At 42.7% G+C, this 72,089-nt stretch overlaps 2 protein-coding genes across 2 annotated transcripts in view; both read left to right on the forward strand.

Moving 5' to 3' along the window:
• sdk2b (sidekick cell adhesion molecule 2b) overlaps positions 1-3,425 on the forward strand; it is a 143,175-nt gene extending 139,750 nt beyond the window's left edge. The window contains exon 44 of the mRNA XM_038975331.1: positions 2,976-3,425. Within this exon, the coding sequence (XP_038831259.1) occupies positions 2,976-3,425 (450 nt within the window). The remainder of the gene's footprint in view (positions 1-2,975) is intronic.
• An 11,098-nt stretch (positions 3,426-14,523) lies between these two features.
• On the forward strand, positions 14,524-41,639 carry cdc42ep4b (CDC42 effector protein (Rho GTPase binding) 4b). Its single transcript, XM_038974997.1, has 2 exons — positions 14,524-14,615; positions 38,539-41,639. Exon 2 carries the CDS (start codon positions 38,769-38,771, stop codon positions 39,789-39,791), a length of 1,023 nt encoding a protein of 340 aa, XP_038830925.1. The 5' UTR covers positions 14,524-14,615; positions 38,539-38,768; the 3' UTR covers positions 39,792-41,639.
• Positions 41,640-72,089: the final 30,450 nt, after the last annotated feature.

Here is a 72,089-nt window from a genome sequence, read left to right on the forward strand (position 1 = left end):
TTGTTATGGCAAGCCTAAATAAGTCAGGAGTAACAATTTTCTGAACAAGTCAGATAATAAGTTGCATGGACTAACTCTGTGTGCAATAATGGTGTTTAACATGATTTTTTAATTACTACCCAATCTCTATATCCCACACATACACATACAGTGCATTCTGAAATTATTCAGACCTCTTCCCTTTTTGCACATTTGGTTACGTTACAGCGTTATTCTAAAATGTATTCAAGAAAAAAAATCATAATCAATCTACAAACAATACCCAATTATTACAAAGCAAAAAATAGTTTCTTTGCAAATGTATAAAAAAAATAAAAAACAGAAGTAGCTTATTCAGACCCTTTGATATTAGACTCGAAATTGAGCTTAGGTGCATCCTGTTTCCATGAGATGTTTTTACAACTTGATTGGAGACAATCTGTGGTAAATTCAATTGATTGGACATTATTTGGAAAAGCATACACCTGTCTATATAAGGTCCCACAGTTGTCAGTGCATGTCAGAGCAAAAACTAAGCCCTGAGGTCAAAGTAATTTTCCGTTGAGCTCCGAGACAAAATTGTGTCGAGGCCCAGATCTGTGAATGGGTACCAAAAATTGTCTGCAGCATTTAAGGTCCTCAAGAACATAGTGGCCTCCATCATTCTTAAATGGAAGAAGGCAGGGACTGCGAGATTAATTAGGATCGAAGGGAAAGATGAATGGAGGAAAGTATAGAGAGATCCTTCATGAAAACCTGCTCTAGAGCACTCAGGACCTCAGACTGGGGCGAAGGTTCACCTTCAAACAGGACAACGACCCTAAGCACACAGCCAAGACAACGCAAGAGTGCGCTGGGACAAGTCTCTGAATGTCCTTGAGTGGCCCAACCAGAGCCTGGACTTCAACCCGATCAAACATCTCTGGACCTGAAAATATCTGTGCAGCAACGTTACCCATCCAACCTGACAGAGCTTGAGAGGATCTGCAGAGAAGAATGGGAGAAACTCCCCAAATACGGTTGTGCCAAGCTTGTAGCGTCACACCCAAGAAGACTCAAGGCTGTAATCGCTACCAAAGGTGCTTCAACAAAGTACTGATTAAAGGATCTGAATACTTATGTAAATGTGATATTTCTGTTGTTTAAAAAAAAAATGCTAACATTTCTAAAAACCTGTTTTTGCTTTGTCATTATGGGGTATTGTGTGTAGATTGATGAGGGGGGAAAACTATTTAATACATTTTAGAACATGGCTGTAGCGTAACAAAATGTGGAATAAGTCAAGGGGTCTGAATATTTTCCAAATGCACTGTATCTGTAAGGTCCCTCAGTTGAGCTTGTCAATTTCAAGTACAGATTCAACGACAAAGACCAGGGAGGTTTTCCAGTGGCTCGCAAAGAAGGGAACCTATTGATAGATGGGTAGAAGGGGAAAAAAGCAGACATTGAATATCCTTTTGAGCATGGGGAAGTTATTAATTACACTTTGTATGGTGTATCGATACACCCAGTCACTCTAAAGATACAGGCGCCCTTCCTAACTCAGTTGATGGAGAGGAAGGAAACCGCTCAGATATTTCACCACAAGGCCAATGGTGATTATTATTATTATTATTTTTTTTTTTTTGTATTTTCTCCCCAATTTCGTTCTTGTCTCATCGCTACAACTCCCCAACGTGCTCGGGAGGTGAAGATTGAGTCATGCATCCTCTGAAACATGACCTGCTAAACACCCGCCCGCTTAACCCAGAAGCCAGCCGCACCAATGTGTCGTAGGAAACACTGTTCACCTAACAACCAAGTTCAGCCTGCAGGCGCCCGGCCTTCCACAAGGAGTCGCTAGAGCACGATGAGCCAAGTAAAGCCCCCGGCCAAACCCTCCCCTAACCTGGACGACGCTGGGCCAATTGTGCGCCGCCCTATGGGACTCCCGATCACAGCCGGTTGTGATACAGCCCAGGATCGAAAACTGGTCTGTAGTGATGCCTCTAGCACTGGGATGCAGTGCCTTAGACCGCTCGGGAGGCCCGCCAATGGTGATTTTAAACCAGTTACAGAGTTAAATGGCTGTGGTAGGAGAAAACTGAGGTCGGATGAACAACATTGTAGTTACTCCACAATACTAACCTAAATGACGGAGTGAAAAGAAGGAAGCCTATACAGAATAAAAATATTCCAAAACATGCATCCTGTTTGCAATAAGGCACTAAAGTAATACTGCAAAAAAATGTGGCAAAGGAATTTACTTTTAGTCCTGAATACAAAGCATTATGTTTGGTGCAAATCCAACACAACACATATTTTGAAGCCTGGTGGTGGTTGCATCATGTTATGGGTATGCTTGTCATCCACAAGGTCTAGGGAGTTTTTTAGGAAAAAAATAAATGGAATAGAGCTGAGCACAGGCAAAGTCCTAGAGCAAAACCTGCTTTCCAACAGACACTGGGAGACAAATCCACCTTTCCGCAGGACTATAACCTAAAACACAAGGCCAAAATGTAATATACACTGGATTTACATACCAAGACGACATTGAATGTTCCTGAGTGGCCTAGTTACAGTTTTGACTTAAATTGGCTTGAAAATCTATGACAATACTTGACAGAGCTTGAAGAATATATATTTTTTTATAATGGGCAAAGAAAGATGTTGCTGTAATCACTGCCAAAGGTGATTCTAACATGTATTGATTCAGGGGGTTGAATACTCATCTAATCAAAATATATTTGTGTTTTATTTTCCATTAAAAAATGATATTGTAATTTTAATTACACTTTGACATTACAGAGTATTTTGTGTAGATCGTTGACAAAAAAAAGACAAATCAATTTTAATTCCACTTTGTAACACAACAAAATGTGGAAAAAGTCAAGGGGTGTGAATTCTTTCTGAAGGCAGTGTATGTGCTAGTATTCTGATAATAACTCCTCTCTCCCTCCCCCTGTCCCATCACCCCCACTCCTCTCCCCCTTCCCTCTCCCCCTCTCCCCTCTCAGGGCAGTGACAGTGAGTACGAGGTGGACCAGAACAGACAGAAGACCCACTCTTTCGTGAGCCACTACATCAGTGACCCAACCTACTACAACTCCTGGCGCCGCCAACAGAAGGGCATTTCCCGGGCTCAAGCCTACAGCTACACTGAGTCAGAGTCAGGCGACCCAGAGCCCTGCGCCCCGCCACCACCCCTGCCCCCATTGCCACCCCAGCTCACCTCCACCACCCCTCCGCTTAAGCTCCAGACCCAGGGTCAACCTCAGGGCCTCCCACCCCAGGGCCAGGGTAGTCTCTTCAGGCCGAAAGGCAGTCGGACTCCGACCCCCTCTCAGCAGCTCTCCACCTCCACCCCTTCCAGCCACTCCAACACCCTGTCCTACTGGCCCCCCAGCAGCCCCAGCCCGGCCCCTGGATCTCGGGCCCCAATTGCCGGGTTCTCTTCCTTCGTTTGATGCAGAGAGAGGGATCCGTGCTCCCTTCTGAAAACAAAGCCCACCCCGCCACCCAATGTGTGTTTGTTTAGAGAGTAAACACCCAACACACAACAAACAAACCCTCGAAGTCTATCATTTTCATTTTGGTTTCTGTCATGGCTGGTGTTATTCAAAACAATTCTTGCTTGTATTTCTTTTTATTACTGAGTTATGTTTTAAGGATCATACTGTATACAGACAGGACAGAAGTTACATACTTTCTTTCAGTACTTTTTTCCTCTTGTGTGCGTGCGTGTGCTGGTATAGTTTTATTTTCATTTTTTAATGACGACAGCTACTGAGACAGCTCCTTAGAACATGATAGTATCTATTCGCTTTTCTGTTAGTGCTGCTGCTTGATCAAGTTGCATGAGGTTTCTTTTGGTATTATTTATTTTTATTTTTCATTGTTACACTTCTACACATATTCAACAAGAGAATAATCTAGTTAGGTTCTGTAAAAAGTCAAGATATTCTTGTAAAAAAATATCTAGAAGACGATAAAAGTGTCATGGCGTCGATCCCCACTCGGATAACAAGCACCAATGGAAGTGGGATCCCAAAATGGAGCCATACAAGCGAATTTGAATGATAGAGAGAGGCACAGGGTATAGAAAGGACAAAGTGATGAAAGTGAAAAACAAGGAGGAGGGGGGAAATTGAGGCCGAAATGAGCCCACCATTATTCTGGCGGTTTTGAGATGCCGGGGCCTGTCCAATTTGGCCAAAGGAAGTTTCTGTCTTCATGTGAGACATGTTAGTGACCTCTGCCCAAAGATCTATGGACCATGAACCTCCTTGGAATCAGCTCTCTGGCGTGGCATAGCCTATAGCACATGCACAATTGAGTCTGACAGCATTTCGATGTCACAGGCAAGTCACATCTCTGTGTCTCTGTGCTGTACGTACTATACAAGGGCCCGGTCGCCTCGCCAGGGAGGAGATGGGAAATGAAGGGAAATGTACTATATGTCTAAAGAGAACATTTTCAGGTTGGTCTTCAAGTTGTTTATTTCATTGTCCTTCAGTGTATCAGACATGCATTGGTTGATTATAAATAGGGATTAATATTGTCCGTAAAAATTACCACTTTTCCTTCCCGACAAACTTACAAGCCCTTCCCGGGAATAATGTTATTCCCGTTCAAACCGGAAATGCTATTTTAAAGCATATATTACCAGCAAAAAATATCTGACAGAGTTATACCACTGTAAATTGATAAATATACACAGGAATCTAACAGTTACTTGTTGTATTTGTTGCATTAGACAAGTTATCTCAGTCAACACACATAAGTATATGAACCCTTTGGAATTACCTGGATTTCTGCATAAATTGGTCATAACATTTGTTCTGATCTTCATCAAAATCACAACAATAGACAAACACAGCCTGCTTAAACTAATAACACACAAGCAATTATACGTTTTAATGTCTTTATTGAACACACCGTGTAAACATTCACAGTGCAGGGTGGGAAAGGTATGTGAACCCTTGGATTTAATAACTGGTTGACCCTCCTTTGGCAACAATAAACTCAACCAAACGTTTTCTGTAGTTGCGGATCAGACCTGCACAACGGTCAGGAGACATCTTGGACCATTCCTCTTTACAAAACTGTTTCAGTTCAGCAATATTCTTGGGATGTCTGATGTGAACCGCTCTCTTGAGGTCATGCCACAGCATCTCAATCGAGTTGAGGAAAGGACTCTGACTGGGCCACTCCAGAAGGCTTATTTTCTTCTGTTGAAGCCATTCTGTTGTTGATTTACTTCTGTGTTTTGGGTCGTTGTCCTGTTGCATCACCCAACTTGTGTTGAGCTTCCATTGGCGGACGAATAGCGTTACATTCTCCTGCAAAATGTCTTAATAAACTTGGGAATTCATTTTTCCGTCGATGATAGCAAGTTGTCCAGGCTCTGAGGCAGCAAAGCAGCCCCAAACCATGATGCTCCCTCCACCTTGCTTTACAGTTGGGATGAGGTTTTGATGTTGGTGTGCTGTGCCTTTTTTTCTCCACATATAGTGTTGTGTGTTCCTTCCAAACAACTCAAGTTTAGTTTCATATGTCCACAGAATATTTTGCCAGTAGCGGTGTGGAACATCTAGGTGCTCTTTTGCGAACTTCAGACGTTCAGCAATGTTTTTTTTAGACAGCAGTGGCTTCTTTCGTGGTGTCCTCCCATGAACGCCATTCTTGTTTGGTGTTATACGTATCGTAGACTCGTCAACAGAGATATTCGCATGTTCCATAGATTTTGGTAAGTCTTCAGCTAACACTAGAATTCTTCTTAACCCCGCATTCTGCGCTGTGCTCTTGCAGTCATATTTGCAGGACGGCTACTCATAGGGAGAGTAGCAACAATGTGGAACTTTCTCCATTTATAGACAATTTGTCTTACCGTGGACTGATGAACATCAAGGCTTTTAGAGATACTTTTGCAACCCTTTCCAGCTTTATGCAAGTCAACAATTCTTAATCTTATGTCTTCTGATATGTCTTTTGTTCAAGGCATGGTTCACATCAGGCAATGCTTCTTGTGAATAGCAAACTCACATTTTGAGAGTGTTTTTTATAGGGCAGGGCAGCTCTAACCAACATCTCCAATCTCGTCTCATTGATTGGACTCCAGGTTAGCTGACTCCTGAATCCAATTAGCTTTTGGCAAAGTCATTAGCCTGGGGGTTCACATACTTTTTTCCAAACTACACTGTGAAAGTTTAAATGATGTATTCAATATCGACAAGAAAAAAACAATAATTTGTATGCTATTAGATTAAGCACACCGTGTTTGTCTATTGCTGTGACTTAGATGAATGACCAATTTATCCAGATAATTCTAAAGGTTTCACATACTTTTTGACACTGTATTTTAGTTGTAATATAGGACAATGAAGCACTGTTGGCCTACTGATAAAATATTATGAGCTTATTACAGCCTAGTGAAAATTATATTCATTTTAGCCTACCATTTACTGAAATATTTCAGCCAGCTTGTTGTTACTTTCCCTCTCCCCTTGCACCTGGCTATCAGTGGATTGCAGGAAGGTTGTGGCTGTTTTTACTTCATGGTAATCTGCTTATTGTGGTGACTTGGTCTCAGGGAACATATCCGATGCTGCACTAAACAAACAGATAAGCAAACGGCCGCAATAGCGGCGGAGATTCAGCACCATGGATGGAGCCGCAGTTTATAAATTTCCCGCAAATCTGACTTTAAAGTCAAGCCCGTGACCTCGCTTCTGTTAGTGTAACATCATGGAACAACGTTGCAAATGTCTATTTCCTCTTGAGCGCTTTTGCAGGCACAATGTATCAGCCTTTTTGTTAACAGTGAGAAGCAGTTTATATTTTGGAGCTTCTGCCAGTGCCACACAGCTAAAGTTAGGAGATTTGTGAATGTGAGATGGAGACTGCGTTACTACGTTGAGAGGTCGCGTGTAGCCTGCTACAGTTTCATGATAGTCAACAATGGCAGTTAAACATTAAAAGACATTTATTGGGGACTTGTGTTGAGTAGACTGAATTGGTAGGCTGCTTGTGTTGTGATCCCTAGACTAATGTGTGAATGAAGTTGGATAGTTAAAATCCATTTCATGCAGATATTCGCACATGAGTATTTTGTATTTTTCCAAAGAAATTATATATTATTGTTCCAGAGATCGTCATTTTTTCTTCTCGAGAATCGGGAAGGAGCTTGGGATCCCTGATTCCTGTGTCAATCCCTAATTATAACATAGTTATTGTGAGATCTGACACCACTTAAGAATACAGACTGCTGAATGGGACCTTACCAGGGTCTGCGGCACAAATGGCACCCAATTACCTACATAAATAAATAGTGCATAAAATAGTGCACATCCCACATGTCATTACTACTACAGGGGCTCATCAGCCACTATGAGCCTTCCCTTGATCTGACAGGTGGTGGGTGGGAAGACATCTAAAAGCTCTACCTACCCTGCTGATCTAACCTACCCTGTGGAGTCACGACTCACTCACAACCCTCATCAACACACCGTCACCGCACTTGCCCAGTGGCCCACAACAACAACATCAGACAGTGACATTGTCCTGCTTCCACATCAAACTATAAAGAGTGGAAGTTATAAAAACACAGCCAGCATCTTAAGTGTTCTTTGAGTTCAATGGTTCCTACATGCGGGCACACAGAGAGGAGCAGGCTCAGACACTGGGGCCATTTTTAAAAACAGACAGAAAATAGACAGTTCCGCTGGTCTCCACAGAGTTTTCAAACCCAGAGTAGATTCAAGGCAAAGTCTTAACATGTCATTACTTCCACCCTGTGAAAGTGATACTGACACTTTTTATTTTAGTCAAAAAACAACTTTATATCGAAGGAGTGTTTTTGATTTGACGGCCCGCACGTGAGCTTAGCTAGCTAACGTCGCCATGACATCGCCTACAAACGTGATCGGGGATTTCTATTGGAGAAGCAGTTTCTGGAGGTCTTCATCTATAGGCCCTTTGGGATCTCTCTCATTTGGCTCAGATGCTGCTCTCTGTCAGTGACATTATCATGGGAAGTCTTTGAGCTCGCGCAAAGAGATGTCATGGAATGGATTCACCTCTCTCTCTCACGTTGTGTATCAATGATGATAATGAGGATGAAGATGATGACGAGCAAAAGGCACAATGCAGGTGTGACTGACTGTAAGTCCTATTTGAATATGAGACTATTGTCTGTGCTGATGTGTGATTATTGATGATAACACTTCTTCAACATTAGCATTATCCACTGTGTGTCTGGATACAAGAGACTGTACAGGATTCCCAGGAGAAGAAGAGGGAGGGCAGGTAGGCACTGCCCAACTGGCGCCTGCCCTCCATGGCCAGCTGAAAAGTCACATACATTTAAGTACAGACTCAGTGGTGGTGTAGTCACATTTGTATCATAATTCCAAAATTCTCATCTGCTTTTTTCTCTGTGGGGTGATTTCACTGTACGCAAAATAAGCCTATCATTATACTGAATCTGAATGGATATATGATCACGGTACATTTCCAAAATAAATTATTTTTCAATGGGTTTCCTGGTACTGTATGGATACTGTAAAGGAGGGGAAGTGATGGAAATAGTGGGGGAGGAGTAGGCAAATAGGGGAGGGGTTGATGTGAATGGAGAGTGGCCTTGAAATTGTATGAGTGTAACCCTGGTAAAATACACTGAGACAGCGTTAAGCGTTAACAGTGAATGTGTAATTATGTATAATATAATGTGTCATGATAAAAACACAGCCTAAAGTGTTCTTTGAGTTCAATGGTTCCTACATGCGGGGTCACACAGATAGGAGCAGGCTCAGACACGGGGGGCATTTTGAAAAACAGACAGAGAATAGGCACATCTGCAGGTCTCTCACTTGGATCAGGTGCTGCTCTCTATTAGTGACATCATAATCGTGGACAGGAAGCCTTTGAGCCGGCGCCAAGAGATGATGTCATGGAATGGATTCACCCCTTTCTCTCACGTTGTGGAACGACGATGATGGTGATGATGACGATGATGAAATGCACAATGCAGGTGTGACTGACTGTGAGTCCTATCTGAATAGGGGACTGTTGTCTGTGCTGACAAGTGATAATTGATGATAACACTTCTTCAACATAAGCTTTATACAAAGCATCCACTGTGTGTATGGATACAAGAGACTGTACAGGATGCCCAGGAGAAGAAGAGAGAGGGTAGGTAGGTACTGCCCGCGTGGCGCCTGCCCTCCATGCCCAGCTGAAAGGGCACTTCACATATAACTGCCACACTAAAGCAGCCAACAAGTGCTCAGCATATGTGGGAACTCCTACAATACTGTTGGAAAAGCATTCTTCAGGAAGCTGGTTGAGAGAATGCCAAGAGTGTGAAAAGCTGTCATCAAGGCAAAGGCTGGCTATTTGAAGAATCTCAAATATAAAGTATATTTGATTTGTTTAACACTTTTTGGTTAGTACATGATTCCATATGTGTTATTTCATAGTTTTGATGTCTTCACTATTATTCTACAATGTAGAAAATAGTACAAATAAATAAAAACCCTTGAATGAGTAGGTGTCCAAACTTTTGACCTGTACTGTATATACACTTACAAGCACAGACTCAGGGCACATAGACATACAAGTACAGACTCAGTGGTGGTATAGTCACAGTTTTATCATAATTCCAAAATTCTCATCTGCTTCTTTCTCTGTCGGGTGATTTCACTGTACGCATTATACAGAATCTGAATGGATATACACTATATATACAAAAGTATGTTGACCTCTTCAAATGAGTGGATTCAACTATATCAGCCACACCTGTTGCTGACAAGTTTATAAAATCGAGCACACGGCCATGCAATCTCCATAGACAAAGATTGGGAGTAGAATTGCCTTACTGAAGAGGCACCGTCATAGGATGCCACCTTTCCAACAAGTCAGTTCCTAAATTGTCTGCCCTGCTAGAGCTGCCCCGGTCAACTGTAAGTGCTGTTATTGTGAAATGGAAACATCTAGGAGCAACAACAGCTCAGCCGTGAAGTGGTAGGCAATACAAGCTCACAGAATGGGGCCACTGAGTGATGACGTGCGTAGCGCGTAAAAATCGTCTATTCTCGGTTGCAACACTCACATCCGAGTTCCAAACTTCCTCTGGAAGCAACGTCAGCACAATAACTGTTCGTCGGGAGCTTCATGAAATGGATTTCCATGGCTGAGCAGCCGCACACAAGCCTAGGATCACCATACGCAATGCCAAGCATTGACTTGAGTGGTGTAAAGCTTGCCGCCATTGGACTCTGGGGCAGTGAAAACGCGTTCTCTGGACGGATGAATCACGCTTCACCATCTGGCAGTCTGACGGACTAATCTGGGTTTGGTGCCTGCCAGGAGAACGCTACCTTCCCCAATGCATAGTGCCAACTGTAAAGTTTGGTGGAGGAGGATTAATGGTCTGGGGCTGTTTTTCATGGTTCGGGTTAGGCCCCCGTCCAGTGAAGGAAAATCTTAAAGCTACAGCATACAATGACATTCTAGACGATTCTGTGCTTCCAACTTTGTGACAACAGTTTGGGGAAGGCCCTTTCCTGTTTCAGCATGACAATGCGCCCGTGCACAAAGCGAGATCCATACAGAAATGGTTTGTTGAGATCGGTGTGGAAGAACTTGACTGGCCAGCACAGAGCCCTGACCTCAACCCCATCAAACACCTTTGGGATGAATTGGAATGCTGACTGCGAGCCAGACCTAATCGCCCAACATCAGTGTCCGACCTCATTAATGCTCTTGTGGCTGAATGGAAGCCCCCGCAGCAATGTTCCAAAATCTAATGGAAAGCCTTCCCAGAGGAGGGGAGGCTGTTATAGCAAGGGGGTGACCAACTCCATATTAATGCCCATGATTTTGGAATGAGATGTTCGATGAGGAGGTGTCCATATACTTTTGGTCATGTAGTGTATGATCACTGTTTTTTCTCAAAATAAATAATTGTTCAATAATGGTACGGATACTGTAAAGGGTGTGGAGGAATGGTGTTGATGTGAATGCCGAGTGAAATTAAATTGTATGACTGTAACCATGGTAACATACGCTGAGAAAATGTTTTTAGTAAACAGTGAATGTGTTGAGTAGGAACATCACATGAAATTATAACTAATAATAGCTCATATGCAACAATTATTATCTAAGATTGTTTCCCTATAAAGGCCCACAAGTCTTTCACATATGGATATCCAATACTTCAGAGGAACACTGAGGAGGATGAAGTCAATGTTTGTGTGACCCACTTGACTTTCATCAGTATGTAGGTGGTGTCTGTGTGTATGGTTAATGGGTAGTGATAAATCGTATCAATAGGCCTGTGAAATGATTTTACGTGGCTACAGCTGTCCCCTCCTGACCTTGCCCAGTCCACCCCAGTCCACTCTGCTCCACTCGGACCGCTTTATCAAGGTGAAGGAACACAGAGCCTCCCTGTACCTTATTTATGGCCTGCCTTGGTATGGTCTGTCAGCAAGCCTTAGTGCTCAAAGAAATACTTTCACTTTCTCTTGTTTTATCCTGCTCTCTCTCCCTCCCTCTTTTCTCACCCCTATCCCACTGTAACCAGCTAGCCAAGCCAAACAGAGTAACACAGAGGCTACAGTGAAACGAGAGAGAGAGAGAGAGCGCGAGAGAGTAATGAGGGGAAATGACATAACTCAATGATCTCAATGAGAGGAGGGAGTTGAAAAACATCAATGACAGTAAATCATTCATCAGCTCATCACTATTTTAAGCAGACTGTCCAAACCGCATCCCTGGTCCGAGTCATAGACACAGGCAGACTCAGACTGTGCCATAATGTTGTTTGTAGAGGATGTGTGTCAGATGGTGTTGAAGCTAATGTGATCCCAGTCAACCTGATCCAGCACTAACCTACTAAAATGTCCAAGCCAGGGATATGATTGGTTAGGACAGAGGATAGAGAAGATAGAGTACAGGGATTGGAATGGGCTGGCCTACACCCTTGGTTAATCCTTTTGTTGAAAACATATCTCTTGACGGGGGATAGAGGCAGGAGGCTATACCCATTAACTGGGGTTAGGGGACTCCTCAGAGGTACTGAAAAGCTTCACAGAACCTCTCTGAGCCTCAGAGACAGACATACAGCCTGGAAAGGACATTAAAATATACTGACAGAAGCAAAGTTCAAAGGCCTTTGAAAGATGAAAATCAGGGCCTGTTTAATCATTTTGGGACTACTCCACTCATTTCCATCTGTGGCTTGGTGACTTTTCATAAAGCGATCCTCCATGATTGAATAGGGCTCTCCTTCTCCTAATGCCTGGCTGGGGGAGTTGGGACACATGGACCAGGTTGTAGGCTGTGGCTTCTGACAGAACTACTGTGGGAACTAAGAGACTCCCCATAAAAGCAAAAAAGTTGCTTTTACAAATCACACAAATTGAAATATATTTACTATTTTGCTGCTTTTCTCTGAATTGTATGTATTTTTCACCACATGCTGTAGTTGCATGTGTCCTGTGAAACAGCTGCCCACAAGTGTTTCCTATTTTGGCTAAATCTGCCCATTATAAATGAATTAGCCAGGTTATTGCTTTTCCGGACCCTTTTGGGGTAATTTACCACATGTGGAACAATCTGGGTGAGATGTGTTCTACTTAAGAAATTAGAGGTCCCCTCCCTCTGGGTCATTAAAGTCCCTGTACCCCCTACGCACGCACGCACGCACACACACACACAGTCCGTGTTTGATTAGATAACACACAAGGGGGCACACAAGGAAGTAATCATAAATCCCTGGGCCCCCTGGGTAGAGGGATAGTGGTACCACTATCAAAGCATTGTATTTAGGCACCGTCCCATTGAAGTTCTGACGGACCCCGACTTCAAGAGCCAGCCATAAAATCCTGGACCCATAATTGGCCTATTATGATATCTAATGACCTCTGATGATGTTATCGGCTGGGCGAGGGACCAATCACATAGCGATGGGATATTTAATCAATAAGGCATGAGGGGGTGTGGTATATGGTCAATATACCACGGCTAAGGGCTGTTATTGTGCCTGGATACAGCACTTAGCCGTGATATATTGGCAATACACCACTAACCCCCGAGGTGCCTTATAGCTATTATAAACTGGTTACCAACATAATTAGAACAGTAAACAAGTAGATTTGCATCATGCCCATGTTATATTGTCTCATATACCACGGCTTTCAGCCAATCAGCATCCAGGGCTCGTACAATTTCTATTAAAAAAATTGATAGAGAACAGCTAAAACATTCCATCACTATGGGTGAGGCTTATTAAGATGATATATGTTTTGCTGTGTCCAACATGAAAGAGTAATTATTTCAATATAAAAATTAATTAAACCAATAGTGCCACATTTTGTTTTTGCTTTAGTGTTTTCCTCTTATGTCCACCAAATGTTTATTGTTTTTTTATCATTCACGTACGATTGATTTAAACAAATGATGCTGATTGATTTGACAGAAGGTTATGGAACAATACAACAGAAATAGCTTTGGTGATATCAAGCCTTCCAGAGATGATCAATATTCTCTCAGAATATCTTTATGTTATCATGATCTCATACCGTGACACTGGAAAAGCCATTTCAACCAGCTACTAGACACAGTGGTGGAGATGACTGTGGGACCTTCACAATGACAGTGTGCATTCCAAATGTGAAACCTATAGTATCTACCAGGATTTATTGTAATATACTGAGTATGTATTCTGTGTGATGAAATATATTCTTTATGATACTATGATGAGAAAAATAAAATAATTTGAAGGCACTCTAATGCTTTACTGGCTCTGGGCATGACATTGAGGTGACCTGATCTGAATCTGATGATGACAAAAATACATTATTGCCGAAATAAAAAAAATATTTAAAAAATTACAAACTGTTGTTGTCGCTTGCTTTCTCTAAGTTACTATTTTGTGCATGTGTTAAAGCTGCAATATGCACCTTTTTTAGGCAAACCGAGTTATATATCTGTCATTCTCATTGAAAGCAAGTCTAAGAAGTGGTAGATCTGTTCTATGTGCACTATTTCTATGCTTCCCGTACTTAAGTATAATTTTTGTATTTTGTACACCAGCTTCAAACAGCTGAAAAGACAATATTTTTAGTTATGGAAAATATATTTCACAGTGGTTAAGTGATACAATCTCTACACAATGACTTCTTGTTTTGTCACATAAACTGAAATTAGGTGAACTTTTAGAATTTTTGCAACCAGGAAATAGCAGATCGATTTCTGCATATTGCACTTTTCATATGATCATTATGATGGTGATGGTGATGATGATAATGATGATGATGATGATGATGATGATGGTGATTATGAAGATGATGACTTGTAGAAACTGAATGTGAAACTTTACAAAAGAAAAAGAAGCCAACTTGATTAATCAAGTAAGATGTAATTAGTCAAAATGTGTACACAGCTATATTCCTTTTTGACTCAGCCTATATATTGTTACTGGCCCTTTAATAAACCGCGGCAGGAGGTGGGAGAGGTGGTTCTCAGAGAAAGGAGTGGGAAGGACTGTTTTGTGCGCCACTGCACTACAAACTTGACGGACGTACATGAGGACAGCGCACCGATAACTTATCTTATTGCTGGGCTGGTGGAAAATTCATAACACTTTGGAGGTGAAGTACTCAGATTTAAAAACTATTTTAACGATATTTGATTCTGTGAAAGGATGAGATCCATTGTCCTTTAATAACAGCGGTTGTGTCCTCTTACTAACGTGACATGTAATCCTGCTCTGTTCAGAGTTCAATTGTGAAATTCAACTTTCTCTTATCTAATTGGAATTTTGTTAACCTCCCTGTCAGGAAATGAAAGTAACATTATAATTGTGGATCTATTTGTATGGTTTGAACTGCTGAACAGCGTGAAGACGTATTTTTCTGTTTCTTTATTACAGTTTTCATATTTTTTTGAGGATCATAACATCTTTCATTTTGCTTTCAAATAGCTTTACTGTTGAATCGGAGGACAAAGTTGGTAGATTATACTTTTTCCTTTTTCATTTCATTTGAATGTCAAATATGTTTGCGGGAAATCCCAGCGCCTTGCAGCTTGTTCGGTTTGACTGGCTGGTTCCTTATGGGAGATCGTAGTCCATTGTGCGTTAACTATGAACCAACCATACAGGCTAGGATTTCCCTTTTCTCTTTATCAATGTCTGTAACTCTACCCACCGCAGAGTATGTTCAAAATATCTTATCATCTCGGTTAGTTTTGATAAGACCCCCATCATTACAACAATTGAACCTCACCTTGGGTGAGCTGCTTGTCTGAAAGTTGTTGCCTGCCACTTTAAATCAATGACCTATGGGATTAATGTATGTATTGCGTAGGCCCTTTGTTACTGCTATAGTACAGTAGCGTGTGCTGGCTGCATTACTTGAAGCGGGAAATATGTGACTAGTAGGCCCAGGTGCAACATTACTCAGCTCTGCCATCCCGCGCCCGGCCGTTCACACACAGGCATGTTGTTTACAAGCTGTTTTGAAGTCTTGGGTGGACAGATCTGTGAGAAGATCAAAGTAATGTGAGCTACTTGATTCCTCCTTTTATTATATGAACTTTAATTGAGCATAAGAGGATATAAAGAGGCTTAAATGTTTATTTGAGATTATGAAGTAGTTTATTTTGAGAGAAAAACAACACATTGACGCTCCAAATCACTAGTTTGTTAATATTGTAGATAGAATGTTCTGTAGGACTTGGCTATATGCTTGGCTTAATCTGAAAATGAAAGATGTGGTAATAGTGCATCACTGATCCAATAGTATGACAGGTTACATAACAATTACTCTACATGGGGAAACAATGAGCATCATCATCTCATGCCATTTTAACATGATTAGAAATGTACAAAAAGCTAAACAAACTAGCCTGGAGTTGTTCTGAGTTGATGCTTTTGTTTATTATTAAATGTTTTCCCTGAGTGTGTCTCTTCTTCCACAGCCAAATTGTATGTTTTTCCAGTTCATTATATATGCCCTGAGGCAACTTGGCACCCCTCTTGTTCCTTGGTGGATGGGTATCACATCAGCTGAGTGATTTCGATTAGCCCTGATGGATAATTACAGGAACTGGTATTGTGTTGTATTTGAGTCATCATGTACTGTAAGTATTTAGGGCAATTATCAGCTATAAACAGTATCAGCCATAACATAGCCCCCAATTGACCACGTATTTTCTCAATACAAGTTCAGTAAGTATGCATGTATGCCTCCCTTCTAGTAGCAACTGCTATTCTAAACAAAAGTATTGAGACATGTTGACAAATGAGCTTGGTTTGGTGTTGGGTTGCACTGCTTTATTTGAAGCTGTGTGATTGATGGTGTCTGGGTCTCTTGGTAACCCCTCTCTACTCAGCTGTACTGGATTCTAAGGTCAGTGTTTGGCATTTAGCAGACAACCTCACCCCATGACACCTGGAGAGGAGATGCAGAAGAATGGGAAACTGAAAGTGGTGCAGTGTGGGTGTTCTAGCTCATGGACAGACAGACCAAAGCTGAACTAGAGGAGCTGTGTGCCTGTCCTCGCAGGCTTTCTAGCTGAGCTTTAGGGAGAGTGATACTGCATTGATGTTCACACTTCTCTCCCCCGTTCTCTTTATATCATTCTCTACTAACCAACCCTAACCTTCTATCGATCTCTTCCTTCCCTGCTCTCCTCTTACAATTTGGTGTGCTGTGTGGACAGTTGGCACACACTCCAGACCCCTCAACTCTGTCTCAAAAGCCTCTCTTGGTCTCCCGGTGATCGTTCCATCCCAATCTATTGTGTCTATTAGTGTGTGTCATCTCTCCCGGAGTCTAGCTGCTTTATAGCTGCATGGGACCTGCTGCCTGCTGGTCTGTGTTGTGAAGGCTGAGGCTCCTGCTGGCTGCTGCACAGTAAAGGGGCTCAGCTGGCTACCTGCCCAGTTCTGCTCTGCACTTCTCTGAGGTCATACTCTCCCTACAGTCTGCAGCACTGGAGAAGGAGGGAGGGAGGATTCAGACGCATTGACCACGGCTGCTTTTCATAAAACCGCTGACTTCAGGCGTCTTTCAGTCAAATTGTGTACATTTTCTTGAGTTGCCAAACAAATTCCCCAGTGATTTGACCGTGAGTCAACGAGTTCAGTGGAAGTTGCATTGTCCTCAAAGTGATTCTTAGGGCTGTAGACTGATACTCATGGCCTATAAGACCAATTTGAGTAATGGTTTTCTGTGTGCACTTGTTTGTGTATCCTACTTGTGTATTATTGATTTATGTTTTAGTCAAACATATCTGTTTGTGCTTCTTGTGGTCAATTTGCCATCTACAAATGATTTGTAATTATGTTCCTGCACGGGGCTGAATCTAGTTGCTGATCCCTGTCCTAGGGTAAGATGAGAATACCCCTGCTATAGGCCTTGCTAGTGTGTGCACAAGTTCTTGTGTTTGATAACAGGTTACTCGTCTTGGTTATATTCCCTCCTGTTGATCTTGGACAGTACTGGAGTCCCAGACAAGGGATATTGTGTCTTGCACAATTACAGGAACTACCTTTCTCCTGAAAGGGAAGCAGATGCCTTTGAACTTCGAGACGTCTTGTCGAGGCCATATAACCGTCGAACCCTTTTCAACATTGAAGTAAGAAACAGTTCAACTTGAACATTTTGTGTTTGAACTTTACCTGTTTGAACTTAAGTGTTGAACTTCATTTTTATGGGCCTTAGCTATCTTCACCTGCTGGAACTTGAATGAGTATGAAATGTTTCTGAAATTGCAAGTTGCCTAATTTATAAACCTTGCGCCAGTTTTTAACACAAGTTGGCATTTATAAAAATGTAACTCGACTTGAGAATGTGCTCACCTCCCTGCAAACTTTAGACCACGCGTACGCACATCTGCGAGTTGTTGCAATATTGCAAGCTGGCAAGTAAGTATCTTGTGCAAATGGGGGAAATTATGAAAAGCATCCATAAAAATAAACAGGGAAAGGTATTAACAAGAATGCAACAATTTGCCGTTTACTGAGAAGAGAACAAACAATTACACATAGGAATCTTATAATTAGACAAATAATTTTCCAGTGTAATTGCAAAAAAATGTATTTGCCTGCCCTACAATGTTTCACAATTCGCGTTCAGTCCATCATATTTCGGTTGGGGGGAAAAGTCCATGCCAAACATTGTTGAATTCAAACGTTCAGCTGACAAGTCCACAACAATTTGCCATTGTTTTCTCTTTCAGAAACTGACAATCCTTTTCCAGGTACAGCATAAATGACTGCTAAAGATTGAAACATTCTGACAATACAGTAAATAGACCAGTAGCTTATGTAAAATATTTAATAGTATGGGTAGGCCACTGTATTGCTGTGAGATAGGAGAGAGACATCGTTGCCTATTTAATCTTAGAGCCTAAACAGAAGCAGGACATATAAACACAATCTATTGATAAAGTTAAATATTGAACAACAATCCTTCTTTTGCATGCTGTGGCCTAATGCCAATAGTTCCAAATTATACAGCAAATAAAGGGCATTATTGTCACCATAAGGTGACTGAGTTTTCCAGGCAGAGTTTTAATGCTCGTTCACTCATGCAGGTTTACGACAGGTCTGTTGTATAACGGGAAACATACATATTTATGCCATGAATCTTTTATAAATGTATTTACGCAACTGTTATGGACGCTGTCAACTGAGATTGTAGTTAGCTAGCTAACCCTTGGAAAAAGGCAACCACATTCCAGCTCTTGTCGTCACTAGGCTGTAATCCTATGACCCTCCTCTGAGCTACCTGCAGGGTTCTCCTGTGGCTCTAACTCTAGTGCAGTGGCTTATTACACGTGGTAATTTCTCGTCAACAAAAGTAATGGCCATGTCCGAATACCCATACTTTCGTTCTAAATAGGCCATTTGATTATGCGGAAAAGAAAAGTGTAATACCGTGCGATATTTAGAAAGTCAACTATACTTTAAATGCCCGGATGTCATACTCTTTTCTAACTAGTTTTTGTTCTCCTTAATAAAATGACTGCGTATTGCATCGTAGGTTACATCTTTGAAAACAAGTATTTTTTGGGAGGGGGTGGGGATTTCTGTTTTCTTACTGAGAAGTATTTCTTGTTCTCTTGGCCTTCGTCAGCGCTTTTAAACTAAGTACTTAACCATTTCTTTTTATTTCTGAATGTGACGGCACCGGGGACTCGGGCTGTAGCTGCGTTATTGATGCCATGTTCATCTTTTTATTTGAACATGGATTGTTTTAGTTTGTAAACTAGGCTATCTCGGAGCTCCCAAGTGATGCAGCCGTCTAAGGCACTGCATCTCAGTGCTAGAGGCGTCACTACAGATACCCTGGTTCGAATCCAGGCTGTATCACAACCCGGCCGTGATTGGGAGTCCCATAGGGCGGTGCACAATTGGCCCAGAGTCGTCCGGGTTTGGCCGGTGTAGGCCTTCATGAATAAGAATTTGTTCTTAACTGACTTGCCTAGTTACATAAAAAAATATCTATTTCATTTATGGATCAAGCCTTAGAAATAGTCTGCCTATAACCAGCCTGAGTAGGCTTGTAACTCCATTCCTATTCTATTCATAGTTTAGAGAAATTAATGGAATTGGAAACTAGCTATTATCAGGCTGTTGAATTTGGAATAATCCACCTGCACTCAGCCCATCTACTCAGCAAGTCAAGAGCTGCTGCGTACTTTTTACTAAACAGTATGTGCTAAATAATATGCGACGAGGAGCACATAGTATGCTATTTAAGTATGTAGTACGTTAGTATGGGTATTCAGACAAGCCAGTGACAAAAATATTAGTCAAACATATATATATTTTTTTATTTGAAAGATTGTGAGCTTTTCAGTGATCAGCAGAATTTTAATATTAGCAGTACAGATGCGAAGTGCAGTTCTGTACAGCAGGGGGAAGGATGCGCTGAACCTGTTCAGTCTACATCAGCTGGTGCGCTGCGGGGGAGCAAGCGATAAGGCACATCGCGCAGGCAACTCTGGCTTTCCTGTAGCTAACCAGTCACCAGCCTTCTAGTTAAGGGGCCACGTTTAGTTGCAAAACGTTCTCTAGTTAACTACCCTTGCTTAAGAAACACAAGCTGCTTTACGAAATAAAAACAATAGCAGCATTGAGTTTGAAGGTAAAACCACAGTTTAGCTATTTATTTTTTATTTTTTTCCCCCTTGAGTATAGAAAAGTAGGCTGTCTTTGAATTTGTAGTCTTGCTCAACTCTCCCACTTTCTCCACTGCATTTTATAGCCAGGTTCTGCAGCCAATGTAGCCAAGTCTCTCCCTTTCCTCAGAGAAACAGCTTGACAGCTAGCCCTTACCGTTCCTCAGAGAAACAGCTTGACAGCTAGCCCTTACCGTTCCTCAGGGAAACAGCTTGACAGCTAGCCCTTACCGTTCCTCAGAGAAACAGCTTGACAGCTAGCCCTTACCGTTCCTCAGAGAAACAGCTTGACAGCTAGCCCTTACCGTTCCTCAGAGAAACAGCTTGACAGCTAGCCCTTACCGTTCCTCAGAGAAGCAGCTTGACAGCTAGCCCTTACCGTTCCTCAGAGAAACAGCTTGACAGCTAGCCCTTACCGTTCCTCAGAGAAACAGCTTGACAGCTAGCCCTTACCGTTCAACATTTTTATTCTTTCTATTGATCATTGGTTGGCTGGATTTTACATTGATAACTCATATCATGGGCCATTTTAAGGCTTGGCTACTTGCGGACCGGACCGTAAACCATTTGTTAAAAAATGGTAAAACAAGGCTATGTATGGAAGTCAGTGATTTTATGTTTACTATAGGTTCATGAGGCAAAACAAATGTGATGACTAAAATGGTCCACTGTTTTTGTCATTTTGACAACTACACTAAATCATTATTCAAATGTGACTTAATGATATTTTAGTCAAAATGACGTTGACTTAGGGCACCGTAACAGTCAAATTCCACGTGACCGTTTTAGTCACTGTAATTGGGCTCCTTCAAGCTCTGGTACTGCTGATGGTCATTACTAGCTTACCAAACTTGCTAACTGCCTGGTACTCCACACTATTGTCCCTCTAATCACTCTGACATCAATGCAAATGTTTTCAAAAATCTAATCAAACACTTCATGGAAGCCCATGAGGTCATGTTGCGCCACATTTCTGTCGACTATGAGAAGTGTTGATGGGGATCCTCCTCTTTCTAATAGATTCCATCTGCTTTCTAAAGGCTAGGCCTACTATAATTATTTCTCAACCTTGTTAATATTAAGCACATTGCTTATATTTACAACAGGAATATAGCCTACCTGGCTGGCATTAAAATGAACCATGGGAAAAGCGTCCTCCATTCGCTATTTAAATGCATAGATGACATGTCTTTTTTTCCCCCCTGCTTCTTTCTTGAGACCGGTGCATGATGTGGTCCATTCTAAATCAAAACAAATTTCACACGTGTATATGTAAAGACAAGATTAAATCAAGAATAGTCTGATGGGTGACAATATTAGCCTATCACTTGTGAATGATATATTATCACTTGTGAATGATTCCCAGCTTGTGTAGTAAGGCATGAAACAGCGCATGCCTGTTTTTGGTGACATTTTCTAATCATAGTCGCACACCTCACGTAACCTGGCCTATATGTTTTAATAAGGTTTGTATCACAACTAAAGTGGCCAAATAACTTCTTTTAAAAGTAAGCACAATCTGCTTTACAAGGGGTGTAGAGCCTAACTGGCATACATACGCAATGTGTGCGTTTCATGTTTGGGGAATATCATTTTCACCATAAAAATGCACCTTTATAATAAAAGCATTACATGCATAATTGCATTTGCGGTCACTTTTCGGAATGGTGTTTTCCTGCTAATTGATTGCATTTTGGAACATTCAAGCTGTCACGCCCTGACCTGAGATATCTCTGTTTTCTTTATATTTTGGTTAGGTCAGGGTGTGACTAGGGTGGGTACGCTAGTTTTGTATTGTCTAGGGTTTTTGTATTGTCTAGGGTTTTTGTAGGTCTAGGGGTTTTTGTAATTCTATGTAGGCCTGATATGGTTCCCAATCAGAGACAGCTGTTTATTGTTGTCTCTGATTGGGGATCATATTTAGTTAGCCATTTCCCTTTTGGTGTTTGTGGGATCTTGTCTACTTTGAGTTCCCTGAGTGCACACCTGTAGCTTCATGTTTCGTTTGGTTGTTTGTTGTTTTGTTTAGTGAGTTTCTCTTTATAAAAAATATGTGGAACTCTACTCACGCTGCACCTTGGTCTCATCTTTACGACGAACGTGACACAAGCTTATAGTCAGTCTACTGCCTTGCGCACATTGCTGCGCTTATAATGGGAAGAAATTGCCTAATAGTTTATCAATATTTTAAGCTAAACATTTTGATCTGTTGCATCAGCCTCATTGCTTTTAAAAAAATGTTTTGATGCAAAAGGTTGTATTTAATTTGGGATCTATCGCATCTCACAACTGTCCCAGACTTTGCTTGGAATATTTATTTCTCGCATAGAATAGTTCAACTTTTGTACTATGGGGGATAGTAGAATGACCTAGGTTTGTTAGGCCTATTCATCTTGTCTGACAAAGTAAATGTGGACTTTTTTTTTCTTTCTTTTTTCCCCCCCCAACATCTTCAATATTCAGGTGCGTCCCCGACGTGCCTGTCTACACTTGTAGCCTGTGAGAACGACCCGAGCACATGATGGGCATTAGCTCAATTCTTATTAGCTATCTAAGAGAGCCATGTGAGGGAGAGGTACTTTGGAGCACGCAGCCAGAAGATGGAAATTATAATTGTTATTTTCAGCCCAAGGGCACAATGGACACTGGCTGCAAAAGGCATGGAATTTTTTTTTAGGGGGCGTTAAGGCCGCACAAAGGGGATGCCACCGGGAAATTGGAGGCATGATCAAGTACTTGTCAAATTGTAAATGAGAGACTGATGAAGTGCGTGCAGCCTGCTCAAAAAAAACAAAGCATTGCTCATGTCTTTCATGCAACTTTTTTCAAATCATTAATCATATTATGCAGCCTTAGAATGTATTAAAAATCAGAACTAAAGTGTCATAACTCTAAATGAAGCATAATAGGAGGACCTTTTTCTTTTGGTAACCGCTCGACACACTCCCTCAAATCGACTGGAGAAAATATCCTTTCTATTTTATTCAGCCATCTTCTGTTGTATTCTTCGTACTATAAAATAATGACACATAATTCTAAGCAAATCTTGTCTGCTAAATAAACTAGTGTAGCCCACAGCTGTATGGCATTCTGTTTTTCTGAAATAAAACATTTCTTTATATCATGCTTCTATAGACCTGTCCTTAAACAAATCATGGATTTGTGATGGTGTAGCCTATATTAAACGAATTGATTTAAAAAAAAAAAATTATGTAGATGTTCCAAAGGTCTGCATCAGCGGCTTGTAGGCTGTGTGGAAGCCAGGAGATGCAAAATGTGTTTATTAATTAACGGTCAATTACCGTGAGATCAGCAGTTATTTGCTTGACAATCACCGACTGACAATTTTCATGGCTGCCACAGCCCTACTATGACTAAACAAAATGATCACTGGTTACAACCCCACCAAATGCCTTGGGCCATGCCGTAAAGGACAGAGTTTAGCCAGGGATAGGTAGGATGATACTCAGAAGCTAGCTGGCTCTTAGCGCTGTGTTGAGATGCACCTGATTCTATACGGTGCATTCCAAAAACCTACCTGCGTTGGTTACGGTCAATGTAATTTGACAAGCATTTAGATACATTTCCAGCCAAACCGGCTGTGTATGAATCTGTGGTTCAACACTACTCCGGGCTGTTGTATTCAGTTTCTGCTTGACAAGATTGATTGTGATCTAATGGTTGTAGGACTACTGGTTCTACTGTAGCACTTGACCATCAGCTATTTTACACAGCTTCTACAGTACAGTTTTTAGCCTGAAGTCTAGGTTTGAATGACTCATTATTATGACAAGTGTTTAGAGAATGGATGTGGAGAAGCTGTGAAATTTCAGATAATACTACCTTATTAGCATGTCCTGAGCTAGCTCAAAAGTAAAGACAAAAAATCATGTAATTTTCTCAGGGTTAGTCACGTTCTGAGGCATCGTCAGTAGTTTGTGGGACTGCCACTTGTCACAGTACAATACATTCCTTGCTTCACCATGAAATGACACAACTCGACACACCTGTACTACTCTGCTCTACCCATTCACTGGAATCTGTCACTGAACACCTGAACCGCCCAACATGTTTTGAAACATTTGTCACAGCCACCCAGTGATTTGAGCATTCCAGTGAGGACTCCACCTGAAAGGAGATGCATACCTACAGCTGGAGTCATGAAACCCAATCTCGACCCAACCTCACCAACACTCTCTTGAGAAAGAGAACCCTGAGTCTTTATGTGATCTCATTTTTGTCTCCATAAATTGGGTCTTTAGTCCAAAAATGGCTGACTTTTTGGTGGGGGGGACATCACTGTCTCTTCAACCAAATTGAACAGTGTTTTAGGGGAGTGTTTGTGTTCTCATGGTCATTACAATATGTAATTGATGCAGTAGTGTTTACACTTTTGTAGATTCCAAGTTGAATTGTCCCTCCTTATGGTGGGACTCGGTTGTCTGTGTCCTGATTTGATAAAAGGTCTCTATGGAGACAAGGTTAACCATTAACCCTGACCGGGTTAACTCCCTTCAACTCTGACACACCACCACTGCTGTGACTGGCCTAGTAGTCGGGCAGTTGAGCAATATGTGTAGGCTAGAGGAGTCTTATGTATTCAAAACACACATTGTGCGGAGTAGTGTGCATCTGGTCTGTCCATCAGAGTGAAATGCTATGGTCTGTTCACAGTTCAGTGGTTCTCCATTGTTCCCTCTCATCGTTCTCTCCCTCCGTATGGGCTTAGAAACCGGTGGTATCTCTCAAGCGTAGGCTTCAGCTGCTGAAAAGACAAAGGAATGCCGTCATCTCTCCCCAGTGGTCTCCTCTGTGCTAGCCTTGGACACTCCAATAGAGGGCTTATCCATCCCGTGACTCCTAGACCACTGTGCCCCTAGGCCTGTCTATATAGGCAGAAGTAACACTACCCTGATGACTTAATATCTCTAATATTCCTTTGTCTGTCAGCAGTATCCTTGTCATGCATTTCCTTTTACTCTGGGTGAATATGAATAGAGGGTGTTCTGGGGCTGGACTGGCCGGATATGTGCGCTGGGTTGGTTCTCAGGAGATGGCTGTGTGTGTGTCCTGTATGTGGAACCCCGTTAAGGTTTGGCTCCTGTCTCTCTTTTACACTGGAAGCACTGCTTTGTTTCTTTTTGATCTGGGTCCATTGTGATCTCAGTGACTTTGTCGGTTCGTCAGTTCCACTGGCTTTGTGGTAGCCTATAGGGACAGACTGGGGCAGTGTTTGTGTGTGCTTGTTAGCCGTGAGAGAACGTGTGTTTACATCTCTGTAGTGACGCCTCAAGCACTGCATTAGACCGCTGCACCACTCGGGAGGCCCAACTAGCTACTCATTATGTGATCAAGATTAGCGATTCTACCTCTCGCTTTGCTCAAACACACTAACACTCAGTGCTGTGTGTGTATGCGTGCGCACTGTGCAAAGCCTTTATGACCCTTGACCTCCATATGGGGCTGTGTGAGTAAGGAGCTGTTGATGGACTGAGTTTATTGCGCCCACACACACACACTCTTATAGCCTGCGAACTAGTAAACATACATGAAGACATTCTCCCAGAGCTCTACTGCATGTTGTCTCACTGTCGTCAAACATAAATCGTTTATTGTTTCCAGGAAATCAGACCTGCTTGTTAGTTGAATGCCAAATACACACAGAGAAAGATGGTGAGGATAGTTACAGTACAAGGAAACAGAATGAGACTGGGTGATAAGAGTGGTATGTGGGTAGAAGAGGGACTCGTCTGGCTGATCATGAGCTGCCCACTGATTTTGTGATTAAGTGCCACAGTGTCTCAAAGTATTTGTCTCTATCCATTAGATGTGACACTCTTGGTGCATTTCCAATGAGGATTTACCCCAGTGTTTTATCCATGTCTCACTGGGCCATGGCTCCGGTGGACCTGCTCTAACTTGGGGCGGAAGCAAGGCCACTGGTACTTTTCAGCTCTCAGCCATTGTTAAGTAATTAACTGTCAACTTAAAGGAAAAACGCTCACACACTGAAATGTTATTTGAGTTTTAATGTATTTTTTTTTAGCGGCAGAGGTCAGAACAAACGGACAACACAAGTTTTTAGTGTCGCACTCCTGATGGAAACACAATAACACTAGAGCATACATTAACGTAAAACACTGTTGTAAGTCTTAATGGAAAACACCATCTGTCTGAGTATCTGTTCAGCAGGATCTGGCTGGATCAATGCCACTGGTTTGCATCACATTGATCATATTCCTCCATCCTCCCCTGGCAAATGTGTCCTATTACCCAGTCCTCCCCTGGCAAATGTGTCCTATTACCCAGTCCTCCCCTGGCAAATGTGTCCTATTACCCAGTCCTCCCCTGGCAAATGTGTCCTATTACCCAGTCCTCCCCTGGCAAATGTGTCCTATTACCCAGTCCTCCCCTGGCAAATGTGTCCTATTACCCAGTCCTCCCCTGGCAAATGTGTCCTATTACCCAGTCCTCCCCTGGCAAATGTGTCCTATTACCCAGTCCTCCTCTGGCAAATGTCACATCCCTATCATCCAGCTGTCTCCCGGGGAGAAGGCTGTTTGGCGTGTGTGTTTGTGGGTGAGCTGAGGCCTGTAACCCATCCCCATCTGCTGGGCCTGAACTGGGCATTCCTGCAAAGTTGCATGGAATAAAACGTGTGTGTGTGTGTGTGCGCACAGTATGCTGGTCAATTTAGTCAGGTTCAATTAAATCAACCCAACGATGTAGTGATTTTTCAGCTTGTCAAACTGCTGTGAATCTGTATTATGGCTGTAGTAAAGAGATGTTTGTGAGGCTGTCTGTGTTGTCTTTGGGGCCAGGTTTTGTTGACATCTGCTGGTGTTTTTGAAAGAGCGCACCTTGCTGTTTTTATTATCTCATTCTTGTCAGTGAGAGAGCGAGCTGCTCAGTTACAACTCCATGAGTTTCACTGTAACTGTGTGCTAATCAGCAGTAGCTGCTGCGTTGGCTGAATGGATTATGCACTGTACAACGCTGGTATCTGCTTATCTTTCTGGTGATTTGTCAACAACAAAATCAGCTGCTGCTCCGCTCATTCTGGGGCACAGGCAGAGCAATCGAGCTGTCATGGGGGAGCACTCTGCTTGTGCGTGGCTCTCCCATTTGGAGGGAGAGCCAATCAATGTTCCAATGTCCAGTAACATCGTAGTGATAACGTCACCTAAGTTTTGATGAAATGGCACATTGTCATGATGGTCTTTTTCCTACTACAAGGGAAACGGTAGCCTAATTCTGTCAGTAGTATGGGCATCTTTTCCAATCTAATAAAGTTTTGGTTCCAGCTTCTCCTTTTATGCAAAAAGGTTCTATTGAAGACCAATGTCCATCCATAGTGAAGCAGCTGTTAGCCTGTTGAGTGAGTCCATCCCCCTGGCCTGTATCCTCTTAGCTGCTGCTTAGGCCTCTCTGATAGAGGGAGGGGTTCAGATCAAACCTACATTTTATGTCACATGCTTCGTAAACAACAGGTGTGGACTAATGCAGAGAGAAAGAAAATGGAGAAATAATAGAAAAGTAAAACGTGTACTAATAGATACACTTATTAATCTCTCACACACTCGATCCCCTTCTGTGCCTCTCTATGGGGATAATGACAGCAAGCGCTGCATGCAAGACTTGGAGGACAGTGTAAAAGCATGTGTTAACTGTTGGCATGCGTTCCTCCTGGGCAGGGAGTGCGGGAGGGTAAAATGGTAATATGCCACTCTCCCTCAATTTCCACCCCTACCCTATTATGTTTCTCTTTGGTGCCCCTGTCTGTCTTTCCTTTAGAAAGTCCCTGTTACTCCACAAGGGCAGGGTGGTACGCCTCCTATCCTTGGCTGGCCTCCGGCCCTCTGTTGGCTTGGCCCTTAACCTCTCTGGGGTAGGTGGGACGCAATCGAAATAAGGCAATCGAACCAAAGGCTTCCGCATGCTTTGGTTCGGCTCACGCCTAGCCGCGAACGAGTGTGACTTGGAAAAAGTGTTGACTGACAAACACTTCATTGAAGAATGAATTTGATGAATGGACGTCGACTTCGACTCCGAAGTCTTCGACTTCCCTTGAGAAATAATTTGTGCACGAACAGCCAACGAAACCGTTGTCCAAGACCAAAATGTACAAAAATGTCGTCATAATATATGTTCTGGATGGGAAGCATGTGACTCCTTTAGGAGGGAATGAGCGGTGGCGACGTTTGTCACACAGGATGTTATTCATAGAGGTACAACGGAGGGGAATCCAGAGGGAACGCCAGGGGATCATCTTGTACAGAGGGAGATTTTGACAAGACTGAAACATCATGTTCATCATCCATTTGATTGCTGGTAGCAGGTTTCTAAAAGCAGTGAACTAGCGCAGCGTGGGGAGGCAGGCAGACTAGTAGTGAGTCTGTTTGTTTTGGAAGCCCCTAGCTGCTGACTAATGGCAGGATATGGAAAGATTAAAAACATCTCTCTCCTGCAGTCCGCCACAGGACCACGTGGCTGAAATGTGTTACATGAGATCAACAGTTAACGGTTAGCTAGCAGTGCAGTGGTGAAGATATAACAAGGGATGAACAACAATAAGCTAACCGCAAGTTACATGAGATGGATTTGAACCATGACGCTGTGGGAAATGGGTAGTGGGGCGGGTGTGGAGGGTAGGGTGTGTGTGCTGGAGAGGGGGCCACACAGAGTAGAGTAACACACTGCTGGCTAGTTGCTGGTTGAGGCACGCTGACGTTATGTTCCCCTGTTGAACATGCTCCACCTAATGCTCCTGTGGGTTGTTTCTGTGTGCATGAGGCCCGTTAGGTGGGTTTAGACACACACTTCCTATAGTGTTCCTGCTGAGGTGGGTCTATTTACCCAGTCAGCTGTCCAGGCTTGCCTTGCAGAACTCTCTACATCACTTCACCATGCTGTCCACCAACCTCCTGTATTAATCAGGTAGCCCACACAGACAGGGATAATGATAATGTTACTATACCGCTCTCTTGCCCTCAGCCTGACCCCCATGCTATAGGCTAAAGTGGAGTGTTTCGTATTTGCCACAGGCTATTGACCTTTTCGAGTGTTTTATTCTACAGGTCATCAGGGTCAGGATAGCCGTGTTCGTTTAAGTTGTCAATTCAGATTTTTTTTTAAACTAGCGTAAAAATTGCTCTAGTTCAAAGATTTTTCTCACTCACTTCGACTTTAAACGCATTGAGTGAGCGTTGTTGTAAACAAGCTTAGCTGTGGCTTAGCTGTGGACAAACCCTACAGGGATTGACCCTTGACCTCCATATGTTATGTAAAGTAATTATTTACACATTCTGTTTGCTGATAGTTAGTGATGCCTTAGTCAGTACGGACCAGGAGCTGACAACACCATTTCGCCATATAGGGAGGGGTATTTCTCTCGCTCTTTATTTCCATAGTTCTTTCTCTCTCATTAGTCATATGAAGGCTAGCCTCAGATAACATACCAACCCATTTGGTTGTGAAGATAAACTAGAACAGGTTATGGTGACAATGGCAAGTAACTACTCTGAGCACAATGGGACATTACGTAGACAAAATACTTTGTGTACATGTGACACTGCCCAGAATAACGATTGTTTACATGGCCATTATCAGATTATACCTGATATGATATTGACATCATTCTACAACGCTGCCTACGTACATCGCCCTGAATTCACCATGTAAGAATACTGTTAGATATTTCCTGGAAACATATCCAGGTCGCAATATTGGTCAATAATTGTTTGGCTTAGATTCAATGGTTTGTATTTAAGTTACAGGAAGGTATATGTCTTTCCATCAAAACATGATAAAGAAGCAATGTGCTAGTCAGGTCTACCTATTATTACCCATATAGGTTGGGTTACATGTCTGTTTCACCGCTGACCTACAGTAATGTCATTCATGATGCAGTTCCATATAGGAGTTACACCAGTATTTTATCCAAAAGGCCCAGAATTTTCTGTTTCCATCTAAGCGGGCCGACACCCAGTGTCTCACTGGGCCATGGCGGAACTGCTCTCACTTGGGCCAAAGCCAGGCCACGGGTACTTTTCAGCTTTCATTTACTTAACAATGGCTTAACAACTGAACACATTCTCACAAAACGGTTTGATTATTTACATTTTAGTCATTTAGCGGACACTCTTGTCCAGAGCAATTTACAGTAAGTAGCGAGTGGATACTTTTAAAATGTGTTTATTTTCCAGTACTGGACCCCCGTGGGAATCGAACCCACAACCCTGAAGTTGCAAGTGCCATGCTCTACCAACTGAGCCACACGAGACCGATTTTAAGGGGAAAGGGGGGTACAGGCAGTTAACCCACTGTTCCTAGGGCGTCATTGAAAATAGGAATTTGTTCTTAACTGACTTACCTCGTTAAATAAAGGTAAAATAAATAAAAAATGTATTCAACTGAAATGTGTTTTCCGCATTTAACCCAATTATGCAGAGGTTGTTGATTCTGCTCTTCACAAGTTCTCACACTGTCAGCCCTAGCTATAGAAACACAATTTCCTTAGTTTAACATAAGGGTGTACAGAGCAGCATGTTGTGATATGTTTGGACCTGCAGGGCCCATTAAGGTCCCTGATGGCACCGGAGTTCTTTGACACTAAATTGTGAACTTGTTGCCTTTGTTGAATTAATTTGTAATTGTATTGATGGGCCGTAACAGCTTGCAGCAGCCCCATCCTCCTAATGACATTAGCACCTCAATATGGGTTGTTTGTCAAGGCGGGTGAGTGATGGGGAGGGATGGGGGTAGGGGAGATGAGGGATTTACCAGTTCATGGTTAACAAAACAGGAATACTCTCATTGGTTAAATGGATTAGGCTAGTTATAGCTTTTCACTACACCCTAGTAGTAAGCATGTGGCCTCAGTTTTCCAAAATATGTTTTGCCAAATCGATAGTAATGATCTCATGTGCTTGCGTGTACAAGGCATCGTCCAGATGTGATATTAACTAAACATGGGTAATGTAATATACCATGTCTAACATAATTACTGTGTTAGGCCATGAAATAGTTTACCCGAACATGGCTGACACATGTTGGTAGTATGAGCAATGGTTGTGGAACCATAAAAGGAAACTACATTTTTTGTTGTTGATTTGAGCTACTTATGGAGCAAGAATGTCAACTTTTTAAAAATGTGTTTCTTATTAACAGTTAACAGCCTATAACATTGTTAATGTAAACTAAAATGTGACTATGCCCAGTCAGAATTCAATATTTAACAGGGCATAAAGTATGTTACAGTGACTCTGCAGTTGCGTAAGATCCACTACTGTTCACAATACACCACCAGCACCTTCCCTTCCGCCTAGTGAAAAAGTCATGTTCTCTCTCACTCTCTCTCTCTTTCCTTTGAAAAATGTAAAGGGCCCAAAAATACAACTAGCATAGTTGTGGACTGCGACGTGTGCTTGTTTCTCTTCAAGGTGGTCCAGCTGTGAAAGGAGAGACGGAAGATTGACTTGACAACAAGGATGACATTTCCAAAGAGGGATAGTAATCGGTGCGGGACATGATTGGAACATGGTTGTAGGATTGTGGCCTAGCTGGTAAACCAGGAGGACTATCAGAGTAAGAGGTTGATTGTGTGTGATATAAAAGTTAATGGGGACGTTTCTGGTTAACAGTACAAGCTAAGCTGTACTGGGCTGGCCGCTTTACGCATCCACCATAGTTCTAGGAACCAGGCTAGAAAGGAAAATGTGGAGAGAAAAATATCCAAGTTAGCACAGTATGGGTCAGGTTAGCCTTATAGTATGAATCTGCCATTTTATGATGTCATCCTCTATGTTGGTGCCCTGGCGCTGTGGGCAAGCATAAGAATCTGTTAATCATTCATAGACCTTTCTGCCAGTTGGATCTGCTATCATGTGATGCTTTGAGTGCTTAAAGTTGCACTATGCAGAAATCACTCCGCCATTTCCTGGTTGCTAAAACTCGAATAGTTTGCATAATTTCAGTTTGTGACAAAATCAGATAGCATAGTGTAGAGAATCATTGTACCATCTAAACCACAGTGAAATATTTTCCATAGCCAAAAATGTTGTTTCAGCTGTTTGAAGCTGGTATTCAAAACTGAAACTAAAAGACGAAAAAATTAAACTTAAGAACGGGAAGCATAGAAATGTCATACACAGAACAGATGTACTGCTTCTGCTTTTTAGACTTGCTTTCAAGTAGAATGATCGATCTATAACTCACATTTCTATATGAATTTGGTCGGGTGGGTCCAAAAGTTACGTATTTCAACTTTAAAGTGTGTTACATAAAGTCACCATCGCTGGCTAATGCTTTGGCATGATGCTCAGTTTCAAAACACAGATTGAAATAGAACACTCATTCTCATCTCCACCCATTTTAACTAGTTACTGAAATTAATCTGGACACCATATTTGAAGTTGAAACAAAGATTTGCGATGTCATGTGTGTTTCTATAAGTCTGTGGAGTGTAGCTAGCAAGGCCTGCTCAACTAGTCCAGCTCTGAGCCACATTTGAAAGATTACTGAGATGGAATCCAGACCCCGGCTGTGTTTTTAGAACGTGTGGGTGTGGGGAGCAGCATATTTTGGGACATACAGCTTGGTTGTCGATTCCCAAGTGACTACTCTTACCCATCCATGCATGACGTACTAGGCAAAGAATCAAATGGCCTGGCTTTTGTTTTTAGTAGTATTTTTATAGTTGTCTAGACTTTTCACTGAGGTGAAATGGTGCTCAAAGTTAACTGCCCAGCTTTGTCGCCCCTGGCCTGCAACGAAGGGGCTACAAATAGGCAATCGGTTTGGAATGTTTTGAGCTTGATGTGGAATGTCTGTGGCTTCGTATAGCTTGCATGATTTATGTAAACTCATATTGAAAGGATGTAATTGAAGATGACAGTGCTGCCTGGAGTCTTCTCCTCTCCTTTTGTCATGCATGTGATAATGGGACCAAGTGGTAATACTGTTGCGATAAGACACTGCCCCCGAACACACACGGGGGCCCTTATGGGCCATTTCTTATAAGGACACAATGTGTGAGGTTTGGCCCTTTTGATATTTGAAGAGAACCGACTGATCTTTTATCCAGAGTATGAATATCTTCTAATGATGAATCACATCAAACGCATTCCATTGCCTCTAGTTTAGCAGTCCTATTGTGGTCATTCTATTCTACCTCTTATTCCACTCTGAGCTCAACAGGTAGGGACTGAGACATGGGATGTATCCCATATGACACCCTATTCCCTTTATAGTACTCTGATTTTGACCAGAACCCATAAGGGATAGGATTCCATTTGGGACTGAGATGGTTCTATGGCAGGCAGCCATGAGTAAAAGGTGATGTCACCCTGGAGGGGATAAGGGCCACTATTTGAGGCTTACGGGCAGGAAGTTAGCTAGCTGGGCAGCCAAGCAGTACTTGGCCTAAGGTCGCCATGGGCAGAGAACTAGTTAAGGGCAGGGAGAGACACATGGAGTCTTGACTGAAGTCCAGGACAGGGCCCTCTCTGTTGTCAATCCATGTTGCCAAGTCTCCCTAGTTGGCTGCTTCCTTCTGGCCTGGTAAACATGGGCATGGGCACTCTGTGTAGGCTATTACCAGGTAGTAAACTTAACTGCTGTTGTTGAAAGTGACATATTATCCATTGGGAGTAATTTCTTGCTTTTTCAGCCTTATTGAAAATGTCAACCTATTAAATCTTACACTACGATTGGCAAGCAACGTGTTGTTGTATTAAAGTGTTATGATTATATAAGTGGGTTGTCCTTTGCCTGGAGTGGTACACTACACAGCCACGGTCATATGCCTGCACATTAAATGAGACCGAGACGCTGACAGGCTGGCACGTAGAGGAGAAGCAGACTGGCTGGAGGATTGCGTTCTCATGCATAGTGAGTTGTGTAGTAATGTGTCCGGCTAATAATAATAATAGTTAATGATGGATCACCCTGCAGTAATGTAAGCTAGGCCTACTTAAGAGACTCTTAGCCACAATAGCACAATGTGAGGTTTCACAATTGTGTCCCTTGAAAGCTGTGATGACCAAGCTAATTCGTTTGGTTGTTTTGAAACAGTTTGCGCTTTCATAATGGCTAAAGTGTTTCAGTTGTTGGTGAAGACTTAATAGTTTGTATTAAGTTTCTACTTTTGCAAACCTCTTGTGCAGTCATTCATGCTCAGTTTTTGTCTCCTTGCTCATATAGTTTTCATTGTGTTTGTCTAAATGGAAATTCTTTCTTAAGTGGACAAAACCTCTACACACTGAGTCCTAATGACTGAGGAACGATTATTGAATAAAAAGGTTAATCCACAGTAGGCAGACAAGAATATAATTGAATTGTCCTTAGGGATGTTCTGTCCTTTTGAAAGGCGAAGAACTGGGTTAACACAGCTATCAAACACCTGTCTGTTCTCTCTGCTGCTACAGTTGCCTTTTCAGTTGAATCGGCCCTTATTGTCTTAGATGTAAAAGTTTGACGGAGACATTGTTTTGGAATATTGTACCAGAGACCCTTCATCCAGAGGTATGAACACACGAGACCAGAGTAGGCCTGTGAAGTGTGTGTGTGTGCATGCATGCGCTCTGGTTTGAAAACACAAGAGAATGCTTGGATGGCGCCTAGCAGCCACAATTTGAAACTGTTGACGTCACCTAGGCCTACTCATTTGCCTACTAGGCCCTATTGCAGGCTGCTGCCCTACTTGAGGGAAAAGACGAAAAGCCACCAACTTTGCTGATCTGTCCACTCACACCATTATCAAATCAAATCAATTTTTATTTGTCACATACACATGGTTAGCAGATGTTAATGCGAGTGTAGCGAAATGCTTGTGCTTCTAGTTCCGACAATGCAGTAATAACCAACAAGTAATCTAACCTAACAATTCCACAACTACTACCTTATACACACAAGTGTAAGGGATAAAGAATATGTACATAAAGATATATAAATGAGTGATGGTACAGAACGGCATAGGCAAGATGCAGTAGATGGTATAGAGTACAGTATATACATATGAGATGAGTAATGTAGGGTATGTAAACATAAAGTGGCATAGTTTAAAGTGGCTAGTGATACATGTATTACATAAAGATGGCAAGATGTAGTAGATGATATAGAGTACAGTATATACATATACATATGAGATGAGTAATGTAGGGTATGTAAACATTATATTAAGTGGCATTGTTTCAAGTGGCTAGTGGTACATTTTTACATAATTTCCATCAATTCCCATTATTAAAGTGGCTGGAGTTGAGTCAGTATGTTGGCAGCGGCCACTAAATGTTAGTGGTGGCTGTTTAACAGTCTGATGGCCTTGAGATAGAAGCTGTTTTTCAGTCTCTCGGTCCCTGCTTTGATGCACCTGTACTGACCTCGCCTTCTGGATGATAGCGGGGTGAACAGGCAGTGGCTTGGGTGGTTGTTGTCCTTGATGATCTTTATGGCCTTCCTATGACATCGGGTGGTGTAGGTGTCCTGGAGGGCAGGTAGTTTGCCCCCGGTGAAGTGTTGTGCAGACCTCACTACCCTCTGGAGAGCCTTACGGTTGTGGGCGGAGCAGTTGCCGTACCAGGCGGTGATACAGCCCGACAGGATGCTCTCGATTGTGCATCTGTAGAAGTTTGTGAGTGCTTTTGGTGACAAGCCAAATTTCTTCAGCCTCCTGAGGTTGAAGAGGCGCTGCTGCGCCTTCTTCACAACGCTGTCTGTGTGGGTGGACCAATTCAGTTTGTCCGTGATGTGTACACCGAGGAACTTAAAACTTTCCACCTTCTCCACTACTGTCCCGTCGATGTGGATAGGGGGGTGCTCCCTCTGCTGTTTCCTGAAGTCCACAATCATCTCCTTTTGTTTTGTTGACGTTGAGTGTGAGGTTATTTTCCTGACACCACACTCCGAGGGCCCTCACTTCCTCCCTGTAGGCCGTCTCGTCGTTGTTGGTAATCAAGCCTACCACTGTAGTGTCGTCCGCAAACTTGATGATTGACTTGGAGGCGTGCATGGCCACGCAGTCGTGGGTGAACAGGGAGTACAGGAGAGGGCTCAGAACGCACCCTTGTGTCAGTGGCACTGTATTGTCCTCAAAGCGAGCAAAAAAGTTATTTAGTCTGTCTGGGAGCAAGACATCCTGGTCCGCGACAGGGCTGGTTTTCTTTTTGTAATCCGTGATTGACTGTAGACCCTGCCACATACCTCTTGTGTCTGAGCTGTTGAGTTGCGACTCTACTTTGTCTCTATACTGGGACTTAGCTTGTTTGATTGACTTGCGGAGAGAATAGCTACACTGTTTGTATTCGGTCATGTTTCCGGTCACCTTGCCCTGGTTAAAAGCAGTGGTTTGCGCTTTCAGTTTCACGCGAATGCTGCCATCAATCCACGGTTTCTGGTTTGGGAATGTTTTAATCGTTGCTGTGGGTACGACATCATCAATGCACTTTCTAATGAACTCGCTCACCGAATCAGCGTATTCATCAATGTTGTTGTTGGACGCAATGCGGAACATATCCCAATCCACGTGATCGAAACAGTCTTGAAGCGTGGAATCAGATTGGTCGGACCAGCGTTGAACAGACCTGAGCGAGGGAGCTTGCTGTTTTAGTTTCTGTTTGTAGGCTGGAAGCAACAAAAGGGAGTTGTGGTCAGCTTTTCCGAAAGGAGGGCGGGGGAGGGCCTTATATGCGTCGCGGAAGTTAGTATAACAATGATCCAAGGTTTTACTAGCCCTGGTAGCACAATCGATATGCTGATAGAATTTAGGGAGTTTTGTTTTCAGATTAGCCTTGTTAAAATCCCCAGCTACGATGAATGCAGCCTCAGGGTGTGTGGTTTCCAGTTTACAAAGAGTCAGATAAAGTTCGTTCAGGGCCATCGATGTGTGCTTGGGGTGGAATATATACGGCTGTGATTATAATCGAAGAGAATTCCCTTGGTAGATAATGCGGTCGACATTTGATTGTGAGGAATTCTAGATCAGGTGAACAGAATGACTTGAGTTCCTGTATGTTGTTATGATCACACCACGTCTCGTTAATCATAAGGCATACACCCCCGCCCCTCTTCTTACCAGAAAGATGTTTGTTTCTGTCGGCGCGATGCGTGAAGAAACCAGCTGGCTGCACCGACTCCTCCGTTAGCGTCTCTCGAGTGAGCCATGTTTCCGTGAAGCAAAGATGAGATGGTGTCACCATTGACCCAGCAATGAAACACTAAGACAGATTGGCCTGGGTAAGCAGATACTCCTCACCAGGTTCTGAAACGGCCCATATTGTCTGGCTTATTGAGTGATAGATCATAGTGCTGCCAGGTTGCAGATCAAAGTATCTGCTGTGAAATCCAGAGCACTTAAGCAGTACATCATCTCCCAATGGCAGTGCTGTAGGCTTATCAGGGTCCCTGACTCTAATCAAAAGTTCTGAACACAGTGATCAGTCACACCATGCTTTCAGTAATGCAAGTCACTGGTGACCATATGGACGATGTGGCGGTGGGAGTAAGCTTTAAACAACCTCTTAAAGGTGTCTGAACTGAGAGACCCACACAGAGGGAGAGAAAAAGCCAAGACTGAGTTGATCTGCCAGTGACAGAAGGGTGCGAGCAGAACAATAGTCAGTCAGTGACCGTCTGATCTGTTGCTCTAAATTAATCCAAGCTGCTGAAGAAATTATGTTCCTCTCCATTCCTTTTTCCATCCTGTCTTTATCCCTGGCAGCTGGAGCCACTGGGCTCTCAGTATCCTGTGACCGTAGGGTTATGTAACAAAGGGAGGCATGCAGGGGCACAAATGGGAACTGCAGCAGTGGAGCAGAGTACTGTTTTGGCAGCGCGGACTTCAGACGACAGACAGCCGCCTCCTAAAAATTGAAAAGCCAAACTGATTAATATTCCGGCTGCCACTTTTAAACAATATTTCAACATTTTATGGGAGCTTGGAAGTGCCATTTTAAGAAATAAAGTATTGGCATGAATACCAATGTATTACAATCAATGACTTGTGTGTTTCCCCTTTTTTTTTTTTTTTTACTTGGAAGGTTAACGAGTTTCAGTTAAGTGAGAAAGAAATGAACCACTCAACTGGAGGTTTTATTTCAAAGCCCCAGCCTGTCAACAAAAGTTTCCACATTTGAGGCACAGCAGCATAGATTAAGAAAGTTGTCTTGATTCTGTGCCTCAGATGCAATCAGCAGCTATTGGAAATAGTTGCTGTTTACTGTAATTTCCAGTTGTTTGCTTCCAGTCCAAAGGAATAAAATGACAAAGCCACTCTGTGTTAAGTTGTAGTTAGTTTCCATGTTCCCTGCCAACTTTGAGGATCAGAGTTGGTTTGCATAGGTCTTGCAATGTGGTTTTAATGTGTCCTCTCTTCTGTTATTCCCTTAGGTTGATTTGTGGATTATCTGCACCAGACCTCAACATAGCTGTTTGACGGACCACAATGGCTGTGTACTCCAGACACCTGGATCTCTCCTTGCCTTGACAATACAGTTTACAATTAAACGTGAGAAAGACAAACATCTCATAATACTTAGCACCAACCAGGAGTTTCTTTGTTGAACTGTTTCTGTTCTTGTTGAGTATTATATCACTGAGCGACTTCATCAGACATCACCATGCCTATCCTCAAGCAGCTAACCTCGAACCAGTCTAAGCGTCGCTCCCGAGCCGATCTGACTGCAGAGATGATCAGTGCCCCTCTCGGGGACTTCAGACACACCATGCATGTAGGTCGTGGCGGCGATGCCTTTGGGGACACCTCATTCCTGAGTACCCGGTCTGGGGAGCCCCCTAAAGAACCAGCTCCAGAGGTGCAGCAGATCTCCCCTGGACCTGTCCCCAAACCAGGCCTGCTGTCCCGAACCTTCAGGAGCAGTAAGCGCTCCCAGTCGGTGAACCGTGGCGAGAATGCGTTGGAACCCCCTGGTGGCTCGCCAAACTTTGTGAAAAACGCCATCTCACTGCCCTACCTCAACGACGATGATGCGGGCAGGATGGGCGGTGGTCCCCGGATGCCCAAGAGCGTCTCCTCCAGCCCTCTGAAGAAGCTGCCCGAGGTCGAAGGAATCAGAAAACCGGTCAACGGTGCCGCGGCCATGGACCTGGAGTTCGATGAGCGGAACTTCGGAGAACTGACTGACCTGCCACCGTCCCATCTTCGAGGTGGTGGGATGAAGCATGCGGAGTCCATTATGTCGTTCCACATCGACCTGGGTCCCTCTATGCTGGGAGACATCCTCAGCGTCATGGAGAAGAAGGGCTGGGAGGAGGACGACCTGGGATACGAGGAGGGGAAGGGCAGCGAGGGCCGTGGGTCACCCCCCCTCAGTCCTCCCACCACGGAGGACAATGTTGAGGACCAGGTGGATCTACAGCCGCCAGTCAGGCCCCCACGCAGCACCTATCCCCAGCAGAAAATCATGGCAGACCCCCCCAACACCCCTCCCAGGAACTACCACAGCCACCTGGACAGCTGCTCTTTTTCCTCCTCCGGCTCCGCCGCTCTTGAGGAGAAACCACTCCACCACATGCAGGAGGGGGACACGGACAGCGCCAAGTACAGCTCTCCGGGGGTTGGGGGGGAGGATGACAAAGACTTCTCCTTCATGGACGAGGACGAAGATGAAATCAGGGTGTGAAACAAAACAGGGCTGTAACACCACCGACACAGAACGTGATTTATAAAGACACCAGAACATGGTTTGCGAGGACACGGCTGGAGATGCGTATTCTTCATGAGTTTTGAAGCTAGTACAAGCCTGGGAGGGAAGGGTTGGTGCACCTACATTTTTACATATGGATCTATCCAGAGAATCTCTATGTGCACACCTTATTCTGCTATACTTCCTGTATTAGGATTCAATCACTCACCATCTGTTACTGAGCCTTATTCACTCCAGTGTGTGTGTGTGTGTGTGTTCTACAGTTCACGGAAAACAAAATGCCTGTCCTATGAGTCCTTTTACTCTAGCCATTACAGAATTCCACACACACACACACACACACACACACACACACACACTAGTTATTGGTTTGAGGGTTTCCTTTTGTAGAAATACGATCTGTCATTATGATTATCTAATCCCACAGTTCCAATATGTCATCAGTGTGTTTATGCTTTAAGGGGGCACATCTCAAGGATCTCAACCCTCATATCCACTTATATCCAACATGAACATATCCCACCCACACCCCCATTGTCTTTTCATCCAGAGGATTTCCCTTCCCTAACATTCCTTATAGCGCATTAATAAGGAAGGGAAAGCCAACCACCAACCAGCGGTCTTCACACTGTCACATTTTTTAAAAGTGGAAGTATGGAGGTTGACCGAGGTCACTTTTGATCAAACGGCAGTCCTCCTCGAGGGAGGTGTGATGCGTTAGGTGGAGGCCGGGTCATATGATGTAATGGGATGAACGGTATGTTTCTCACACAGCTTTGGAGGAAGGAAGAGGGGAAAAAGAAATGAAGAAGAGAAAAGTATCCCAGGGTTTAGCTAGCGTAGCCGCATAGCCTTGGGGCCTTGAATTAATTGTGTGTGTTGAGTGAAGTGAGAATCGTGAGATGCAGTTAAAATATTGGTTTGTTAATGTTCAGAAGTTTAAGTTTTTTTTTTCTACGTTTATACATTGTATGCACATACATACATAATTGGTCTTCTACATCATTGGTTTGTCTTCTAGCAGGTTCTAAATCAATGTCACAACTTGGTGGTTCATTATTCTAACCATTAGTCAGCTTTAGTGTCAACTGTTCACTTACAATGGACCAGTTTTCTAAACATGCTCTATACATGCCCAACACACTCTGATGTCATAAATGAGCCAACAGTTTCATTTGTTAGTAACTACTTATTGGATGTGCCCTGTTTTAAGTCACCATTTTGATTAAAGGGAGCTTTGTTAAAGTTAGGGTGGATTTTGGAGATTTTAGTTCATCCAAGCCTAAGGTACTATCCAACCCAGTGAGACAATTTAGGCCTTAGCTTTGGAGTTGTTTGTTAGGCCATGAGTCCATGACACTTTGTTAGCTCAGATCAATGGACTCAGTAGAAACATAGAAACACACACAACAACACTGATCTCAGTCATATTTCCCCTGCTAGCACTGCCAAGGTATAGCAAGATGGCTCACTCCCTAAAACACTACTGTACATAAAGAATCACTTTTTTTTTAGTTTTCATGTACATTTTTCTCTCTTTTTTTTGGCTTTACTTATTATTAAGGACAAATGTCAATTTTGCTAAGAAAATTTGCCCTTTTTGTTGCCGCTTTCGTGTCCAGTAGCACTTTTATTGTACATATGTTTTAGAAACCGATTTTAAAAGACAATTTACAGTAGCAGAGAAAGTGGTTGTGAACAAGTGGTGACTGTACAATAGTAGACTGTCATGTCTACAGATGTAGGATCTTAATTTGAGCCAGTTTGCTACAAATAATCCTGCAGCAACAGGAAATGTGAGTTATTATGTGGATTATAATTCATCTACATTTTTGTAGGGGTTGATACATTTTTCATAAGGGGAAATCAGGTCTGAAACTTCAGAAGCCTTTAAACCTTGAATACACTACACGTTTTACATTTCTTGCATTGCAGGAAAGTTCTGCAACAGGGTGATCTAATTAAGATACTATATCTGTATGTGGTCATCTCTTTCCCCACACACACCACAGGCTTGTAGGATCAGCAGGTTAGGAGCAAGAGGAGAAACGTCTGAAGGGAGGAGGATATAAGTAATAAGAGAACACTAGTGATAAGTGACTGTTACCCGCCTTTCTCCATTGCGCCATGCAGGCCTGGGCTACCGTAGGAGAAGATTGAATCAACACCATCTGGCTTCCCTCCACCCTCTCATTCATAAACATATTTGGCTTATTGGTCGGTAACTGACCCAACGACTCATCCATTCATGAGTCACATGTCTGGGAAAGGAAAGGACAGGTGCACCTGTTTAGTGTCTCCTACAGCTGTGTGCCAAATGGCACCCTATTCCCTATATAGAGCACTACTTTTGACCAAGGGCCATGTAGCAAATAGGGTGTCTTTTGAGATGCATGCAGTGTGACTAGGTTCCCCCCTCACTCACATTCATTAATTTGGTCAGATTATGATCTCATATGTTATGGTAAAGCAGGAAGTACCTGCTCAATCCTTCCTGGATCCCTGAGTAATCTATTGCCTTTATGCCTGTGAAAGGAAATTATATTTGTGACACTGGGGGAGCACTGTTTTTGTTTCCTGTTATGGTGTTGGTTGGGCGAGTGAGGGGTGGGGCACATTATCCTATGGTGTTGAAGTGAGGGGAGGGACAATTCCAGGATGTGACATCACTCAGCCATGCGTTCATGCTATGTATGTCAGTTTCATGTGTACATGTATGTATTAAAGAGATCAGTCGAGTACATTGATTAAAATGACCAGGTGTAAATGTGCCAAGTATGTAATAGTCATCCTTTTTACATTTTTGATGTTTCTTGATTTTTGAATGACACATTTACAGGCTACAGCACTATAGGCTACTTACAATAAGTCTCAGGCCTCTCGCACTGTTCATTTGTAAATGGGTCAAATTTGGGATTGCTTTGTTATTTGAAACTCCGTTGCTTGTTCCATTTGTTGTAGAATTTGTCCATGGAAAGTGGGTTGAGCTGCTGTAATCCCTTACCTGTTCTTACCCAATATGGGGATATTTTCATCTATCAAAACACTCCTTCCTATTCACCACCATTTTATTTGCTGCTGAAGAGAAGTAGATAAATACTAATTGTATCGTATATGAAAAATGGTAACTATTGCTATGTTTCGTTATAGGCATTATGGCATAGTGACGCTAATGTAAGAGCCATCAGAAGGTAAAGTGGCTTTCAACTGCAAGCGGATTTCAGTGCCCTGGTCTAATGCCTGGGGTAAAAAGGGGAAAGGATTGTTCTTTTTCAGTCTCAGCTGTAGAATGTTACATAGTTTTTATGCCAAGTATGAGCTATTTTCTTCTACTTTCTCTCGTTCTACTGTATATTAATATATTTACCTCCCTCACTCTTCCTCTTCTGAAATAACAGCTATATTTTTAAATAAAAAGGGAAAGCTGGTCATCTTTACCAGGAGCAGTGTTGTGGCTTATTTCACATTCTATGTTGTCTGTCACTATAGGAGCTTTTTCAGTGGGAAAATACTTGATTCAGTTCACGTTTTATTTACCAAATTTAAGACGATTTACACGCATAAGGAGCCTGAGGCGACTTGTTAGACACTGGTATTCACACAAAGCAGTGTTAGAGATGCTCCTCTCCAAAAATTCCACACAGTTAAGCATAGAGAGACAGCCAATCTGTTTTTTTTCCCCAAGTTAATGTCACGTGTACATGTACAATGAAATTTCTTGCAAGCTCTAAAACCCAACAATGCAGTAATCAATAACCTAATACTAAAAATAACAGTGCATTTGGAAAATATTCAGTATCCTTGACTTTTCACACATTTTGTTACGTTATAGCCTTATTTTAAAATGGATTAAATAGCTTTTTTCCCCCTCAATCTATATACAATACCCTATATACAATACCCCATAATGACCAAGCAAAAACAGGTTTTTAGATTTTTTTTGCCAGCTACAAACTTGGCACACCTGTATTTTGGGAGTTTCTCCCATTCTTCTCCGAAGATCCTCTCAAGCTCTCAGATTGGATGGGGAGCGTCGCTGCACAGCTATTTTCAGGTCTCCAAAGGTTTTCGATCGCGTTCAAGTACAGGCTCTTGCTGGGTCACTCAAGGACATTGAGACTTGTCACAAAACCACTCCACCACTGTCTTGGCTGTGTGCTTAGGGTTGTTGTCCTGTTGGAAGGTGAACCTTCACCTGTGCTCTGGAGCAGGTTTTCTTCAAGGATCTCTCTGTACTTTGCGCCGTTCATCTTTCCCTCGATCCTGACTAGTCTCCCAGTCCTTGCCGCTGAAAAATAACCCCACAGCAGGATGCTGCCACCACCATGCTTCACCGTAGGGATGGTGCTAGATTTCCTCCAGATGTGACGTTTGGCATTCAGACCAAAGAGTTCAATCTTGGTTTCCCATCGTCAGAGTCCTTTATATTATTTTTGGCAAACTCCAAAGGCTGTCATGCCTTTTACTGAGGAGTGGCTTCCATCTGGCCACTACCATAAAGGTCTGATTGGTGGAGTGCTGCAGAGATGGTTGTCCTTCTGGAAGGTTCTCCCATCTCCACAGAGGAACTCTGGAGCTCTGTCAGAGTGACCATCGGCTTCTTGGTCACATCCCTGACCAAGGCCCTTCTCCCCCGATTGCTCAGTTTGGCCGGGCGGCCAGCTCTAGGAAGAGTTGGTGGTTCAAAACTTGTTAACATTTAAGAATGATGGAGGCCAGTGTGTTCTTGAGGACCTGCAATGCTGCAGAAATGTTTTGGTACCTCTCTCCAGATCTGTGCCTCGACACAGTCCTGTCTCGGAGCGCTATGGACAATTCCTTCGACTTCATGGCTTGGTTTTTGTTCTGACATGCACTGTCAACTGTGGGACCTTATATAGACAGACAGGTGTGTGCCTTTCCAAATCATGTCCAATCAATTGCATTTACCACTGGTGGACTCCAATCAAGTTGTAGAAACATCTCAAGGATGATCAATAGAAACAGGATGCACCTGAGCTCAATTTCGAGTCTCATCGCAAAGGGTCTTTCTAAAAACCTGTTTTTACTTTGTCATTATGGGGTATTGTGTGTAGATTGCTTAGATTTTTTAAAATCCTTTCAGAATAAGGCTGTAATGTAACAAAATGTGGAAAAAGAGAAGGGGCCTGAATACTTTCCAAATGCACTGTAAGGTAGAAAAAGAACATAAGAAAAAATAACAAGAGAAAGTAAGCATACTATATACAGGGTCAGTCAGTTCCAGTACCATATTTACAATGTGCAGGAATACTGGAGTGATAGAGGTAGATACAGTATGTATAGGTGTAAGGTGACTAGGCATCGGAATATATGATAAATAGAGTAGCAGTGGCGTGTATGTGAGTGCGTTTGTGTAGAGTCCGTATAAATGTGCAGTTGAAGTTGGAAGTTTACATACACCTTAGCCAAATACATTTAAATATAGTTTTTCACAATTCCTGACATTTAATCAGAGTAAAAATTCCCTGTCTTTGTTCAGTTAGGATCACCAATTTATTTTAACAATGTGAAATGTCAGAATAATAGTAGAGAGAATTATTTATTTCAGCTTTTATTTCTTTCATCACATTCCCAGTGGGTCAGAAGTTTACATACACTCTTAGTATTTGGTAGCATTGCCTTTAATTGTTTAACTTGGGTCAAACGTTTCAGGTAGCCTTCCACAATAAGTTGGGTGGAATTTGGCCCGTTCCTCCTGACAGAGCTGGTGTAACTGAGTCAGGTTTGTAGGCCTCCTTGCTCGCACACGTATTTTCAGTTCTGCCCACAAGTTTTCTATAGGGTTGAGGTCAGGGCTTTGTGATGGCCACTCCAATACCTTGACTTTGTTGTCCTTAAGCCATTTTGCCACAACTTTGGAAGTATGCTTGAGGTCATTGTCCATTGGAAGACCCATTTGCGATCAAGCTTTAACTTCCTGACTGATGTCTTGAGATGTTGCTTCAATATATCCACATAATTTTCCTCCCTCATGATGCCATCTATTTTGTGAAGTGCACCAGTCCCTCCTGCAGCAAAGCACCCCCACAACATGATGCTGCCACCCCCCTGCTTCACGGTTGGGATGGTGTTCTTTCGGCTTGCAAGCCTCACCCTTTTTTCTCCTAACATAATGATGGTCATTATGGCTAAACAGTTATTTTTTTGTTGCATCAGACCAGAGGACATTTCTCCAAAATGTACAATCTTTGTCCCCATGTGCAGTTGCAAACCGTAGTCTGGCTTTTTTTATGGCAGTTTTGGAGCAGTGGCTTCTTCCTTGTTGACCGGCCTTTCAGGTTATGACGATATAGGATTAATTTGACTGTGGATATAGATACTTTTGTACCTGTTTCCTCCAGCATCTTCACAAGGTCCTTTGCTGTTGTTCTGGGATTGATTTGCACCTTTCGCACCAGAGTATGTTCATCTCTAGGAGACAGAACGCGTCTCCTTCCTGAGCGGTATGACGGCTGCGTGGTACCATGGTATTTATACCTGCCACATTGTTTTGTATTGTTTGTACAGATGAACGTGGTACCTTCAGGTGTTTGGAAATTGCTGCCAAGGATGAACCAGAGGTCTACAGAGGTCTGAGATCTTGGCTGATTTATTTTGATTTTCCCATGATGTCAAGCAAAGAGGCACTGAGTTTGAAGGTAGGTCTTGAAATACATCCACAGGTACACCTCCAATTGACTCAAATGATGTCAATTAGCCTATCAGAAGCTTCTAAAGCCATGACATAATTTTCTGGAAATTTCCAAGCTGTTTAAAGGCACAGTCAACTTAGTGTATGTAAACTTCTGACCCACTGGAATTGTGATACAGTGAATTATAAGTGAAATAATCTGTCCTTAAACAATTGTTGGAAAAATTACTTGTGTCATGCACAAAGTAGATGTCCTAACCGACTTGCCAAAACTATAGTTTGTTAACAAGAAATTTGTGGAGTGGTTGAAAAACGAGTTTTAATGACTCCAACCTCAGTGTATGTAAACTTCCGACTTCAACTGTTTAGGCATATTATGTGTGTTTGAGAAAATTATGAAGTGAGTGTTTGTGTATTTGTAGCAGCTGCTCTTCCTGGAGTCCAGCAAAATTAAGGCATATATACATATTCAAAACAGATTTCACAACACACCAAGTGTGTGCCCTCTGGCCCCTACTCCACTACCACATATCAACAACACAAAATCCATGTGTACGTGTGTGTGTATACTGCGTTTTATCGTGTGTGTATGCATGTGTCTGTTCCTGTGTTTGTGTTGCTTCACAGTCCCCGCTGTAACATAAGGTGTATTTTTATCTGTTATTTAAATAATTTTACTGCTTCCATGAGTTACTTGATGTGGAATAAAGTTACATCTAGTCATAGCTCTATGTAGTACTGTACGCCTCCCGTAGTCTGTTCTGGGCTTGGGGACTGTGAAGTGACGTCTTGTAGGGTATGCATGGGTGTTTTGGCTGTGTGCCAGTAGTTAAAACAGACAGCTCGGTGCATTCAACATATCAATCAATGCCTCTCACAAGTACAAGTACTGTAGTGATGAAGTCAATCTCTCCTCTACTTTGCACCAGGAGAGATTGACATGCATACATGATGTACTGGGTTGTCAGCACCACCCTCTATAGCCTACCCTCACCACCTGGGGTCGGCCCGTCAGGAAGTCAAGGATCCAGTTGCAGAGGGAGGTGTTCAGTCCCAGGGTCCTAAGCTTAGTGGCGAGTTTGGAGAATACAACGGTGTTGAACTCTGAGCTGTAGTCAATGAAAAGCATTCTCACATAGATATTCCTCTTGACTAGATGGGTGAGGGCAGTGTGGAGCACAGTTGAGATTGCGTTGTCAATGGATCTGTGTGCAAACTGGAGTGGGTCTGGGATGATGGAGTTGATGTGTGCCATAACCAGCCTCTCAAAGCACTTCATGATTACAGATGTGAGTGCTACAGGGCAGTAGTCATTGTGGCATGACGCCTTAGAGTTATTGGGTAAAGGAATGATGGTGGTCATTTTAAAACGTGGGGATTACAGACTGGGACAAGGAGAGGTTGAAAATGACCGTGAATATGTCTGCTAGATGTTTTGCACATACTCTGAGAAGGCCCCCTGGAATACCGTCAGGCCCTGCGGGTGATGACCTGATTAAAGACCTTACTCATGTTGGCCTAGGAGAGCGAGATCATCCAGTCCTCTGGGTCGGTGACGGCCCTCACACCCGGCATGATGTTGATATTGTCAGAGCGTGCATAAAATGCATTAAGTTCGTCTGGTAGAGAGATATCGTTGAGAAGATCACGACTGGGTATTCCTTTGTAATCCATAATAGACTGCAGCCCCTGCTGCATGCGGCGGGCGTCGGAGCCTGCGTAATATGATTCCACCTTTAATCCTATATTGTTCTTTGGCTCGTTAGATGGCACTGTTTTCTTACCAAATCAACCTCATACTGTACAATGCACTTCATACCAATACAGCTATTCTAGCTTGTCTATGCTTACAGGATGTCATTATTAATGATCTGTATAGTTGTTAGTTTAAAGAATAAGTCTAATGTATTGTGTTGGCTTTGTCAGACAGATACAGTAGGGTACAGATCATTAATTCCAGAGAATTGTCAAGCTTACTTTTCCTTGCTGACAATGAAAAATACGAGGCACCGACACAGTCCGATTGGGATTGGGTTCATAAGCATTGTACTTTCTATATTTAGCAACTCTGATTTAGGGCTACATGTCATCCATTAGGCTGAATGGAGGGCACAGAATAAGTGTGACAAAAGGCCTACATGAAGCCTGTTGCATAAATCACAAGTTTCTGCTTTTGGATCATAGCAATGGACTGGATTATATAACATTCATTTTTCATATAAGTAAGTATTAACTAGAAGACTATTGCTGAATTCAAGTGCATAGGCTACTGTTAGATTTGGATGCAGTCTGCTGCTTGAAATTACTGAACGTTTATTAAGAAGTGATCTCATTCCCTGTGTGATCCCATGGCGTGATTGAACCCATGAGTTGTTCAAGTGTGGCAACGCCAATCAGCCCAGCCCCAGTCACACAATGGCTGCTTTGTGGCAGTGGAGTGCCCAGTCCAGAACGATTCTGCTGAGAGAGTATGGCATAATATGAGTGTACTTATTAGAAAGAGGAGGAAGCAGGAGTTTATACAGAGAGAGTATGGCATAATTACAATGGAGTTCAAGACTGAAGCTGCATGGGTCTTGGTGACAATGACAACATGATTGTGTTAATAAATACAGTATCAAACCAAATTAAACATATTTCCTCCACAACATAAGAAGTGAATACAGGTGTATTTCTTTGAATGAAAGGCATAAACTCAGGGAAGCTGAATGTCTATAGGATTGAATGCACACAAACTAGAAGAGTTAGATAGGCTACTGATGATGAGACTCACCTACCTTATTTGCTCTATAGGGAATTAAAATCTTGCTGCATCCCTGTCTGTGTTGTTTTCACCTCCTTGCCGGTCCAAATAAAATATTGAAATATTGATTATGTTTTTGACAGAGGCGCACGTCAACAGAAAGACGAATCAATCTCAGAACAGTATTCAGTTGGTAAGAGACAGACATTCAGTCAATACTAGGAATAGGTTGTCTACCATCTAAACTACCATCCATCCCTTTTTCAGGACCATGTCTTTCAAAGATAATTCGTAAAAATCCAAATAACTTCACAGATCTTCATTGTAAAGGGTTTAAACACTGTTTCCCATGCTTGTTCAATGAACCATAAACAATTAATGAACATGCACCTGTGGAACGGTCGTTAAGACACGAACAGCTTACAGACGGTAGGCAATTAAGGTCACAGTTATGAAAACTTAGGACACTAAAGAGGCCTTTCTACTGACTCTGAAAAACACCAAAAGAAAGATGCCCAGGGTCCCTGCTCATCTGTGTGAACGTGCCTTAGGCATGCTGCAAGGAGACATGAGGACTGCAGATGTGGCCAGGGCAATAAATTGCAATAAACGTACTGTGAGACGCCTAAGACAGCACTACAGGGAGACAGGAGGGACAGCTGATCATCCTCGTAGTGGCAGACCACGTGTAACAACACCTGCACAGGATTGGTACATCCTGCGGGACAGGTACAGAATGGCAACAACAACTGCCTGAGTTACATTAGGAACGCACGATCCCTCCATCAGTGCTCAGACTGTCCGCAATAGGCTGAGAGAGGCTGGACTGAGGGCTTGTAGGCCTGTTGTAAGGCAGGTCCTCACCAGACATCACCGGGAACAACGTCGCCTACGGGCACAAACCCACCATCGCTGGACCAGACAGGACAGGCAAAAAGTGCTCTTCACTGACGAGTCGCGGTTTTGTCTCACCAGGGGTGATGGTCGGATTCGCGTTTATCGTTGAAGGAATGAGCATTACACCGAGGCCTGTACTCTGGAGCGGGATCGATTTGGTGGTGGAGGGTCCGTCATGGTCTGGGGCGGTGTGTCACAGCATCATCGGACTGAGCTTGTTGTCATTGCAGGCAATCTCAATGCTGTGTGTTACAGGGAAGACATCCTCCTCCCTCATGTGGTACCCTTCCTGCAGGCTCATCCTGACATGACCCTCCAGCATGACAATGCCACCAGCCATACTGCTCGTTCTGTGTGTGATTTCCTGCGAGACAGGAATGTCAGTGTTCTGCCATGGCCAGCGAAGAGCCCGGATCTCAATCCCATTGAGCACATGTGGGACCTGTTGGATCGAAGGGTGAGGGCTAGGGCCATTCCCCCCAGAAATGTCTGGGAACTTGCAGGTGCCTTGGTGGAAGAGTGGGGTAACATCTCACAGCAAGAACTGGCAAATCTGGTGCAGTCCATGAGGTGGAGATGCACTGCAGTACTTAATGCAGCTGATGGCCACACCAGATACTGACTGTTACTTTTGATTTTGACCCCCCCCCCTTTATTCAGGGACACATTATTCCATTTCTGTTAGTCACATGTCTGTGGAACTTGTTCAGTTCATGTCTCAGTTGTTGAATCTTGTTATGATCATACAAATATTTACACATGTTAAGTTTGCTGAAAATAAACGCAGTTGACAGTGAGAGGACGTTTCTTTTTTTGCTGAGTTCATATGTTATCCCAGCAGAAAAGAGAAATTGGCAAAATAACATTTAGATTCAGAGAAACAAAGAAATGTAATAATTTCTCTGAGCAAAACAGAAACCTTTCAATATATAAATTCAAACAATACTTTACAACCATTTAAATATAAATTGGAAGGTTGTGCAGGACTATGGTAGATGAAGGAACTAATCTATCTGTTTAGACTGTTAGAATATTTATCTGGTCAATATGTCAGTGTAATATGTCTGTTTGTAACAGTGTGTTATATGTGAAAATGTAATTGATTGTATTATAAATTGTATTTTTATGTTTAAGGACTCTTGGAAGATTAGTCCAAATGAGGACTAAAAGAGATCACAATAAAATCAAAATCAAAGCAGATAAAGCATCTGAGTGAGTGAAACAGCACCCCTCTGTCTTTGTACATGTAGACCATGTATCTGATGCTGTCTGGACCAAAAGAGTATGGCCTGTCGTGCTATTCCTGGCCAGACACCATCAGGTACATGGGTTACATCTCGCTCACTCAGATGCTTTCTCCGGTGAGTGTTTTGTGCAAGATTTGTGACCTGTTGCCACAAGAAAAGGGCAGCCAGGGAAGAACAAACATCCTTGTAAATACAACCCATATTTATGTTTTTTAATTTTCCCTTTTGTAATTTTTTTTAATTTTCCCTTTTGTACATTTGAAATGTGTTTATTCTTTTGGAACTTTTATGAGTGTAATATTTGCTGTCAATTTTTGTCATTGTTTATTTTACTTTTGTTTATTATCTATTTCACTTGCTTTGGCAATGTAAACATATGTTTCCCATGCCAATAAAGCCCTTAAATTGACATTGAAATTGAAATGAGTTTTAGCAGAGAGAAAGAGGTGACGCAAGAGGGCTCACTTTTGCCATAATCTGTCCAGAATAAGCCCAATACGTTTCTATGGGCATAATATGCAGACCTACGCTTGTTGCCTGCCTTCCAGCCTTTGGGATGACTCCCATTGTTAGGGCGGAGACATAACCATCTCGTCATTATATACAGATCTCTGGTTTCAGCCTCTTGCGAATGGGTAAGGAAAGTTGGCGGGTGCTGTCGTGGCAATTTCCTGTATTACCAAATGATGAGAGAGCAAACCACACACCAGTCAGAGTTATACTTAAACTTCACCTTTAATAATCATTAAGCTTTTGCAATAGCATTTGACTTTCAACATTTCAGTATCACTAATGAAATAGTTGAGTGGCCAACATAATGGCAACTGAGATCTTTTATAGCAAAGATCCACCCCCTAGTCTACATGACAAACCACAGATAATAGGAACTGCTTCACAAAGAAAGACTTTTACTTGAGAGAGGAGTATCCCATAGCTAGACAGCATTCACTATAAATTATCGTTCAGTTTGGTCTCCTAAACAAGGTTCTAATCTCATTCTTGGTACTTCACAGAGTTCCAAAACATTACCTCATCCAATGGTATATATCAATTGTCAATTCTAGATACTCCCATCTCAAATACACCCAAACCTGGACAAACTCACTGAAGACAGTGAGCCTCTTAGGTCATATACTAGGTCACGATAAGGGCAACCTCAGAGGGGACATACAATGGTTCCAGACACTGCCATACTCTTTCCCCCAATGAGAAAAGTAGGGAGTGACTGGCGTACAGACATTGTATGAGATAACTAACTGGTTCCCCATTAATAACGCCATCCCTTCACATGGTTTAGGAATAGTTACAGACACATTCCCATAAGAAGACAATGTTCCATTCTGTCCTCCTCCCCTTCTGATATTCTACATAGCACCACATGGTTTAACAGATACATTGACATATGAAGACAAGCCTGACCTCTCCCCTCTCTGGGCCCCAAGTGACTAAGCCCTAGCTGAGAAGTGATAACTGCAACTGCCAACCCTATAGACAAAGGGAAATATTTTAATGACAAGTATCTCACAAGCACAGTGCACTGTTAGGATGCTGGCTTCCCCTAAAGTAAATTGATGTTTTGCCAAAATTATATAATTACTCCTGTCTAAATAAAAATATTCACAATACTTCACCAGAGAGCATGACTTAGCCACAGAGGATCATTAGCTCATTTAAAAAAAAAAAGATAGCTGTGGATTGTTACAAATCATAGGTGCCTTAGGCCTATGCCTATTTGGGAATCCCACAGCGCAACAAGAAGGGGAGGGGTGTGTGGCGAAGATATGGCGTGTCCAGTGGCGATTTTAGCATGTAAATCTTGGTGGGGCAAACTCAAAAATAATGTTTTAGATGCATGCCAGTAAAGCCACTACACAACACAACACTAAACAATACATGAATTGGACTCTAATGGTGACAAATGGTGCCCACAAACTGTTAGGGCCTAGTGACAAATGGTGCCCACAAACTGTTAGGGCCTACATAAAGCTGTCCCAACAGCAGAGTCCCAACAGCAGTCCCAACACATGGCTATCAACAGAGCCGTGTCTGGCAGCAAAACAGTTCATTCAGCCTCATTTACTGTCTTTTAAAAAACATAGCTGATATGGCTGACTTGCTTAAACAAATGTGGTTTGTACTGACAATTGAGATGTACAAACTATGGCATAAGGGGACGACGAGCGGATAAGAAGCAATCTGTAATTTTGATTAAGACATTAATGAGCGAGCTAGGACGGACATAGTCAATATAACTATTTGTTTAGCACTTTTGAAATGTACAGCGACAGAATTCAGAACATGGGCCTTTCTTACAGTATTCTCCCTGTACATCAAGTCAGAACCGTAGGATAAATAAAGGGGGCATATAAGCAGACAATGAAAGCTCTTACAATATGCGATGATGACATTTCTCTAAAACAGGCTATAGGTTACACGTGCACCACCAAGTCAGAAGCGTAGGCTAAATTATGGGGGGGGGGGGGGGGGACCAAATTATTAGGGTGAGGAACATGGGCTACTAACCGCTTACTATACAACATACACTTAATATTACTTTCTTAGCAACAGTATACATATCTCCCTGGCATATTACATCATTTATGCAGCAGCATACAAGACATTTTTGGACTCACCTTGCTGTGTTGTGCTCACTTGAACAGGAAGGTGGCGAGGAGGTCCTTGGTGAGCAAATTTTGTCATCAAACTTTGTCATCACAGTTTGTCATTCTCTGGATTTATGGTGCTTTCAAGACGACTGGGAACTCTGAAAAAAAACAAGATCGAATCATGACGTTAGTGATCTTCAGGTCGGGGCTCTAGAAAAAGCCAGAGTTCCCAACTTGGAATTGCGAGCTGGATGACCGTTCAAAACATATTTTGCCAGTTGGAGCTCGTTTTTTTCAGAGTTCCCAGTTGTCTTTAACTCACTGGAGTCGGAGATTTCCCAGTTCCGAGTTTCCAGTTGTTTTGAAAGCAGGAGAAGTCATGCTTGATTGACAGCATGGCCAATGTTGAATGTTTATCCTTTTAAGCTAGGAAAAGAGACCCTTAAAGCCAGACTTGGACCACACATCCACTCCACTGAATAGCAGGCTAGTGATTGCTTTGCAAATACTTTGCTTGCAGTTAGCCACTTATTCCTTCCAAATCATTAACTGTTAAAATTGCAATTTCCAACATGTTGTGTAATGTTTATGTCCAATGGCCGATGAGCACCAATGCCTTTTATCTATAATTTCTCTTCATAATTGTTCTTCATATGACAAGGATTGAAACGGATTTGCCAGTAGATTGTCGACTTGATTCATGATGATGACTGCTAGCTTGCTACCTAAGATTTTGAAAGTATGATGTTGACATGATCAGTCCAATCAAAGCTACTGTAGATATAACGTGATTTGACGTCATTTTATCTGTGGCCAATGACCTTGAGCCTTCTTGCATGGGCACTTCTAATGTAACTCTATGGCAGCACCCAACGGGCTTGAATTTCCGAGCTCTCCCCGTAAATTTTGCAGTGATGTAGTGTCCCCATGAGTGACAGAACACTGAGGCAATCATGGCATAACAAGAAGACATTACCAAACCCTACGCTCCGTATATTCTACTGGCTGCCCCACCACCACAGAAAGCACTGAGCTAGGCTGAAACTCCTGCATTTTGGAGCTGCCTTACTCAAGAAAGCAAAAAAGAGACCATGTTTGTATGCAGCTTTATTAACTCAATGATTTTCTTTAACAGTGTTTGCAAACTGATATGTGACACGTATTAATGCTAAAATAACATACAAAACAGGCACAGGCGGGGCTCAAAAACAGAGCCCCACCTACCCTGAATGAAGGCTCCAGAATGCATGCTCTCTGCTGTCCAGAATGCGCTCAGCTGTCTCCCGCCAATTCTTTCCCATTCATTGTTTCATTGTGTGAATAGTTACCCTTTGATGTTGTTTAAAAAAAAAATCAATTCCCCATTACATGTGTCACCAGTAGGCCTAGTAGATGTACCGTTAATCACTTTTAATTTGGTTACATACATTTCTGTTAATGCATATATTAATTAGGCTACAGTCATTTACTGTTCTCATTGTCGGAGTGGAAACGTTGTTTGCAGAACTCACAACCATTAAGAGCTGTGTCAATCTTTCATTGTCTTTTGTTTGGAGTCCTCGGTGAGCAATGATCATGTGACTGGGTTCTCTGACCTGATAACGTCGAGGGAGCGCGTAGAAGTAGCCCTACCTGGCCTGCTGCATGCAAACGTAGGAAAGTGCCCATTTGGCAATGCCTAATTTCTTATTGTCTTAACTCACCACGTCCACCATTAATCGGTATTTTTTTCTTTACCTCACACATTGTAAATGAAGTCTGTTTTTTAAACATCCATTGCAAATGATAGTTCCTCAGTATTTGAAAAATCTTTCCAACACTCCCGGCCTCGATAATCACCAAGCCCCAGTGTGAAGAATGATGATCCCATATATCCAGTGGCGACGTCATAAAAAAACATCTGTCTGTCCCGAGATCACTGGCGTGGGAAACTCTGAGGGCCCGGAATAGTCTAGTTGATACAATGTTGCAAGTTCGCTTGCAATAGCTCAAGTCAAGACAGATAGAAAGGGAGGCAGACAGGCGGAGTCGAGAGTTGAATGTGTTTGAAAGAACCAGAATTTTGATTAGGATATTTTATACGTTTTTTTTGTCGGCTTTAGGCTTATGTATTTTACTTAGTTGAAGATGGAAGTTATAGACCTACTGCTGAATTGGCCTATAAGCTATCTCTGAGTTATATCACTCAATCAATCAATCAATAAAATGTATTTAGCTAATTGTTATGGATGTATCCAAATAAATGTCACTAAACGTCACTTAAACAAATGCAAATGCAGCTACGTTGCTGTTATTCTGGCTGCACTTTTTGACATGACTGTAAGTTAGCTGTAGTTGGCTAGCTAGCAAGCAAGGGATAAGAACGTTGCCAGCCAGTATGGTAATGGCACATTTAGAACGAATGACTGGGTCGCGTCCATAGATACAGAACAAAAAGACTGAACGTCTCTAGCAACCCTAGATGTGTGTCGGGACTATATATTGTGGAAGGATAAAATGGTATGAATAAATTTATCTAAATAACGTTTTTAATAAAAACATGTCAATCATTATTTGAATATGTTGGTAACCCGTTGTCTAACACCACCCGTGCCAAAATATCCTCCAAACACCGGCTTCTCGGGCATTATCACTTAAATGGACCACAGTGTATCAATGTGTCCATACGACAGAGGCTGGTCTTCTAGCTGTAGCTGATTTTTTCACATTTGACTTCCGATTTGTATGATTAACCACGTGACAGTGATTTTGAGATATGAAAATGTTATTATTGAAACTATGTTATTATTGAAACTGTTCCACGAAAATGCACTTACAACAACAATCATAATTTTCACGCAGATCGTAGGATAAATTGTAAACTACCCCAAACTTGAAACTCAAAAGCTGCCTATGATCTTTACCATAACACCCAAGCGCGTGCACACATAGGAGATCCCGTGAAGAGAAACGTGTCCCCAAATGCCCATCCAACTGATTCGTTCTGACGCCGGCCCTGTTATCCGTGCATGAGTCTCCGAGTCAACGCTGCTGGTATTAGTATATACTGCTCCCTAGCGACAAGTAGTGTGACATTTAGTACACTGATACAACATTTACGGCAGTCAGACAGTTGGTGCATCGATTCGATGTACCTTTCACTAGGTTGTATTCGAACGAAGAAGCTAAAACTGTTCGTTGTGTTGAATCTTCGAACTGATAAGTAAAAACGCCATAAATTATGTTATTGAAATGAAACATGGGCTTAGGCTACACAACTTGAAAGACAATGAAGAGTTAAATTATGTTTCAACTGGCTCACTTTGTGATGGCTGCTTGTTGAGTAGCCTAGCCTAGGCAAACGTTACGTAACTGATATCGAAAAAAGATACACTTGAAATACTCGAATGATGAACCACTTGAAGCCTAAAACCATTAGGATAGCCTATTAAATCATATATAAATGATGACTGTATTAATTGATTTAGTAAAATGCCTAATTTCCCTTATTTCAGATTCATATTCTCCAAGCTGCCACGGTGACAGAGATAGGAGGGACAGGCAGGGTTGGGGAGTAACATATAATAAAGGATTACAAAAAAACGGTAACTGTAATCCAGCAAAAATACTGTGATCAGATTACCGATACTTTTGAAAAACTAGATGACTACTTCGACCATTACTTTTAAATCGATTTGGAGGTGGAGGGTCCGTCATGGTCTGGGGCGGTGTGTCACAGCGTCATCGGACTGAGCTTGTTGTCATTGCAGGCAATCTCAACGCTGTGCATTACAGGAAAGATATCCTCCTCCCTCATGTTGTACCCTTCCTGCAGGCTCATCCTGACATGACCCTCCAGCATGACAATGCCACCAGCCATACTGCTTGTTCTGTGCGTGATTTCCTGCAAGACAGGAATGTCAGTGTTCTGCCATGGCCAGTGAAGAGCCTGGATCTCAATCCCATTGAGCACGTCTGGGACCTGTTGAATCGGAGGGTGAGGGCTATGGCCATTCCCCCCAGAAATGTCCGGGAACTTGCAAGTGCCTTGTTCGAAGAGTGGGGTAACATCTCACAGCAAGAACTGGCAAATCTGGTACAGTCCACGAGGAGGAGATGCACTGCAATACCTAATGCAGCTAGCTGGTGGCCACACCAGATAATGACTGTTAATTTTGATTTTGACCCCCCCTCTTTGTTGAGGGACACATTATTCAATTTATGTTAGTCACATGTCTGTGGAACATGTTCAGTTTATGTTTCAGTTGTTGAATCTTGTTATGTTCATACAAATATTTTCACATGTTAAGTTTGCTGAAAATAAACGCAGTTGACAGTGAGAGGATGTTTCTTTTTTTGCTGAGTTTATATACAGTGCCAGTCAAAAGTTTGGACACTCATTCAAGGGTATTTCTTTATTTTTCTTATTTTCTATTTTCTATTCTTCAAAGTAGCCACCTTTTGCCTTAATGAAAGCTTTGCACACTCTTGGCAAAGCATGCCATTCCATGAGCGCAGCATTTATTTTTCAACTCGAATCAATGAGCCCAATCAGTCCTCTATGACAACAAAATCATAAACAACAGAGTAGGGCTGGCTAATAAGTCCTTATTTTTGGGGTCATGCTCAGTTAAAACAATTTGGCTAATTTATACCATATTTCCAAGTCCTATTCTTGAAGATCAAGGGGTATAACATTTATTGGAATGACTGGAATTCTGATAGACTTTGGTTTTTAATGTAAATATATAATTTAATTGTATTATTATATGTAGTAGAAAGCGATGGGTTAGAAGAAGCCTACATAACCAACCCATAAACTACATTTTAACATCCATATATGGCCAGCTATGTAAACTTTAACATTGATTTATCCTGCAAATGTCTTTCAATTGGTAACATACATTTTTTGTCTTCTTCTAATGCCTCTTAAGGGGGAAGTCATGTAAAAGTAATGGAATGTAATCAAATTCCGTTACCGAGTTTGGTTAATCCAAAAGTTACATTACTGATTACAATTTGTGACAGGTAACTTGTAACTGTAACAGATTACATTTAGAAAGTAACCTACCCAACCCTGTGTGCAGGTTCTGGATACGCAGACAGTGCAGGAATGGCTACACATGCAGGTTCCTCCATGGGCACAGGAGAGATTCAAGGGTGTCCAACAAGTGCAACTATGATCCTTTTTCCACTAGGTTTCTACCCCCCTCTGGAATGAGATATCACGGTATGGTATGACTATGAGGCGTGATAGGGGTCACATTGAATAGAATCATACACTGTAAAGGGGATACCCTGAAATTGTCAGTAATTTACAGGCAGCTCATTGGCAAGTAATTTACTGTATTTGATATTGCAGTACAGCTACTGTAATCCTAATACAGTCTCAAAGCAAGTAACTGTGTAATGACATAATACAATACTGTAAAATTAACTGTATTGTACTGTAAAAAAATAGTTTAGGCTGCTGTATTTGCATTGAATGAATAGATTAATTAAATTAATTGAGGGGAGATGGGGTTTGTATTTCACAGTATTTTACTGTAATTACAAGGGATTGGTGCTTTTAGGTTGGCTGCTAGGGAATGTGTTTACATAATACCCCAAATTACCTAAATAAATTATAGTTTTCCGTTACAGTGTAGGCCAATTAGAGTATGGACGTTGACTAGTGAAAGTAATCATCTTTTTGGTCTTTGTCCAATCAATCAGTGGACTACAATGACTGGGAGTACCCCCTGGAGTACCCTGTTCATTGGATCACCCCCCAGAAGACTTCAAGTCTGCCCATTCTACAACAGGGGATGTGTTTACACATTACGGCATATCAATTAATATTTTGTGTTTTACATCAGTTGCGTTTAAGGCCTTAACAAAGGCTACCAAACTGGCAGCAACTACAAGGTAAAACAGACCAATAGGACATGGCAAAATGCTCAACCATGAAGGTTTAAGACTTGCTGCTACTCCAATCTGTCCCCTATACATTTTAAATTGATGGTACGCTACTACCACATATCAGTTAAATTGGTACAGCACTCTCAGTAAAGGGTGCAAGAAATGTAGCCACTTACAAGGCATGCCTCAAAATATGTTAATGAGCCAGAACCACAATACCATGCATCCACTTGTGGACACAAGGTTTTTGTCGCTCCACAAATACAGTAAGGTGCTGTATTCTGTGGGATGGAGTTACAGTACCAATTGAAATACAGAAATTCTTTCCCCGCCCACAATATTTTACCACAATGCACCATAATTTACAGTTGCTGCAGTAAAATATTTTACCGCATTTTTCTGTTGATAATACCCCAAATTACCAATATAAATTATAGTTTTCCGTTACAGTGTGGGGCAATTAGAGTATGGACGTTGACTAGTGAAAGTAGTAATCTTTTTTGTCTTTGTCCAATCAGTGGACTACAATGACTGGGAGTACCCCCTGGAGTACCCTGTTCATTGGATCACCCCCCAGAAGACTTCAAGTCTGCCCATTCTACAACAGGGGATTTTGCATCAGTGGTGAGAATGGAAGCATCACTTTGCCTGCTGGGGGATGTAGTTTTCAGTGGGACTGGACTAAAGTTGAATAGGATGGTTGTACAAGGGAAACATTGAATTGTTCTTCATAACACAGTAGTGAAGTAGATGCTGGCACAGAGTTATTGTACATGTCCAATGGCTTTAGTTTTGTGAAATGCTTCCTCTGAGATGTCATGCTCTATATAGGCCCTAAGTGCAGACGTCCCCATATCCCAGGGTTGATGATGTGTCCCAAGCACCTGATTGGCTTCTATCCATATGGAGCAGACTGCAGTTTCAGCCAGTAAGATGCCCCTTCTTCTCATGAGATGATGTGCATTTTTAACTAGTCAACTTTAAGACCCTGTTGGGCTATAATTTGAAATACTTGCTATACTAGAAGCTAATGGTGATATGTATGAGGAATGTATATGGTGGGGTTAATGGAGGTTGGATAAGAGCCATGGGCTTGGAAAGTTACTAAGTAAGGGAAAAGGCAATTACATGGCTGCGGTCACTGATAAGGGTGGATAGCTGTGGATTAGTGAGGAATGTGGGCTGAGGTGAGGTCAGGTCACATGATGGGAGAAGGAACAGTTTATTACACACATCACTTAAGTTCTTGCCTAGCAACAGAGATGTATTGGCTGTCTAGATGTGCAAGGATTTGACTCTGCTCAGTAGAGGGTATAAATATATGTACTTGTGGAAACATGTCTTTTTCTCTGCAGCTGTTTGACTCAGTGGGTGAATAAACATGGTTTGAGCTTTTCCTAGTCGTCCGTTTATTTAGAACCTAACAACCCAAAATTGCTTTTATTCCTGTTTACTTACTTGTTTGATTGCTCTGTTTTTCCTTTTTCAATCTTCAGCCCAAAATGGCAGATGATACCCAGGATCTACAACACTGATCACTCAAAGGTTGGTGCCACTGAGGTCAAGCCTGACATACACTAGCTTACTGTAGTAGATGTAACAAATTACTATCTATCTATACACAAATCTATCAAACTATTTCTTTATGATGTTTGTCTTTTACTTCCCTTAAAAGCATAGAGAACATCAACCATCAGATTAGACACCAGCATGAAACCTACTCCAGGCAACACCACTCTAGCCCAACCTACTTCAGCCACCACAACTCAGACCCCCTATGGTAACCTGCTACAAGGTAAGACTTGCTCATCTAGACACCATTAGATATGTGTTGGTCTTGATTCTTGTCATGTGCAAAATGTATTTCTTCTACTGGTTGACAAGACTTGCATATTGTGGATATTCAGCCTATAGTTGGCAATGATAAGTTAAAACAGTCCTTTCAACTGTCCTATACTGGAATAAAGACAGAGGAATGCGTTGAGATAAATGTAACATGTACATTTATTGATGAAAATGTAAAAATGTACACGTTTTCATATAGCTTTGCAGACAGTATATTTGATAAATGTAAACAAACATCACTTCATATTTATTCTTGGTACAAACAATATGACTATATAATATGACTATATGACATAATTATTTTGAGTCAAGATTTACTCAACCCACAGGTAACAATCAGATTTTCAATGCAGGAAGCTCAAGGTAGAACTGAAAAGAGCTGCGTAAAACATCTACCTCTTGTGACTCTCATCTTATCCCCCCAAAAATCTGGTGATGTTATTTTGTGTATCATTTTGTTCTCATCCAGTATCATACTGAAAGATAATGTATCTTGCCTGTTGCACACAAAAAAGTGTTATCTTTTCCACCAGGTGGCAGTCGTAATCTGTGTTTTCAGTGTTATCGTTTTTTACTCTCGATTAAAGGTTGATCAGGTTCTAGGTTCCAGTGTTCTAATGTTCTAATGTTTATGTTGTAATGTTTGAAATAAAATTCTGTCTTAGGTAATTGACAGTTATGTTTACTTTGTAGTTTATATAAACACATGGTCATCACATATTTGTACAGTATTTTATATATACAGTATATAATCTCAGGTTGCTTTATAATTGAAAGTGTACTTTTGTCATTGGTGTGTTCCAACTGGGCACAGACATCAATTCAAAGTCTTGTTTTGATTTACATTTGTTTGAGTTGTCAACTAAAGTGAATTCAACGTGAAATCAACAAACACATTCACCATGTCATTGGATTAAGATAAAAAATGAGGTGAAAAAAATATAAAATGTCACGTCGATTACTTTTTGCAAATCCAATCAGTTTTCCGCTTTGATTCAACGTCATCACATAGATTTTTGGGTTGAAATGACGTGGAGACAACGTTGATTCAACTCGTTTTTTCCCCAGTGAGTTGCTACATTGTTGTAGAACAGTTGCTGTTTAGAAATAGTACCATATTGACATTTTCCGTCTCTAAGCAGCTTCGCCTGTTACAGAAGACATCGCTCTCTTCTTTGGCGAAAACTCTCTCCAGTGGTATTGCTGTGCAAACAACGCCAAGGTATTTACGTGCAATCCTTCTTAGATCCACTAAGTCTTTTTTGACCCACCACCATTTCAGGGGGCTCTGAAACATTGTGATGGGTCTCTCTTTGACATACTTCATAAAGTCACAATCAAAGTGTGATTGGTTGCCAAAACCAACTGGAGCAGACACTGCACTTGTGCTCATGTCATCCATTGCTTTGAGGATTTGTCCTCTGGAAAACTGGACATTGTTATCATCAGAGAGTTGGAGCTTCTTGAATCTTGGGTCCAGGACTGTGCTAACTGTAAGCCAGCGGTTGAACTTGACATTGCAAAAATGCCATTCACACATTTTGGCCAGACCGAATGCTACCTCGTTACCATTTCGTGCCAACTGTTCGATGTCTCTCTGACATCTGGTCATAAGTGGAATGATAAATGATATGGATTCATATCCCGCTCTTGGCATTTCTCTTGTTGCCTTTTTGAAAGGCTGAAGTGCGGCTATGACATCATTGATTGTCTTTATGTCTTCGTCTGCAAGCCATAGGTTGTACTCAAGCCTCTGAAGGAGCACAGCTGTAATGGCCTGGTGCTGTTCTACAAATCGCTCCAGCATACTGAGTGAAGAGAGCCAACCGTTACCAACAGACTGGATCAGTCCACTTTCAGGCAACTTTAGCTTCAGTTGGTACTCCTTGAGGTTTTGTTCTGCTTTGATGTCACAGTGGAAGAACCTCACAACATTCTGGGACTTTTTCAGCAGAGTTTTAAGTCCAGGATATTTTTCTAGGACATCTTTGAACACCAAGTCCAAAGTATAAGCAAGACAAGAGATGTGTGTCCATCCAGCTTTTGAGACTTCGTCCTTCATGGTTGTTCCTCCTTCCATGACAACGGTATGGATTTTGTCTTTAATGCCCCATGCTTTTGCTGTCTTCAGCAACTGGTCCACTATGTTTTTTGGCGTATGTTCATCCGGTAAATTGGCTGTTTCCAACACATGGGACTTCAGATGCCAGTCTTTGCCTAGATAGTGACAGGACACCGTCACAAAAGATACTTCAGCTCTTGAAACCCACAATTCTGATGTCAACGAAATGTCATCTGATGAAGCCAATTATTTTTTCACCATCTCTTTAGTCTCTTTATACATTTGAAGAAGTTGTATGCGTAGGTCTTTGGATGTCACTCGTGAAATTTTCTTGCATGTTAGGTTATTGTCCTGCTGAAAGGTGAATTAATCTCGCAGTGTCTTGTGGAAAGCAGACTGAACCAGGTTTTCCAATAGGATTTTGCCTGTGCTTAGCTCCATTACATTTCTTTTTTTATCCTGAAAAACTCACCAGTCCTTAATGATTACAAGCATACCCATAACATGATGTAGCCACCACTATGCTTGAAAATATGAGGATTGGTACTCAGTAATGTGTTGTATTGCATTTGCCCCAAACAAAATACTTTGTATTCAGGACAAAAAGTTAATTGTTCTCCTCCTGCTGACGATTAGCAGAGCGAATGTCTTCCGAGAATCGGTCAATTGTTTTCGGCAAATAGTTCAATATAGCAGGCAGGAGTGAGTACACAATCATTTAATTTAATTTTTGTATTGGGTGTATCTACCGACGGCCTGAATAGGTCCTGAAAGATGCATCAGTTTTGTTAATTTTGTTTTACTCTGCTTGCAAACCTGCTGGATCTGGTTTGACCAGATACAATACTATTTCACAGTAAACAAATTGACAACAGACTTTTAGCACGGTTATAGGGAAGGACAATCAACAAGCAGAGCACTTACACAAACGTCTGATGATTGGCTGAGAGAAATTGATGATAAAATAATTGCATACGCATACACATACATTGTGATATTGTTGTATGGTGAACATTTTGTATTGTAAACTCAGCAAAAAAAGAAACGTCCTCTCACTGTCAACTGTGTTTATTATCAGCAAACTTAACATGCGTAAATATTTGTATGAACATAACAAGATTTAACAACTGAGACATGAACTGAACAAGTTCCACAGACATGTGACTAACAGAAATTTAATAATGTGTCCCTGAACAAAGGGGGGGTCAAAATCAAAATTAACAGTCAGTATCTGGTGTGGCCACCAGCTGCATTAAGTATGCAATACTTAATCTCATCCTCGTGGACTGCACCAGATTTGCCAGTTCTTGCTGTGAGATGTTACCCCACTCTTCCACCAAGGCACCTGCAAGTTCCCAGATATTTCTGGGGGGAATGGCCCTAGCCCTCACCCTTCGATCCAACAGGTCCCAGACATGCTCAATGGCATTGCGATCTGGGCTTTTCGCTGGCCATGGCAGAACACTGACATTCCTGTCTTGCAGGAAATCACACACAGAACGAGCAGTATGGCTGAGCGGTTTCTTTCCTCTCCGTTAAGAGTTAGGAAGGATGTCCAAAGTATAATTAATAACTTCACCATGCTCAAAGGGATATTCAGTTATTTTATTTTTTACCCATCTACCAATAGGTGGCCTTCTTGGTCTTTGTGGTTGAATCTCTAATGCTCGACTGAGGGAACTTACAGATAATTGTATGTGCTGGGTGCAGAGATGAAGTAATCATTCAAAAATCATGTTAAACACTATTAATGCACACAGAGTGGGTCCAAGTAACTTATTATGTGACTTGTTAAACAAATCTTTACTCCTGAACTGATTTAGGCTTGAATGCCTGTAAAAAAGGTCGTCCTCACCTCTCCAACCTTCCCTCACAGTCCCTTCAGTTTCCCTTCAGTCACGTTAGTTTGGCTGCTCAATCTACTTAAGTTATCAATCACCCATCATAGCCCTGCCATTCCCAACCAATCAGAGTGCTTGGTAATGCACATCTGGACACCGCCTGTCCACTCAGGTCGGAGTGTCATCGTCGTCCGAAGGGAGAAGACGCACATGCTGTGTAATAATAGATAATTACCACTAATTACTTCATGTTACTTTGATAAGTTTCAGCCATATGTTCTACTGTATTGCTGCTTTGCGTATTGCTTATCATACAGTTGAAGTCGGAAGTTTACAAACACTTTAGTTGGAGCGATTAAATCTTGTTTTTAAACCACTCCGCAAATTAAATCTTGTTTTTAAACCACTCCACACTTGTTAACAAACTATAGTTTTGGCAAGTCGGTTAGGACATCTACTTTGTGCATGACATAAGTAATTTTTCCAACAATTGTTTACAGACAGATTATTTAACTTATAATTCACTGTATCACAATTCCAGTGGGTCAGAGGTTTACATACACTAAGTTGACTGTGCCTTTAAACAGCTTTGAAAATTGCAGAAAATTAAGTCCTGGCTTTAGAAGCTTCTGATAGGCTAATTGACATCATTTGAGTCAAATGGAGGTGTACCTGTGGATGTATTTCAAGGCCTACTTTCAAACTCAGTACCTCCTTGCTTGACATCATGGGAAAAACAAAAGAATTAAGCCAAGACCTCAGAAAAAATAAGATTTGTAGACCTCCACAAGTCTGGTTCATCCTTGGGAGCAATTTCCAAATGCCTGAAGGTACCACGTTCATCTGTACAAACAATAGTATGCAAGTATAAACAACATGGGACCATGCAGCCGTCATACCGCTCAGGAAGGAGATGCGTTCTGTCTCCTAGAGATGAACATACTTTGGTGCGAAAAGTGCAAATCAGTCCCAGAAGAACAGCAAAGGACCTTGTGAAGATGCTGCCGGAAACAGGTACAGAAGTATCTATATCCACAGTAAAACAAGTCCTACATCGTCATAACCTGAAAGGCCGCTCAGCAAGGAAGAAGCCACTGCTCCAAAACCTCCATTAAAAACCCAGACTACGGTTTGCAACTGCACATGGGGACAAAGATCATACTTTTTGGAGAAATGTCCTCTGGTCTGATGAAACAAAAATAGAACTGTTTGGCCATAATGACCATCGTTATGTTTGGAGTAAAAAGGGTGAGCCTTGCAAGCCTTCACAAAATAGATGGCATCATGAGGGAGATACATTATGTGGATATATTGAAGCAACATCTCAAGACATCAGTCAGGAAGTTAAAGCTTGGTTGCAAATTGGTCTTCCAAATGGACAATGACCCCAAGCATACTTCCAAAGTTGTAGCAAAATGACTTAAGGACAACAAAGTCAAGGTATTGGAGTGGCCATCACAAAGCCCTGACCTCAATCCTATAGAACATTTGTGGGCAGATCTGAAAAAGCGTGTGCGAGCAAGGAGGCCTACAAACCTGACTCAGTTACACCAGGTCTGTCAGGAGGAAAAGGCCAAAATTCACCCAACTTATTGTGGGAAGCTTGTGGAAGGTTTCCCGAAACATTTGACCCAAGTTAAACAATTTAAAGGCAATGCTACCAAATACTAATTGAGCGTACGTAAACTTCTGACCCACTGGGAATGTGATGAAAGAAATAAAAGTTTAAATAAATCATTCTCTCTACTATTATTCTGACATTTCACATTCTTAAAATAAAGTGGTGATCTTAACTGACTTAAGACAGGGAATTATTGCTAGGATTAAATGTCAGGAATTGTGAAAAACTGAGTTGAAATGTATTTGGCTAAGGTGTATGTAAACTTCCGACTTCAACTGTATGTAATTCTGTACTGCCATAATTGTTATTATTGCATTGGTTGCAATACTTTTGCAGAAGTGGTGTAATTGTTGTATTGGTAACCATTGTATTTTGCATCCACACGCTACCACAGCGTTTCCATAGTGGCCTTTAGTAAGGTGTTTTATTGTGCTGCCATGGGTGAGCTTCTAGAGTCATCCCAGACAGTTCTTGGAGCTTGCTCATGCGCAGAGTAATTTATGACCCTGTTGCGCCAGGGCAGATCTGATAAGATTCTCACACAAGAGAGAGAGGGTGTCATAAATCTTGACCCTTTGTCAATCCAAGTCATTTGTTTCTCTCTCCAAGAGATTAATGTTTAAATTGATGTTTATAGTAATGCTGTGTTTATAGCCCTTTATAGACAAGTGTAATGCCATTTGCCATTTATTCATGTACAGATATGTAAATTGCATAGTCATAACTTTTAACTAATACTGTTTACGTGTATGCATATCTTTGTTTTATAGAACCACAACAATAAGATTCCAAGTCATTTGGATGACCAAAATCCTATAAACATCTTCAAATGGAAACAGCTGTGTTTACGTGTGTGTGTGTGTGTGTGTGTGTGTGTGTGTGTGTGTGTGTGTGTGTGTGTGTGTGTGTGTGTGTGTGTGTGTGTGTGTGTGTGTGTGTGTGTGTGTGTGTGTGTGTGTGTGTGTGTGTGTGTGTGTGTGTGTGTGTGTGGTAGTGACTATCAAGAGTACAGTGATGGGCCTCAACATCATCTTCTAACCGGACAGCACTATAGAGGACTGAACCAATCAGAACCAATCAGTTATATGTATATAGCGGGTGAGGGCATTCACAGCCGACCGCTCAGACTGGTGAGAGCATACCACCATCCAACCGTTTTTACGTGGTCCTTTTAGTCAGATTTTTACATGGTCTGTCATTTCTCCAGATTTAGCGACTAATAGTTTTTACAATACCTATTGATTTAAGACATTTCAGCTTTTCATTTTAATTAATTTGTAACATTTTCAAATAACATACTACCAATTTGACATTATGGGGTATTGTTTGTAGGCCAGTGACAAAAAAATCTGAATTTAATCCATTTTAAATCCAGGCTGTAACACTACAAAAGTTGGAAAAAGTCAATGGGTGTGAACACTTTCTGAAGGCACTGCATAATCTATATTATGGTCGGTTTTCAGATAAATCCTTTAATGGATTTGCTGTTGCATCCTTTACAAAACAAATAAACAGTGTACATGGGGTTTGTGCACAAGTTTTCTCATTGATTTGGTAATAGATTTTAAATGTTGTCTTACGAGAATTAGGTATTTTCTGGAATGTCTTGGAACCCCCATTCCACTTCCTGTTGGAAGTGGAATGTTTTAGTCTTTTTTAATAAGATTATAAAAGTTAGATCAGTATTCTCCTTCAGTTATACATTCAAAAGTATAATCTTGGTCAACAACAGAATGACAACCCAATAATTGTCCTTGTAGACTCACCTGTTTCTCACATTTGGGGTTCTCTCAGTATAGGAATCTGGCTGTTGGAAGTATGTACGCGTTGTGATCTGGTAGTCGTTTCCATATCCTCGTTCCTGTCACGTTCCTGACCTGTTTTCTCTTGTTTTGTATGTGTTTATTGGTCAGGGCGTGAGTTTTGGGTGGGCAGTCTATGTTTTCTATTTCTATGTTGGGATTTTGTGTTCGGCCTGGTATGATTCTCAATCAGAGACAGGTGTCTATCGTTGTCCCTGATTGAGAATCATACTAAGGCAGCCTGGGTTTCACTTGTGTTTTGTGGGTGTTTGTTCCTATGTCAGCGTTTGGGCCACACAGGACTGTTTCGGGTTTGTCACGTTTGTTGTTTTGTATGTTGAAGTGCTTTGTTGTTTTGTCATTAAATAATGAACACTTATCCCTCCGCATCTTGGTCCGATCCATGCTCCTCCTCGTCCGAGGAGGAGAACGACATTGACAGCCGTTACAGAAACACCCACCAAAACAGGATCAAGCGGAGTGGAGAAGGAAGGCAGGAACAACAGCAATGGGGAAAAGAGGAATGGACTTGGGAGGAGATCCTAGACGGTAAAGGACCCTGGGCAGAGCCAGTGGAGTGTCGCCGCCCCAAAGCGGAGCTGGAGGCAGCGAAAGCGGAGAGGAGGTTGTATGAGGCTAAAGCAAGGCAGAGCGGCTGGAAGCCCGAGAGGCTCACCCAAAAATTTCTTGGGGGGGGGGCTAAAGGGGAGTGTGGCGAAGCCGGGTTGGTTACCTGAGCCAACTCCCCGGGCTTACCGTGGAGTGAGAGGGCGTCGTACTGGTCAGACACCGTGTTATGCGGTAAAGCGCACGGTGTCCCCAGTACGCGTGCTTAGCCCAGTGCGGGCTATTCCACCTTGCCGCACTGGGAGGGCTAGGTTGGGCATCGAGCCGGATGTCATGAAGCCGGCCCAACGTATCTGGCCTCCAGTACGTCTCCTCGGGCCGGCGTACATGGCACCAGCCTTACAGGTGGTGTCCCCGGTTCGCCTGCATAGCCCAGTGCGGGCTATTCCACCTCGCCGCACTGGCAGGGCTACGGGGACCATTCAACCTGGTAAGGTTGGGGAGGCTCGGTGCTCAAGAGCGCGTGTCCTCCTTCACGGTCCGGTAGATCCGGCGCCACCTTCCCACCCCAGCCCAGTACCATCAGTGCCGACACCACGCACCAGGCTTCCAGTGCGTTTCCAGAGCCCTGTTCCTCCTCCACGCACTCTCCCTGTGGTGCGTGTCTCCAGCCCAGTGCCTCCAGTTCCGGCACCACGCACCAGGCCTACTGTGCGCCTCAGCAGGTCAGAGTCGGCCGTCTGCCCAACGCCGCCTGCGCTGCTTGCCTGCTCAGCGCTGCCCGAACTGTCTGCCTTCCCAGCGCTGTCTGAACTGCCTGCCTGCCCAGCGTGGTCTGAACTGTCTGCCTGCCCAGCGCTGCCCGTCTGTCCCGAGCCTTCAGAGCCGTCCAGCCAGGACCAGCCAGAGCCGTCCAGCCAGGACCAGCCAGAGCCGTCCAGCCAGGACCAGCCAGAGCCGTCCAGCCAGGACCAGCCAGAGCCGTCCAGCCAGGACCAGCCAGAGCCGTCCAGCCAGGACCAGCCAGAGCCGTCCAGCCAGGAGCTGCCAGCCAGTCAGGAGCTGCCGGAGCCAGCCAGCCAGGATCCGCCAGAGCCTTCCGCCAGCCAGGATCCACCAGAGCCTTCCGCCAGCCAGGATCCGCCAGAGCCTTCCGCCAGCCAGGATCCGCCAGAGCCTTCCGCCAGCCAGGATCCGCCAGAGCCAGCCGCCAGCCAGGATCCGCCAGAGCCAGCCGCCAGCCAGGATCCGCCAGAGCCAGCCGCCAGCCAGGATCCGCCAGAGCCAGCCGCCAGCCAGGATCCGCCAGAGCCAGCCGCCAGCCAGGATCCGCCAGAGCCGTCCAGCCAGGACCTGCCAGAGTCCCTCAGCCAGGACCTGCCAGAGTCCCTCAGCCAGGACCTGCCAGAGTCCCTCAGCCAGGACCTGCCAGAGTCCCTCAGCCCGGAGCTGCCGTCCCTCAGCCCGGAGCTGCTGCCCCTTATCCCGATGCTGCCCCTTCATTTAGGTGGGTTTAGTTGGAGGGTGGTCATTGGGAGGGGGATACGGAAGCGGGGAGTGACTATGGTGGGGTGGGGACCTCGCCCAGAGCCTGAGCCACCACCGTGGTCAGATGCCCACCCAGACCCTCCCCTAGACTTTGTGCTGGTGCGCCCGGAGTTCGCACCTTAAGGGGGGGGTTATGTCACGTTCCTGACCTGTTTTCTCTTGTTTTGTATGTGTTTATTGGTCAGGGCGTGAGTTTTGGGTGGGCAGTCTATGTTTTCTATTTCTATGTTGGGATTTTGTGTTCGGCCTGGTATGATTCTCAATCAGAGACAGGTGTCTATCGTTGTCCCTGATTGAGAATCATACTAAGGCAGCCTGGGTTTCACTTGTGTTTTGTGGGTGTTTGTTCCTGTGTCAGCGTTTGGGCCACACAGGACTGTTTCGGGTTTGTCACGTTTGTTGTTTTGTATGTTGAAGTGCTTTGTTGTTTTGTCATTAAATAATGAACACTTATCCCTCCGCATCTTGGTCCGATCCATGCTCCTCCTCGTCCGAGGAGGAGAACGACATTGACAGCCGTTACAGAAACACCCACCAAAACAGGATCAAGCGGAGTGGAGAAGGAAGGCAGGAACAACAGCAATGGGGAAAAGAGGAATGGACTTGGGAGGAGATCCTAGACGGTAAAGGACCCTGGGCAGAGCCAGTGGAGTGTCGCCGCCCCAAAGCGGAGCTGGAGGCAGCGAAAGCGGAGAGGAGGTTGTATGAGGCTAAAGCAAGGCAGAGCGGCTGGAAGCCCGAGAGGCTCACCCAAAAATTTCTTGGGGGGGGGGCTAAAGGGGAGTGTGGCGAAGCCGGGTTGGTTACCTGAGCCAACTCCCCGGGCTTACCGTGGAGTGAGAGGGCGTCGTACTGGTCAGACACCGTGTTATGCGGTAAAGCGCACGGTGTCCCCAGTACGCGTGCTTAGCCCAGTGCGGGCTATTCCACCTTGCCGCACTGGGAGGGCTAGGTTGGGCATCG

This window comes from Salvelinus namaycush, chromosome 35 (assembly GCF_016432855.1).
Source record: "Salvelinus namaycush isolate Seneca chromosome 35, SaNama_1.0, whole genome shotgun sequence".
NCBI lineage: Eukaryota > Metazoa > Chordata > Actinopteri > Salmoniformes > Salmonidae > Salvelinus > Salvelinus namaycush.

Bases quoted from the DNA above. Each gene is read 5' to 3' on its own strand.
- cdc42ep4b (XM_038974997.1), top strand. From the start codon at position 38,769: ATGCCTATCCTCAAGCAGCTAACCTCGAACCAGTCTAAGCGTCGCTCC.